Consider the following 58242-nt stretch of genomic DNA (forward strand, 5'->3'; position numbering starts at 1 on the left):
AAAGGTGAAGGAAGATGTAGCTGTGGCTTCGTGCAGTTTCATGTACGTGAAGAAATGTGTATCGTTTCATAGGCATCCGAAACATCATTAAAAAGACCATGGTTGAATGTTTGCAAAACGAATTTGCAAACCATATTTAAGACTGTTCTCTCGGTGGTGAAGAAATGATTGCATATTAGCAAATAAACAACGCAGCAGATACTATGTTAAATCTAATTCAACTTTCAGATTAATTACAGGAACAATGGAAATCTGCTTGAAACTGACTATGCAGGAGGCCAAATGTATCCGTTCACACTTTCCACTACTATGTGCAAAAGGGAGATCAACATTTTTTGAGCCTCTGTTTTGCGACAATCCCCATGTATGCTGATGCATGTTTTCTATCCCTGGGAGGTCTGCAATGCCATGGTAGTATAAATCAGAAATCTGACTCTCAAGCCCACCCTTTATTAACAAAACATTGCCCAGGTGGCTCAGAAACTACTTTGTTTGATAGGAACTGTGAGGTTGTTCACAGATTGAATAAAACTGATATAGGCAGAATAAAACACAATCTACATCCCCACCCCAGACTGAAAAAATTACTGCACACAAAGCAGGATTTTTTTCTTTTTTTATAACCCTTTCTGACTAATACTGGATGATTTTACTGAGGAGAAACCCCTCAGGATGGAGGAGATAATAATTCAACAGAACCTCACTATACTGAACCTTAAACTTTACTTTCGATATAATGACCCTCTTGACCTAAACAAACTTCACATAGGCTGAATAAAGGGTCAGTTTAGTGAGGCAAGGCAATGTGGCAGCTGACCAATGACCACATAAGAATAATACCAATTTTTACTTTGTTGTTTTGTAGCGTAATACTGATTCCACTTCCGTCTTTCTTTCCTTTTTCTAGTGTCTACGGGTGACTGTACATTGAGTGTCAAGCCAAATGGTTTCCTGTATACCAGGAAACCATTTACTACACTGGGTGGTAACCATATTACCAAACTGTGGCGCCTGGTGGTTTAGCGGGTAATTAAGGCACTCCAATCAGATTGAGCCAGCGCAGGTTTATATCCAAAGGGTGGTTGGGGTTTATTGCTCAAGTAATGCCACTCAGGAATGAGTGTGGCAGGTCACTCTCATCTTAAATGTCAAGACCAACTTGCCTAACCCAGAACTTTTACACTCCTCATGGGGCAACATGGGATTAGATGAATGAATGAATACTGATTGATAATGTTCAACATTAATATAGCCACAATGAAGGTATGGTGTAAATCCATTGAATAATTAAATGCAGTTGTGTGTACAACTGGCCTTCTGTTGGGTATTCATCAAACAAAATTTAGTACAGTATATACCAAACAAGTTTGTTAAAAGACCCCAACTGAACATCAGACAGAGCAACTAAGGTAATTGGATATAATGCCCTCAATTTGTTCACTCTATCAAAGTTTTACTGCACTATAAGAACTACTGTGAGCTAATTTGTATCATGCTTAATGGCAATTTTAAACACCAGAAAATCAGTCATGAAATATATCGGCACTTCAACCATTTTGGTGTTCTAGGACATACTGTACCGCAAAGTCTGTCAATCTTCAGAAACAAGAAATTGTCAATTATGTTTATTAAGAAGTTACAAACTGACATACCATCTTCCTCTCAGTGAAGCAAAAAACAAGACACTAGCTGAGAGTAACAGGAATGTAGCCTATGCTGGGTGGCTTCCTCTTTTCCTCATTTTTTTAACAATATCCTACAGGACTAAAAGAGAAAAATATAGATATCATGATAATGCTAAAGGGCTGAAAAGAAATATAAGATACACACTGAGAAAACATGAGAAATTTTCTCATAAGAGGTTGAATCTAGTTATGACTATTCACTAATACCAACATGAAATATATAAATGTTATTTCCTTTTTTTTAATGCCACCATAAAATCTATTTACATTTATGATTCGAGCAACCCAAGCACTCATTCTTAGCAAAATATACATACTACATTAGTTAACCCTTTTGCCTTCTATGGATGCATTAAGACATGTTGCTCAGGCTTTCACTATTTTATTCAACTGTGTGAATTCTCCTGCTCAGAGGGTTGGAAACGTCTTGATTAACCCTTGCAATGGTTGTAATTTCCTCACCTGGATAAATAGTCTGCATTTAGCAAGAATATACTCAAGGGCATCTATGATGGCAAAAGGGTTAAGGAAGTGCCCTAGAACTTACAATTTTAGTCTTTATACCATAAACTTTGGGTGGGTGAGAAGAAACCTACTGAATCTAGCATGATGCCCCTGACAATAAAATGTTTTGTTAGGTCAGCATTCAACATGGTACAATATTTCTACTATACATCTTTTACACACACACACACAAACACACACACACACACACACACACACACACACACACACACACACACACACACACACACACACACAAACAAGGGGAGGAGGGGACAGGCAGAGAGCGTTCAAGGAAAGAGAAACTGAAAAATGATCAAGCAGGAACTGAGTGATGAATCATTTAATTTATAAATGGATATAGAATCAGGCATATTAAGTAAAGAAAGAACAGAGTTGGTAAACAAAGATGCGAATTTAATATTAGTTGAAAAACAATGAGATTACTGGATACTGGGCTGAAAACAAGAGACAGAGATAAAATGTAAAATCAACAACAACTTGCAATGTTGAAATCATAATTGAGGAAGTATAAACTGTGATCAAGAACCAGAGGGAAAGACCATAATAAAAAAAAAGCAAGAAATGAAGAAGAAATTAGCTACAGGCAAAGGTCAGCTACGTCAATGAATGATGGAAATATGAGTTTGAAGAGTACACAGGAAAAGAGCTTCTACTTAAACATCTGATATACTTAAAACACTAATTAAACAGTAAAATAAAACCAAACACTTGTCGCAGTCAGCCTTACAAAAACTCACATGGCATCCTCCACTATGTCATGAATCAAAATACAAAATCTTGCACAAGTATCTTTTCAGGTGAGTTATTAAAAAAATCAACAATAAATAATCTCCCTATGGAGTGCAGGCTGGTAGTGAGGGTTGGGGATCTGTAGAACCAGATGGGACAAAAGGTGACAGAATACAGAGGGAGAGACTGAGAGCGGTGTATGGCTGCAAGGAAAAAGGGAAGAGATGGGTAGATGGACAGTGAATTGGGAAGTGGGACGAGGTGTGGGACTGAGGATCATGTTGGGGTACAGGGGTTAAAAAGGACTGAGGGATGTGCAAAAAGTGAGATACCAGTAGTCGGGTTGGGCAATTACTTCTTGGACAACTCATTGGACAGCCAATCGAGCCCTTCATACAAACCTTGGCCCTGCACTGCACACGTCGCCTGAATGTACCACTGTGGAAAGTACAAAAAATTGTTAACTGGCATTGTCACATACATAAACAATAATCTAAATACAACTTATACATGGGAGATAAGATGGAAAGGAAAAATGAGGCGTCATCCTCATCCCACCTCCAATTTCCACCAAGGAAATTAGGTATGGCTGAATCTATGAACAAAGAGGGAAGAACAAAAATACAGGAAAACTCTCAATCTGTGTGCCCCATGAAATGGTGCACAAAATTCCTAAATCATCACTCAAACCTTATCAATCCTAGCATTTACCTAAAAATAAAAAAGCAGCTGCCATCTCTCCACCTAAAACAGTTGCAACAGTAGACTGACACTAGAATATGATGCTAAACATAAAGTGCTATGGAAAGGATATTTTACTCGGCCACTGAGCTATGTACAATACCCAACAAAAGGATGAAAATCTGTGCCATGTTAAGGTAAACTACAGGTGAAAAGGAGATGCTGAACCCTTGTCATATTCATCTCCATTCATGCTTCACCTATTCATTTCCATTCTTTGTCACTTCCTCAGCTCCAACATCATAACTTCTCTTCTATCATACCCACTTTTGCATCTAACCATTTCAGTTCTTTCACTCTCTTAACTTCCTCAACTTCCATACCTCACTTTTTCACACATTCTTTTACTGACCCATTCACCTCCTTGGCTTATCATGCTACCTCACACTTTCAAACTCACTTAACTGGTCTATACCATTTTCACTATTGCCATACTCTACATATGAACATACCATCTAAACACACATTCTTCTATTACAACCATCACTTTACTCTTATCTACAATTACTTTTTAACTTTGTGACTCTAAGACAGCCACCAATATTCATACTAGACAGCAATGATCCTGCACAGTATCATTTGGCCATGGCAGGTTTTAGAACAAAACCTTCTATTTACTGGCTTAGAGGAATAATTCCCATTTAGCCCAGAACTCCTATCCAGGGTTTGATCAGGTACCCAACCCACTCCGGCAAAAATAAAGGCCACACTGATGTTCAAAAACATCAGCTTGGCACTGAACACTACTTGGAATTGCATGCATCCACCAGCAATTTGCTGTTATTCTCTCATCCAGTACTCATATCCCCCTCTAAGAATGGAAAACGGAGGAATGACAGAAGACAAGCCCCCCCCCCCCCAATACATTTTGGAAATGTTTCATGTTGTCCTGGACTGACCTTTTCCACCTTATGGTTGTTTTTCACACTGCACAGTCTCCCACAACATTCCAGACAAGGTCCCAACCCTGAAGTCCCTTCTGTAACTGCCTCACTATAAAACTAGCATCTATCATACTCCTACCCAGCATAAATCTAATTTGCATCCTCATGGTCAACCAGACTCCTCCTACAGCTTTAATTAAATGTTCTAAGAACTTTCCAGCCCTACAGCTGCCACTCTCATATCCAACTACCTTCCCCTTACCAACATTCTTAATCAAACTTCAGTCAGTCATCTGGCATCAAATCCTCCTTCACAGATGTGATGGTTAAGCTACTTAAAATCTCAGCACCTGAATTCCCTGAAGCTTTCAACATTTCAGTGGCTAACTCAGAGCTTCTGAGTGCTCTGTCATTCATTTTACCCATAACTTCATTCACACAGCCACTTTCAGACAGGGGAGTAGGAGGGGGGACATTTAGATTAAGCTGAAAAGTAAGAGTGTAGGGACAGATCCCTCCAAGCTGCCCCTTGAAACTATGTAAATCTCAATCTTTGGTTTTGATTAATAACTTGGGCCTGTCTGCTACAAAAACAGTTTGTCATTTTTTGTAATTTTCTTGCATGTTTTGTTATAAATGTTATATTAATGAGGACATGACATGTTAAGGTATTGCTGCTAGTATTGTTTTAATTAAGGTTCATTTCTATTAAATTCATCCTATGTAAGCTGTGACCAGAAGGTGTGTGATGATTGCATGTTTAGGCCAAAATCAGCATTCTGACCTGGCAAATGGAATGTTGTTATACTCCTCTGAATAAGCCCTTCTGTAATTTTAGATCTTGCACAGCAATATTGGTTTATATAATAATGGACTACGTGGTTTGCTTGATAGAAAGAATGGAATGATTATGGCCTTCCTACAAATATCTGAAGTTTAGTCCAAGAATAGCCAAAACTTTCAGTAAGGAATTAATGGTAAGGGATTATACTCCAAGTCTACGTTTGTAATCAGGTATGTTCTTGTTACTTCAGAATTTAATGAGATTTTTAGTATTCACACAACCTACAAAATACAGTGCTATTCAAAGAAATTACATACCCTTCTGTTGCGTAACTGATTGAGGGCTAGGCGATCTGTGAGTTCTGCTGCAGTCATGGCATTTGGAAGGTCTTGCTTGTTTGCAAACACCAACAGAACTGCCTCACGGAGCTCATCTTCATGCAACTGGAAAGAACAAAGTGAGTGCTGGTCACTGGTCAGTCTGATAAAGTTAATCCTCTGTTCATGTGGCAAATGTGTTACCTGATAACTATGTTACCAGTACAGTACACATGGACACCATGAGAGTGAGCCCCTTCAATACTTTGTTCATAATGCTCTCATCCTACTTCTGCACCCTGCCCAAATCGTTTATTACAGCAAATTACGTGCTGGAGAGGGCTGCCTTTGGAGCAGTAGCATCAATAAACAGTGCCCAGTTATACAAACACCCTTCATTTCCTATCCCCCAAAAGGAAGATGGAAAACTGCAGGGAAATGGCAATTTTAACTTGCAGTCCACTAGGCTCACATCCATACAAGCCCAGGGCAACAACAACTGGGTTATGATGATGATGATGGACACTCCAGACTCACTGGCCTTTTTTTTTTTTTTTTTACAATGTAGTGTTGCTGGAAAGATTGGAAAATTTTGCACAATCACTGCAACATTTAAATTAAAAGAACTTGAAACTGTAATGACAAAGGCACATGATAACAATAACGAATATACGAAAGGTCAACAGATCTTATTCATATCTAATAAGCTTTTATACAGTAAACTCTCAATTATCCACTGTCGCAATATCTGGCACCGAAACAGGAAGCAATCGGCAGTTCTATGCAATATCTGGTGGCAAGGCACATCATCTGGCTCAAACATACAGTACTAGTCAACCAGCGCCCAGGAAAAGAATGCATTCCGGAAGCGGTCTACCAAGTTCACTGAGCCTACTGTCGCTCTCTCATGCTCTCTCGTGGATCTCACACAGTGAAGATGTATCTATGCACTCTGCTCTTGTGACCACACGGTGACAAAACCCTTGTGCTCTGACTTATTCTGTGGCCTCCCATGCCTCACTCGCTTTGTTGGAAAGCCTGTGGCCTCTCAGTGCTTCGTGTCCTAGTGCTCTATTGTGATTCTGAAATTACTGTACACGTAATTACTGTCACTAGACCACTAGGCCACACAGAATTAAGTACACTGTACTGAACTGCATGGTGTACAACTGTACACTCCACTGATGCCAACAACAGGTGAGTAGCTATATAGTACACAATGTACCGGTACTGGATAACTGCACTGTATCAATACGGTATTGTATTTTATGCTTAATTTTCATCTTTTACTCACGAGCAAGCTTTTAGGATACAGAGATGAGACAGTAACACACTATCCGACAACACCAAACGTTAAGCCGATGGGGGGTAGCATACAATATCTGACGTTCTGCAATATCCGGCATTTGGGTTGGCTGTATTACACTGGAGAATTGAGAGTTTGCTGTATTTCAGAAAAAACTGAACCCACTTTATACCGGACTAAAATATTTTGGTTGTAAATTCACAAACCCAGATAAGTTATACCATCAACTTTAAGACCACCAAAATAATCAATCTGTCCAAAAGGAAACTGATGCATTTTTGATGACTCCCCTTGAGAAATATACCATTTACACTTACCATTTTTGACAGTTCGTCAGCAGCCTCTGTGATACGCTCTTTATCATTACTGTCCACCACAAAGATGAGTCCCTGAGTGTTCTGGAAGTAGTGCCTCCAGAGCGGCCGAATCTTGTCTTGCCCTCCAACATCCCAAACAGTGAAACTGATGTTTTTGTATTCGACAGTTTCTACATTGAAACCTGTGAGGTGGGGAAAAAAGTGAGATATGCAGTTACGGGAAAAATCAGATGAGTAGTTATGGGGAAAAAAAGGGAATGTAAGAGGGTTTGGAATAAAAACATTATAGGTATGCAGTTATAGGAAAAAAATTAAGATGAGCAGTTATAGGAAATGAGAGCAAAAAAGATCTGATAAGCACTTATCAGGAATAGTAAAATGGGCAGTTATGGGAAAAAAAGTAAGATGAGCAGCTATGGGAGCAGGGCCACAGAATGAAAAGAGCGAGTCAAATACATGATGATTTGATACTGTAAAGTACAGTAATGTGCAAGGCCAGCTACCAGGCCTTGGCTCCATGTCTCTCCCATGGCTTATTGTACCTCCCAAGATCATAGCAACCACCTACCTGCTATCTTTTGGTGGTCTAATGGGTATTAATCCGTCCCCAGTAGTGACCTGGGACTATGTAGGGCAGGGGATCATGTTCCTTGAGACAGACCCATGCTCCAGCTGCATACCCTATGTCAGAGGTGTGAATGATGAATGTCCAACAAGGGGTCATAGTGCACTGCACCATGTTATGGGGTACAATAACCCTCTTTTCTCATCATAGTGTTGGTTCATTTCAGCAAATATGCCATGTGTAAGATGTATACAGAACCTAACCCTCCTGTAAAAGGAAGGCCAAATGTGCTGACTAAATAATGCTTTAAAACAGCCTGCTTGATTTACAGATACTAAGGTCTGTTACTCTAGGATACTTACCTATAGTTGGAATTGTGGTTACGATCTCTCCCAATTTCAGCTTGTACAAAATTGTTGTTTTCCCAGCAGCATCAAGTCCCACTGGAAGATAAAAAAATAAATAAATAAAATAAATAAATACATAAATAAACCCAATCAGCAATCTTATTGTACTGAAAATTGACACCAAATCCAACTTTCTAAATTTTTATAATGGGTCACTCAATGGAAATGTCATCCTTTAGTGTCAATACCAGAATTGATCAAAAATACAAAAATTATATTTCATTTTAAAGCTTAAACACTGAATTTTATGAATCTGCACGGAAAAAGTTTCTAAACTGTCTACGGAGAGTCAGGCGTTAAAAAATGTCATACCATCTTAAGGAAGAAAATTCATGCTGAAATTAGTGATTTTCTTATCATCATTGACCCAAGCAGCCTGTGTATTACTAATATTACAAGCAGCAAGACATGAAAGAAAGTGAAGCTTCAGATCTCCGATCCATCTGCCTAACAAATCGGTGGTTTTGTGGGGGTATGGAGGGAGAGTTGGTGGGTGGACGTGTGCGATTAACCTCCCCTCAGGTGGCCCAGACTACCCTGTCCCCTTATTAGTGTTCACTGCTGTACTGGTTCATTAAACAACCAAGAAGTTGTCTACACATAATGAACTGAGGTCATTGACTTGGTGCCTGAAGAGGGCATGATCAAAGGTGAAGAGGGCATGATCGAAGTTAAGTACCTTAGAAATCAACTGAGTGGGCCATACAGTTTCATTTCCCTGACAACCCAGACAGAGATGAGACAGCAAAGGACAGGTTGTGCAGGCTTTGCCAATTCCCCAAGTATCAAGAGTAGTACATACATTCAAACGAGTGTCTTTTCCCTCCTTGATCAACTAGTCAATGCTGATGTCATACTGTTGATGTCACTTGAATATGTTGTCACTTAAACAGGAATTGTCTTCTGGTTAGTTCATTTAACTGTTCATCATCTCATCCAGTGCTGCCCCATGAGGCGCTTAGGAGCCCAGGGTTAGGCAATTTGGTCCTGACATTTAAGATGAGAGTGACCAGCCTCATTCATCCCTGAATGGCATTACGTGAGCAGTAAACCCCAACCACCCGTTGGATATAAATCTGCACTGGCTCAATCAAACTGGAGCACCTTAATTGCCCATTAAACCCCCAGGCACCAAAATCTGGTTATATGTTTATCACCCAGCATAGTAAATGGTTTCCTGGTGTACAGGAAACCATTTGGCCTGTCACTCAGTGTAAAGTCACCCATAGACAGAAGGAAGAGGGAAGAATGAAGAATGGAATGACAGAAGAGGAAGGATGGAAAGATAGATGGAAGAGAGGAAAGGGTAGGCACCTGAGAGCAGAACTACACTGAGTGAGTGGATGGTAAGAGTCCCCATCAATCACTTTCTGGTTAGTTTATATAGATTTCACATCAGTACACATTTTGCTTATGTCTGAGATACTTTTAATTACTGTAACTGTAATAAGAATTGATTGTAAAATTATATTTCAATAAAAATCAAACAAGTAATGTTTCTCACTTTTTGGGTAATGTGTCTCATGGTTACATTTTCCTCAACAGCGCAACAATTATTAGAAATAATCATATTTGCTGGGTATGGTTATGATCCTTAACTACTGACACATTATTGACATGAAGCACTCCATGATTAAACCAGTCAAATCAATGACTTATTGAAATTACTTATGCCAATTATAAGGGGGGTAGCATCGCGGTAACGCTCCTCATGCAACTTCCAAAAATCTATATAGCATCCAAATATATAAGCAATGCGACTATGGTATAATGTCGGGTAAGTGTTGGTCAAATAGCACGCAAAAACCATTTGTTTATACTTCATACTTATGCAGATATAACTGAAAGTAGTTCAATATCTTGTCCCTGAATGTAACATTCTTCATGACTGAATAATCATAATGAATAATGCATTTTTTTTTTTTCTACCCTATCAATCCAATGACATATTTTTTGTTTAGTCTTACTGCTACCAGATGATTTTGTTCAGCTTAGGAGAACCTGTAGATAGGTATGCAGTTAATGAAGGCTTTAACCCCTCCAGTTCACAGTCCATCTAAGGTGAATAAAATCAATCAGTTTTCTAATGCTTATTATTGTCAAAAATGCTATATATATTTCATTTTAAAGCTTAAACACTGAATTTTATGAATCTGCACGGAAAAAGTTTCTAAACTGTCTACAGAGAGTCAGGCGTTAAAAAATGTCATACCATCTTAAGGAAGAAAATTCATGCTGAAATTAGTGATTTTCTTATCATCATTGACCCAAGCAGCCTGTGTATTACTAATATTACAAGCAGCAAGACATGAAAGAAAGTGAAGCTTCAGATCTCCGATCCATCTGCCTAACAAATCGGTGGTTTTGTGGGGGTATGGAGGGAGAGTTGGTGGGTGGACGTGTGCGATTAACCTCCCCTCAGGTGGCCCAGACTACCCTGTCCCCTTATTAGTGTTCACTGCTGTACTGGTTCATTAAACAACCAAGAAGTTGTCTACACATAATGAACTGAGGTCATTGACTTGGTGCCTGAAGAGGGCATGATCAAAGGTGAAGAGGGCATGATCGAAGTTAAGTACCTTAGAAATCAACTGAGTGGGCCATACAGTTTCATTTCCCTGACAACCCAGACAGAGATGAGACAGCAAAGGACAGGTTGTGCAGGCTTTGCCAATTCCCCAAGTATCAAGAGTAGTACATACATTCAAACGAGTGTCTTTTCCCTCCTTGATCAACTAGTCAATGCTGATGTCATACTGTTGATGTCACTTGAATATGTTGTCACTTAAACAGGAATTGTCTTCTGGTTAGTTCATTTAACTGTTCATCATCTCATCCAGTGCTGCCCCATGAGGCGCTTAGGAGCCCAGGGTTAGGCAATTTGGTCCTGACATTTAAGATGAGAGTGACCAGCCTCATTCATCCCTGAATGGCATTACGTGAGCAGTAAACCCCAACCACCCGTTGGATATAAATCTGCACTGGCTCAATCAAACTGGAGCACCTTAATTGCCCATTAAACCCCCAGGCACCAAAATCTGGTTATATGTTTATCACCCAGCATAGTAAATGGTTTCCTGGTGTACAGGAAACCATTTGGCCTGTCACTCAGTGTAAAGTCACCCATAGACAGAAGGAAGAGGGAAGAATGAAGAATGGAATGACAGAAGAGGAAGGATGGAAAGATAGATGGAAGAGAGGAAAGGGTAGGCACCTGAGAGCAGAACTACACTGAGTGAGTGGATGGTAAGAGTCCCCATCAATCACTTTCTGGTTAGTTTATATAGATTTCACATCAGTACACATTTTGCTTATGTCTGAGATACTTTTAATTACTGTAACTGTAATAAGAATTGATTGTAAAATTATATTTCAATAAAAATCAAACAAGTAATGTTTCTCACTTTTTGGGTAATGTGTCTCATGGTTACATTTTCCTCAACAGCGCAACAATTATTAGAAATAATCATATTTGCTGGGTATGGTTATGATCCTTAACTACTGACACATTATTGACATGAAGCACTCCATGATTAAACCAGTCAAATCAATGACTTATTGAAATTACTTATGCCAATTATAAGGGGGGTAGCATCGCGGTAACGCTCCTCATGCAACTTCCAAAAATCTATATAGCATCCAAATATATAAGCAATGCGACTATGGTATAATGTCGGGTAAGTGTTGGTCAAATAGCACGCAAAAACCATTTGTTTATACTTCATACTTATGCAGATATAACTGAAAGTAGTTCAATATCTTGTCCCTGAATGTAACATTCTTCATGATTGAATAATCATAATGAATAATGCATTTTTTTTTTTCTACCCTATCAATCCAATGACATATTTTTTGTTTAGTCTTACTGCTACCAGATGATTTTGTTCAGCTTAGGAGAACCTGTAGATAGGTATGCAGTTAATGAAGGCTTTAACCCCTCCAGTTCACAGTCCATCTAAGGTGAATAAAATCAATCAGTTTTCTAATGCTTATTATTGTCAAAAATGCTATATATATTTTGCTGTGGAGGGGACTGAAGGGAAGAAAATGGCAAAACGGCTTTTCCGATAAAAACTACCATAAAAAACATTGGAAACACATGAAAATAGATCAGAAAAACAAGTCAAAACAAAAACTGAATAACATTTAGTAGAAATCACACCTGGAATCCAGGTATTTTAAAATATTTTCTGATTGGATCTCACCATTTTGGCAAACACCTTTTTTTCCTCAAGAAACTTGCTGCAAATGGTCCCTGGAGATATTAAAGGCCTCCCAAGGGAAATTTATGAATTAATGACCCCAAGGGGGAAGTAGCTAAATGGCAACTGAAGTACAGTATTACCGAGGAAAAGTCAGCAAATGGTGAGATATAAACAAAAATTTCAAAATACATGAATACTTCTTGTGGCTTCTACTAAATATTTACCCAAAATTAATTGGAAAAGAGAGAGAAAAAAAAGTTGTATTATCAAAACTACTGTAATTCTGACAAAAAAATCAATACATCGTAAGTACCGTACACCAATCACGCAGAAAACCTTCAGTTTTCATTTAAAAAAAAAAAAAAAACTATAAAAATTAAACTAAATCACAAATGATACTAAACAAACCAAACATTAGCTACCGGTACTGCAACAAGATCTAACCTAAATGCGAAAGCCACATATTTCAGTCATAACTTATGCCATAGGGGGAAAAAAATCAGTTAAACTGTCTTGCAACATTTTGTATGTTTAACATTAATAAGGCTGCAAAAATAAACATAATACCAAAAATACCTGTGACATGAATTTTTAAAAATGCAATGGGCTACCTTATGCAGTAAACAGAAAAATTAAAAACACAACATTTTTCATGAACACACTAACTTTATAAAAATAATGGGGGTGCCATTTGGCTACTATCATTTTTCTAGAATACCATTTATACAGTACTGGCTAACACAGCTGAAAAATATTTTGAAGACGACCAGTACCTATGTAGAATCATAGGTATGGTGTACTTTAGAGTATATACTGAACATACAACATACCCTATTACACTACTAAATCTCCCCAACTGCGGTGACACTTCCATTCTTCAAAATTACCACCACTTAATGATTACGAATAATCTTTCCGGAGCACAGACACTCACTGAGCAAAACACAACTTGACCACTCTTAAGAAACAACTGTCATACTGGGAGCCACGTTCACCCTTCCTAACATCAGTCACACCATCCATCACCATGAACAACTCCATCATTCAAAATACTTGTTACACTTTGCTACTGTCACATTCAGGCACAGTATTTACAAGCAAAGTTCTTCAGTTAAACGTCATGACAACAAAAGTCAGATGACAGGCGGATGAGAACCGGTCCTCGGTTTCACCAAATCTCCTACTCACCCATTAATATCCGCATCTGCTTTTTCCCAAACAATCGGGAAAACACGGTTGACAGAGTTAGGCCCATTTTTCGCAGTAATTCAAGGTACTGTCAAACTGCTGCCACGTTAGTGCCTTCGGTCGTGACGTCAACTGACCGCTTAGCCAAGAATTATGGGTAATCCAGCTGGTCCTAACTCGAGACTTCAAATTAATAAAACTTGATTCTTAACTTACTGAAAATAAAGAACTGAACCTAAACAATAGATCAAATCAATGACGTACTGGTATATTGCAAAACATTAACAAAATGAAAAGAATCTTTACACAACTGACAAAGAAAACTCGACTTGCGTGACAAAACAACTACTTTCATTTTTAGCATAATCAGTAAGTCTTTACTAAAGTAAAATGGCCTATCATTTTAAAATTAACAACGATAAACCCAAGAATACTATTCCAACCTACCATGCAATGTCCTTCAAATGAGAAGTCGATATGAGACTTTGTTGTATTTAGCAATGGTTCTGCCATGAGCATCATTATGATGTGGGGGTAACAGTTTTGCCTGCTAATGGTGGGACAAAAGTAAAACCCACCAAATTTGTTATTTTTTCATCACAGACCCTTGGTGGGCACCCTATAATCCCATCACCTTCAACCCTCCAATCTCCATTATGGTCCCAAAAGCTTCCTCCTAAACCACTCATCCTTCTTGCCATTACAACATTCATACCCTATACACGAAGTACAGTATGAAATCTCGTCCCAGCATCCTACTTGACTCATGCTGATTTGAAGGAGCTGATGAGAATCAAGAAAGCTATCATTCATGCACCCTTTTCCTGAAAGAAAAATGGGGAGAAACAAGTCACACAGGGACATACCTCTTCCCGTAGTCGCATTCATCCATGCCAGAGACTCGTACCTCAGACTCAACCACTGCCTCTTATTTCCGAAATCCCTACCTGCCCATCAAACCAAAATGCACTCTGTCCTGCTCCCTGCACCTAATTTTAACCCCTCTCCCCCTCCAAAATTTTTCCTTCTCCCATTCCCTTCAGCATCACCCTTTATTTTACCCAGACCACCCTGCCTTCTCACCAAACACCATCTAAACAACACCCTCAATCCAACAACGCAATTCTAAATCACTTTTCTTACGTACCTCACCATCTTCAAGAATCACCCTATCGTTACCTAAAACCAATCCATCCACATCCCTCCCCCTTTAGGGTCATACGACACAAGCTCATTCATTCTTCCGGTTGCTAGATGTATCATTGTTGATGTCCTCATATGACACTCAATTCCATCCCAACTAACCTAACACTACAAAGCACCACTTACCAATCAACATTTTGCTCAGTTGTCCCCAGGTGGATGATTATTTCAGCTAGAATTTCCTATAGCACTGCAACATGGTAAATGACTGCAACCATTTCATGCCATACCTGATCTTGTCAGCTCTCATATCCCCAATAAAGATCAACCTCTCACTCCGGCATAACCCACTGTTCTCTCTCACAATTCCACTACACTCCTGGATCTACCTACCCACAACTATGTTCACTTTCCTATTCTCTATTTTCATCCAACACCTCCCTACTCCCTGGCATTTAAATCAATTATAAAACCCACCTTACTTTAGCTACGGTACATTTCTGCCTTGGTCATTGCAAAAGATCTAATTAGGTCCCACCACCCATTTTTTTTTTCAAGTTATAACTTTGTCAACACAATCCTGCTCCTTTCTGATGATTACCTCACAGAAGATTGCCATCAGTGTAAGTCTCTAAATGGCTGTCTTCATGGGCATCTTCCCCTGTCAACTCACTCACCTACTACGACTTCAGCTCTGTTTTCCTGTGTATATGGAAGACTCCTTTGCAACATCACCATTTACTTTACCTTTTCTTTGTTCAGTTTGAGTCGGTCAAATAATGAGGCCAGCATCACACTGTCACATGGTGCCCTCCCTAGCATTGACTAGCTTACATATGGTGGTGCTGTGCATCCTGGGCAAAGCAGCTGTTGCATTCATCCAGGAACCAGGCTTCCTCATATTTCCCTACGCCTCACTATGGGAAGGACCTTGGTCTAACCCTGGTGAGGTGCTGTCTGTCACAAGGGGGCACTCGTTCCCTGCATGATGTATGCACTATATACTGCACCAGTAAGACAGTCCCAAAGCAGCAGCTCCTCACCTGTGATCAACAGGTCTGTTTGGCCAGACTAACTGGGGTTGAGCAAAAACAAGTCCATCTTCCTGAGTCTGTCCACACATCCATACAATCTGTGTATACACCAAATAAAAGATAAAAATCATATCTCCTAGGCTGATGCATGCATGCATGCTGGAGACTTTATAAACTATACGATGATGATACTTTTTTATTATTTTGTATTTTCACATTCTTGCACTATCCAATGTTTGTCATATTTGCCACAATAACTGCTGACTGTACTGTACAAAATATAAAGTAATAAATATAACCATGATCATAATGAAAAAAGGTAACTGGTCTGGCTATATACAGTACAAATTCTACTACTCTCATGTACAGTACAGTGTTTAGAACAGCTGCGAAAAGTACAAAACGTTATAAACATTAATATAAAACTACTCCTCTTGACTAGCAACAGACTTCAAAAATAAAAAATTTCACTCCACAGGTACACAGAGTTTGAAGTTTATATAAAAACTATGAATATATAAAACAATCAATGTTACAACACTAGCTACAGTAACAAAACACACAGATTCCAACCCTGTGCAGAGGAATAACTATCACTGTACTTATCACATTTACTACGCTACATGACACTATACAGCACTTCCACACAACTAACCTCCACTCTTACTGACTTATTGATTTACTGACTTTACAATACATTATTAATTCAGAAAAGATAAAACCAAATACTTATAATACTGCACCATTAACTATATGTAATATCTGATACCTACTAGTAATGAGTTTAATCCTTACTCTGCTGGTAGGGTCTTCCTGTGTGGAGAATTATCATTTACTTTTACATCCTCTATGGAAACCAACTTATACTATCAACGGACTGCAATGTCATCCAAACTGTTAAGTATAATGGTCAACAGAGGTACAGTACTTACTGCATGAACCGTATTCAACAAAGTTGTCATACTGACTGCAACAAACTGTACACAGTAATGTCTAAAAACATATATATGAAGCAAGTTCTTATATTTAGCACTTTTACATTTCTGGCAACGTACTGTACACTGTATCAATAAAGCAAAAAGACAATATTTGCACATCCATCTGTTGGTGATAACTTTCAGCAGTCAATGCTATAAATAGGTCATGAATAGTCCAGCTGCATCAGGCTTGTCTTAGAACAGTAACAGTGTGGTATCTAGTGGTACCACAAAGTTCCCATAAGTATATCAACTGCTAAAAATATTTCATCCATCACTGAGATTTACAAAACCATGCATCTGAGACACGAACATCAAGCATTGCAGAACGATGTTAAAGATTGGAATTACAATACCGAGTTTGATTTAGCTATAAACTTTTGCTGCCCTCAGTACCAGTAATACTTTCAACCATACCTTCATTATTTTTCTTAACTACTTCTTAGGAATGAGCAGTGCAAAATGTTCTTAAAAAATGATTTGACAGTACACAATTTGATTTTGTTACAAACCTTAGCTGCCCTGAGTATCGGTAATATTTACAATCATACCTTCATTATTTTTCTTAACTACCTCTTAAATACCTATGACTGATCATATAATAAATACTTTCAGCATATCACACTATTACACACATCATTAAGTGCAGGTACCATACATCTGGTTATATTACTAATTTAGATACTTAGGTATGATTATGCATTACACAACAGCACTAGTTATGTTAGTGATACTAAAATAGTTTCCACAATATGTTGCTGGTTTGAATGGTATGACAATGTGCACCAAAGCTCCGGTAATCTGGAAGACTATCAGGTACTAATGTAATTATCTGTATTTATAAGATACACTAATCAGCCACTGTGATATGCTACTGACTTTCGAATTTATGCAGTACAGTGCTGAACAGTATTCTATCTATCCATCTATTGCCAGACGCCTCAATCCCGTTTGGGGTGGCCACAAACAAATCGCCTCCAAGTCGCCCTGTCCCCCGCCATTTCACTGCCCTGCTCCCAACTCACACCCCCCTCTCTCATATACCTCTCCACCCCATCCCTCCATCTCATCCTCGGCCTCCCCCTTCCTCTTCCCCCCTCCACCTCACTCACATACACTCTTCGTCAGTCTTTCACCCTCCATCCTCTCCACATTCAGTATTCAGCATTATATTATCCAGTACTTATTCCTTTCCTCTTTACTGCAGAGCCAACTTACTACTGTAATTAAAATAAACACAAAAGTACTGTACTGTACTGAATGTGGGAGCTTCAAGGCCCTTCTCATAATGTATGGTGCAACTGGGTGGTATAGTAGTGTGTGTTCTGGCTTCACAGAAACAATTAGAGTTTATAGGAGAGTATCACCCTGTGTACGAAAATCATTACTAGTGGTGAGAGACAGATGGACAGAGCTGTTCCTAAAGATGTCCCAGCATCTACTTAAAAAAACATCATAAACTGTTAATAATAAGTGATTGTACTTACGTTCCCATTGGCTGAGTGATTAAACAGGGTTAAGGAACATTTCAAAACAAATTTAATGGCAGTACACATTGGCTCCCAGTTCAACCGTTAAGTGAATAGCAAATTTTGTACCTTTCTGAACGACAGTAGTTGAAAAATAAGTATCTTTTCTCAAAATAGAAGGCAATTCTGAATGGTAAAATATCTGACACACCAAGGATGAAAACTCAATTCATGACGTATATAAATCTGAGTATGACTTGAATGCGAGTTATCATGATCATCATTAAACTGGCAGGCCTTAAATATGACCTCTACCAATATGAAAGAAAGAAAAATAACTTACCATTTCAAAACATTTGCCACTATGGTCTGAAATGACTAAATACATATTGCAAAAAAATTTGCAAAAAGAAAATGAACTCAGATCTTATTCACTTATGTTCCAGTGTCATATTACATTATGAACTGCATACTTTTGATAATCTGGTTCACATCATGTATCATAAACAGTACAGCTTTAACGGAATATAAGACTTAATGAAATATATTATTCTAAAGGTGACTACAATTAAGCCCTAGTCCAAAGCTGCTGCTAATCATCATCATTTTTAGTTCCAAGTCTATTTTACATGTCACACAGGTTCAACTAACAGTACAGGGTGCTCAACCACCTTAATCCACCCCTCCTCCCAAACCGAGAAAATAAGAACCTATCCAATTCTGTTATACAAGCATAATATGTAACCTCTGGAATCTCACATCAAATCTTGTGTTGATTAACCAGTTTTTTTTTGTTTATTTGTTATATCGAGTTTTTCTGAAGTGGTGTGGATGGGTGAAAGTGAAAAGAATCAATGGATCTGACACATCATGGCAATCACTTTCCGTATCACAAAAGAACAACCACGGGGTCAATTCGGAATGGCAATATGGTATCCTGTGGTTGTTCTTTAGTGATAAGAAAAATGACTGCCATGATGTCAGATCAATCAAGTCTTCTGACTTTCACCTGTCCACATCACTAGAAAACTCATTCTGAAACAAAAGAAACTGCCTAATCAACAAAAGATTTGACATGTGAGATACCAATATACTACATAATCATCTTGTATGTGTAACATAATCAAGTGGGTTCTCATTTCATCTGGGGGAGGGGGGGGGGGCTATGGCAGTTGAACATCCTGTTCTCCACCTTGGTCTGTTTTGGACCATTTCTCTAGTAATATCTCTGAATCTGAGGTCAACATACTTAACCTAATCCCATGTCTTCCTTGGCTGAATACACTTTTCTCCAATACTTCAGAATATATTTTCAAACGACTAATCTGCATACTACTGCACTGCCAAAGAATACATATTACAGTATATATATAATTTTGTGGAAAATACATTAAAATAGTTTCAGATGCTCTACATTACTGAAATTAATCCACAGGAAGACAAAAATGAGTCCAGCATAAAACAAAGCACTGTAATAATGTGGCTTTAATGCTTTGTCATATTTTTCAATTGTATAATTTCTCTCTTAGTATTTATGATTTAACAATTTCCATTTTCATATTACAGTACCATCCTGCTGACTAAAAATATCACCCACAAATATGGTTATATTCTTAAGGGCTACAACATAATTTGTCAAGTAGCATATTAATCTGTAGAAAACATCACTTTAATATGTCATTCTACTGTACTGCATATCTACCAATCCCTGAAACCTATCAATGCTGCATACAGAAAAAAATATATACATACTCAAGACTACTGTACTATACAACTATATGAATGCTTACCTTATCCTGCACATATATATGAAAAACAATGGGAATTGACATCAAAAGGAAGGCTTGGACACCTCACACAACTGTTACAGAATTTTTCCTCAGCCAAGGCAAGTGGCAGAAACATTAAAAACAAAGGGCCAAACACTGGATCTGAGAGCTTCAAACTTTCGCTGCCCCAGTCAAACTCCTCATTCAACAAACGGTGTAATGCTCTCTCCATGCAACTTTAATATCCCCACTGTTCAACGCAACCCTTCCTTCAAAATTCTTCACACACTGCTTGCCTATGATATCCCTATTCTCCCTCTTCACCTGCTTTGCCACCTTAAATATCATATTCTTCCTTTCCACTCGATTCAGGTTATCAAGTAAAAAGTCTCTGTGACTCAGACTTCACCCTGTAAAACTCTTTTCTAGCCCTACTCTTGTCCGCCAAGTATTCCTCTCTGCTACCACCCTTCTTCCATTCCTGGCAAAGCCTTCTTTTCTCCTTCATTGAAGCTTTTACACCCTCATCCCACCACCAAGTTACTTTATGTCTTGGTAGGCCTCTTGTCCATCCAAATACTGTACTGGATCAGTAACTCTTGAGGGCTCTGTACTGGTCATTAACACTTCTGTCAACATCTTCCTGTTCAGCCACCACTATCCTCAACTCTCTATAGAAGGAATCCCTTACTCCTTGTTTTCTTCAGCTTCATATTTTCCTCCTAGGTGCACAGGTCCTCCTTTTCAACATCCGCTCCTTGAGCACCATGTCATATATCAATAACTTGCATTGCTGCACACACTCCTCGCTCCCTATAACTTTAACATCCCTCACTAACTTCCTATTAGCTCTCCTGACCAGGATTTAACCTATCTGGCTGCTATTTCCCCCTGACTCATATGTAATCAACCTACTCTCTCTTTTCCTAAAATGTGTGCTGCACACAGTCATGTTCATTGCCTCCCCAAATTCAAGTAACCTTTCCCCTTTCCTCATTTCTTATACCACATACATATCCCCCATATACTCTTCATATCCTTGAGCTGCTTCACCTACATGACCATTTAAGTCCCCTCCCAAAACCACAATCTCATCATCCCCCATACCACTTACTGTACTTGTCATCCAAAAATCTATCTTTCTCTACCTTATCCAAGCCTGCTTGTGGGACATACGCCAATATAAATGTAACCATTTTCCCAACGAGTGGGGAAAAATGGTCAATGAGTGTACCTTCGGAGATGAGGAACTGAACAGGGAAGCTGCCAGAGATCGAGCAGCACGGAGGATCGCCATTAGGTGACCAAGGCTGATGCATGCAAACATGCTGGAGCCTTCAAAAATGAAATGAAACAAAACAAATAAATAAAGCATGGCTGGGACTGTCTCATCCAACCCTTAGGGGATACTCTCATGCCTCGGTATATGTCAGTTTGGTGGGCGATAAATTGATGGAACAGTCAATTAAAAGTTATACCCAGTTCTGCAATAACAATGGCAGACTTTGTTTATATAATAATTGTGGTGGCCATGTACAAAAATCTCATGTGTACATGGTGCCTCCTGCACAAGCCAACAGTCAGACGTTTGAACCAAGATGGCCATCCGGTGTTTACATTAGCTGGGATAATCTCCCTTTATTCCAGTTAGTGCTTGCAAGGACACTGAGACACTATTGCTATCGGCAAATTACAGTACAATTGTGCAATGAATACTGAAAAGTGTGATACTGTGATAACTTTCTGAGTGTGAAATACTGAAATTTGACTTTAAAACCATGTATGGCATGACTGCTACCCCTAGTGGAAAGTGTGGTGCTGCTGAGGGCACTGAGGGCAAGACTAGCCTAATAGGGTTGAGTTTATTTAGATTTTAGGCTAAGTGACCCTTGACCTCCAAAACATCCCCAATGAGTCCATGTTATATAATTCATTCATTCATTCACCATCTAATCATCCTCAGTATATGACAATTTATAATGTGCTAAGTTTTCACTTAATGTAACCCCACCACATGCCAAGGCATGACTGTACATGGTTAAACAAACTGACATAAAATGACAAGTGTGAGGATGGATATTTTGCACTGTTAAATATGCTGATAAACACACGCTGTTATTCTTCTCTAATGTGCAAAAAGAATGAATATTTAACATCATTAATGATTTGTTAAGTGCTGTTCACTGACAATTTAAGAAATATGACTGAATTAAAACTCATATGTCTTAACTGCTGGTAACAAAATCATTATAAACCACTAATATGATTGACATCCACCTCTACTTACAGCAGCGACAATTAGACCGGTGACAGTCCACCTCGATATTCAGTAAAAACATCTGGTAACTTTGGCAGGAATGGCCACTCTGTCAATGGTAGAAAAAATTATCCATTATGAGCAAATATACAGTGTCTGTGAGAAAATTTTAATGAGGGAGGGCTGCAATAATACTGGTACAATGAGTCTCGTGAGTGAAAGTCCTACACACAAAATTCATCGAAGTCTAAACACTGCAAGTATTTCTTTTTGGTGCCAACAGCAATTTTCAAGCATTACTTTCATCAACACAGCTCAGCATACATGGGAGGTAAATTAAACTTGTATACCGTAAACTGGGGTGAATTCGGACGATTTTTTCATTTTTTTGTGCCATGTAATCTAGTTTTTAATTCAGTCCAAGATCTCAAGTACTGTATGTTGAGATAGTCCACTAGGGTATCGAATCATAGCAGTACAAAATTTAAAATGTTTCATATATAATTATAGCAAATATAGTAATGGGTGTCCGAATTTGTACTCAAACTTTGGTGAATTCGGACACACTGTATAAATTCGTACATAAATAGAAAATGAATGCATATGACTACCCTGGGTTCCCAGTTTAGTCTCGGCCGTATGTGGGGCCATTTCGGACACTCTGGGGCTTTTAAAAAAATGTTCTTCCAGTACAAAAATAATGCAACTCCCTGACAAAATAAGCTAATGACTATAATGAGATATGAACACAACAGCAATTTTATTTTTTTCCTTGGTTTAAATAAAACATATTAGAACACATCTAGATAAGATAAATCTAGCTACAAACCTTAGTACTGTATATGGAACAATCATTTCTTGACTAATAATTTCGTTTTTGGAAGACTGATGGATTATAAGTTACAGGTGATATTTAACATGATTATTTGGCTTTACCAGTTTTTTGCTTGCCTTTTTCACTATGATAAGGACCTTGATCTCCACCAGTTCTTTTCTTAAATGTTCGAGTCATTGGGTGACCTTGATTAAACAGGTAGTACCATAAAAGCTCAAGAGTATACCTGTAAATGATACATATGAACCCAATTACACACAGTATCCACATCTGGCAAATTATAAGCAATTGTACATTGTAAAAAGTGTTACTTTTTCGTTCATACTCCCCCTGTCCGAATTCACCCCATGTCCGAACTGACTCCAATTTGCATTAAAAATTTAAAAATTTCATTAAATGCCCAGTTAAAAGATTAATTGAGAAGATAACGCCAATTACTTACTTTGCACTTTCACACTACACATTAAAGTACATCCGGGCACCGAAGATTTTCCTGCATCTATTCATTAACATTTCTGCCAAAGAAAGTTTGCCAACGTTACAAATTTTATTCTTTTTACATATGTTTGCTTTTTAGTATATATTTGGTATGTGTCACGTGATATATTAAGTATCTTTATACACGAAAGTACAGTAAAGAATTACAAACAATTGGGAGCAAACAGATTTCTAATATGTTTATTCATTAATTAGTAATTAATTTAAATAACTTTTAATTGCAATAATATCCGAATTCGCCCCGAGTCCGAATTCACCCCAGTTTACGGTACTTTACAGGATATATTCATACGCAATAATAACTAACAGTCCCGTACAGCAAGACTAATGCTGCTTCAGTCTTAATACCTGTACATAATACCTTCAAATAAGTTTACCTGATACTGAATGATCACCATTATCATCATCATCTAATCCTGCATTGCCCCATGAGGAGCATAGTAGCCCAGGGCTAGGCAAGTTGGTCCTGACATTTAAGATGAGAGTGACCAGCCTCACTCATCCCTAAATGGCATTACATGAGCAATAAACCCCAACCATCCCTTGGATATAAACCTACACAGGCTCAATCCTTCTGGAGTGCCTTAATTACCCACTAAACCCCAGGCGCCATAGTTTGGTTATATAAACCAATTGGCTTGTCACTCAGTGTAGTCACCCACAGGAAGATGAGGAATTAATGAAGGAAAGAAAGACAGATGAGGAAGGAAGGAAAGAAAGAAGGATGGAAGGGAGGAAAGGAGTCACCCAAGAGCAGCACTACATCGAGAGAGTGGATAGTGAACGCCCCCACCTACCACATAAAACTTATAAAACATAAAAAACTTGATACTCTTTTATAACAATAACAATACACAGAGTGGTTCTGATGTACTGCCTCACAAGAAATACTGTCTACCGCACGTTTATTTTATTTTCCACCCTTAAATATTTTATACGGCCTAGTTCTGCTATAGATACATCTCTTCTTCACAGATTCGTTATCAATATCTGTTGCAAATGTATTGAAACCAATGACAGTTACAAGATTTATGGGTTCTTCCATGTGGTGGCTCATGGATTACAGCAGAAAGAGGCCAGTAGCATGAACTGCCACTTGCTTGTAACTTTCTTAACTTGTTTACTGTTTGTATGGGGTGCCTTTGAAAAACAACTATGACAAAACTACCCTAGAAATGGCAACACATAGTGAAGACCATAACACTCACAGATATATTATAATCTAAAATCTGCATGTCTTTTTCTTCATGAGGAGGGACATCTGAACCACCATATAAAATAAATACTGTATTATGTAAACAGAGTACTTAAAAAAATAACTAATTTTGGCAGTAATTAAAACCATTACCATACTGTTGCTGTTGTGGCCCCAGGCTCATCTGGACACCATCCCACTGGAATGCAAGCCGAAGCTGCCCTTCTGCAGTCTACATCACAGACACTAATTATTCATTCTCTCCACCTGTGTTCATATCACTTGAATTCACACATTCTCCTGCCCTTTGGGTTACACTTGCCAGTATCTTCTCTAAGAGCTGCCTCTCGTCACTCTCACTCTCTTCTCCAGTACCTTGCCTCTCATCCACTGCTAATGGGTCTTCTTCATCACCCTCTCCCATCATCTCCATTGCTTCATCTTCAAGTTTGATTTCTACTTTTGGATTAAGGGGAATGTATGGTGGCTCTTCTTCCTCTTCACCTTCCTGTATTTCCTCCTCTTCTCTAGCAGTAGAGTCTTCCTCTTGACATGCCTCAAGGTCCTTAGTGCAATGGTCTTGTGGTTCCTCCTTCACTATCACTTCTGTTTCATCTGGCCATGCTACAATCTGCTCATATAAATCTTCAAATTTAACAAGGAGTTTGGGAACTCGTGCTGTCCGTCTTGTAGGAGCTGTTCTGACCTGTTCTTGGGCACCTCCTCTGGCCTGACCTCTACCCCTACCTCTCCCCCTAGATCCTCCACTTCTCCCTCTGTCCCGACCTCTTCCTCTCCCTCTCCCTCTTCCACGCCCCCTCTTCCCCTTTCTCCGCCTCACTGTAGCTGCTCCTTCTCCAATTACATGCTTTTTTTTATGCCTCCAAAAGTTTGCTCCATCCCGGAATGCCTCACCACACTCTTCACACTTGTAAGGACATTCCCCAGTGTGAATCCTCCTATGAGTGGAGAGATGAGTCTTTTGAGTGAATCTTGACTGACATATATCACACTGGAATGGCCGCTCCCCAGAATGCTTCCTGAGGTGCATAGTGAGGTAGCTCTTAAGAATGAAGGAAGAATCACATTGGTCACATTTATAAGGTCGCTCACCTGTGTGCTTCCTTCGGTGGGTGGTGAGGTTGGAGCTATACAAGAACGATGCACCACACTCTTCACACACAAAGGGTCGCTCCCCTGTGTGCTTCCTCATGTGCACTGTCAGGCTGGAAGGATGTGTGAATATCATCTCACAGTGGGTACATTTGTATACCTGTTCTCCTGCTGCTTGCACCATGGCCTCAATTCTAACCATACTGCCACCTGCATGCTTTGTTTTATGGGCCAGCAGGTAATCTTTTTTTGTAAAAGATGCATCACACTCATCACAAGTATGTGGTTTGATACCCAAGTGAGATCGCAGGTGAATGTTCAAGTGTGGCTTCTGCGTAAAAGTAGCTCCACAATGGTTGCAAGAATATGGTCTTTCCCCAGTGTGAGTCCTGGTATGTATGATAAGACTATTCTTGTGTCGAAATGCAGAATCACACACACCACACTTGAAGGGCTTGTCTTCAGAATGGACACGCAAATGGCCATTCAGATTAGATTTCTGGGCAAATGCTACACCACACTGCTCACATTTGAAAGGTCTCTCTCCACTGTGGGTACGTTTGTGGAACTTGAGTCCAGTGCGAGTCTTGAATGTCAAGCTGCAGGAGTCACACGTATAAGGTCGTTCACCAGTATGATTGCGTATGTGGATAACTAGATGCTTCCTACGTGTGAATGTTGAATTACAAACATCACAGACATAAGGATTCTTGCCGGTGTGAGTCATTCGGTGACGGTAATAGTCAGATTTTCGGGGAAACTTCATCTGACAGAACTCACACCCTGTCATCTCTATGCCATTTTCCATGACCATCCTTGGCTTTGCCCGGTCATTTTCTGATGATGGCACATAATTTGGATCATTGTGCTTCCTTACATGTCGCTCAAGCTTATTGGTGTCTCTGAACCCAGCACCACAATCATCACACTTAAATACATCTCCTAAATGTACTTGCTTGTGTCTCAAAAATGTAGACTTGTAGGCAAAAGTCATTTCACATTCATCACAATTGTATGGCCTTTCTCCTGTGTGTGTCCTTGTGTGGCGGGAGAGGCCATCACTGGCAGCAAATGTCGCATCACATTCAGTGCACTTGAAGGGTCTCTCACCTGTGTGTCGTCTCCTATGGCGTTCAAGGTGTTCACTCCTGACGAATCCCCTCTGACAGAACTCACACTCATATGGCCGAAGTCCGCTGTGCATCATTTTGTGGGACTGGTATGAGGCACAATAAGAGAACTTCTTGCCACATTCATCGCAGGTATATGGCTTCTCCCCTGTATGGATTCTCTGGTGAACCTTGAGGTTGCCCTTGGTGGTGAAGGAAGAATCACAATCCTGGCACTGAAAAGGTTTGGCAGGAATATCAGACCCACTGAAGACTTCATGAGCCACATCTGACAGCTCTATATCAGTGGATGATGCCTCAGAATCAAAATCCTCCTCCTCATCACCACCAAGTCCTTCATCAACATCCACATTCTCTTCTTCTTGAAACTCATTCCCAAATGTTACTTCCCCATCATAATGGTTATTATCTGGATTTTCCTGGGAAACGGTGTTCAAAGCATGGAAAGTTTTTTCTTTATTTTGATCTGTATCATTCAGGCCATCTTCTTGGATGGCCCTTTGTTCCATATGCTGGTCGACTGGAGTTGACAGTAAGCCCAAATCAGTATGCGTGTTAGCATTACTAATCACTGGGTATTCCATAGTCTCATGCATTTCTGTGCTTTGGTTTTCGGAATTCAGAGCAAGTGAATTATCATTTGTAGACTGCTGTGGACCAGTATCACATTGGTTGTTACTTGAATATGATCGAGTGCTGAGGTCTTCCCCACATACTGCTGGTTTATTTGTTTCCATATCAGCTCTATCATAGTGACTTTGATTCACTGCTGATTTTGCAATATCAGTTTCTTGCTGACAAGATGAATTTCTCACAGGTGATGAGCCATATGACGATCTAGTGATTTCACTCAATGGAAGTCTTGGGTCACCCGAGGGAAGCTGCAACTCCTCTTGTGATACACTGGCACTGTGGGTACCACAAGACTGCATGTCTCCTGGATACCTATAGTTCTGCACATCTCTACTTGTATCCAGTCCTCCTTCACTAGAGACATGTCTGCTGTTTTCCTGGGATCTGGAATCATTTAAAGGTGGTCGAGGATCTCCTGCAAGTTGCCTGATATCCTCATATACCCTGGCATCAATGGGTTGTGTTCGCAGGTCTGTGGGCTGCAATGAATAATCAGACAAGTGACGGAAATCAGAGGCAGGGCGTGGTTGAGCAGTGATGGCACGGAGATGGTCAACAAGGTAACGCTGCTCAGAAGAAACTTGACGGTAATGTCGAATATCATTTCTTGAGTCACTTCGTAGATCTTCTGCCCCAAGCTGAGCACTGAATGGATGTCTGTCAGTGCCATGGGGATGTCTATCCATGTCAAGAGAATGCCTATCAGCACTGTGGGAGTGCCTCTCGGTGTTGCCCTCCACCCTAGCATCTGCAGATGGTCTACTACTTTGTACTCCATATGCTGCAAAACTGTTCTGTGAAGTTAACAGCCCTTGTGTTCCAGTCAGGTTGTGAGCTGAAGGTGGAGGGAGAGCATGAGTGGCAGAGGGGATGCCAGTAGGTGTGGTGCTGGGATGGGGATAAGAATAGTGGTAAGGGTAAGGGTATTGTCCATAGTGGTAGTTGTACGGGTATAAGGGCCCTCTGTTCTCTGCTGTGCTGGGATCAAAGAAGAGTGAGTGCAGCATCTCTTGTGGAGTCTGGTCCATGGCAGGCAGCAAGGAAGGTGGATGTATCAAAATGTGAAAGTTCTGATGTTTATCTCAACACTTACACATATTTTCAGTAGACTTAAGAATTTGGCTGATCCTCATTTCCTGTGCTTACTGTATTTTCTTTTCTCTGACAGGTCATCTGCAAAAGAAATCATAGTTAATACAAAAAAATAATGGTTTCAGTGGATGGACTTCGTTAACAATAAAAACGGTATAAATGGTAATCATTATAAACAACTGGTTTTAATGGAGAGACTGTATTAAAAGTAAAAGAAATAAACACATACAGCTACAGTAAGTAATACCAGAAGCTCTGGATCCTATGATGTACGCACATACTAATTTGTGATTTTATGGAAGAGTTTTGGGCAGAGTTTATTCGATAAATAAAATGCTATTTGAGAACAGGAAACTAAGCTTTATTAAAATTAAAAACAAACAGGCTTACTTGGTAAGAATCACTAGTGATGAAAGGTGTTGTACTTAAACCATTAAAACACTATATTTCAATTAACAAATACAGTAAATCTGTTTTGAAACAACTGGTTTTCCAATGAGTAACAGATACCTTACTTAGGAAATGATCAAATTCCCAGCCACAGCCCACGGTGTATACGAGTGAGATGGCATTGGGAGAAGAGGGGAAAATCAAGGATTAAATGGAGGGGATGAAGTGAAGATATAGGCTTATATGAGGGAGGGAGGTGTGAGTTTGGGGGAAGGCAGCCAATGGTGGAGGACAGAGCAACACAAAGGCAATTTATTTAAGGCCAGCCCTTACAGGATTAAGGCATCTAGGAATTGACAAATAAACACTGAAAATACACATGCCTGGGTGATGGGTCAGCGATTGTATATGGTACTGTGCTTATTACAAGGACTGTGGTAAATATATCAAATGTCACCATAATACAATAGACAAGAATACTGTGTTAGAAGAGACTGATCTAAGACACTTTACCACAGCTCTGTTAATGGTATGGTTCCAGATGGTGTGTGTTAAGTCATGTGTGTAGTGATGATGCTGGGAATAGTGATGGTACTGTAGCTACAACAGCCACACTTTTGTGAGGCCTTTTCAGACCAGTCAAGACCAATCAAAGCTTTCTGGACCAACTTGATGCTCGCAAAAATGGATTTTAGACCAGTTCAATGTGCTCCTACTGGGTGGAGGAGGGAGTGGGCGAAGTCATGGCAGAATCAGCTGAGATATGTAAACAGAGAGAATAAGATGCTACTGAATCAATTTAGCTGTAAACATTGTTGTTATCAGGGTATGCAGTAGCTGTTTGTACCCCATATAAAAGAAAATATGACAGCTTCCCAGTGCGGCACTATTAGACTCACGATAATAGCTTCTCATTACACCATGAAGTGAAATAAATGTTCGGCTTACCTTTTCAGTTAAAAGAGAACTAATAACTGGGGGCAACAGAGGCAGTACTCATCCTTAAGGAAATATTACTGGGCAACAGCTAGTTGTGAGTGTCATCATTACATTATAATAATCCACTGAGACACAGAATTCGAATTTCTCTCCAGATATTATTATCTTACTACTTCAGCCATAACTGATCATCTTTTTCAATTCAGGTTTAAACAAGTATTCATTTTGAGTACCTTAGCATCTACATTTGCCACTGTTGACTGTTATTTGTGCAAAATTCTGTATTAAAAATAATATTTAACTCACTTCTGTCGGCCATCTTTCCTGTATCGGCTGTTTACCCTGGGCATGAAACGTTCCTCCCTGTCCATGTTGCCCAGTGCTACCATGCATCCTTTGTACACAGGACTGACTCTGGGGGAGGACCGCTTGAGACCAGTCTGGTTTTTCTGCAACTGTCTCGCCAGAACAGCCATGGGACTGGTCTTGACCGATCTTGATCAGTATGAAATCCTCACGAAAACACGGCTGATGATAAGCTGTGACTGAGATGATGAATACAGATGGTAGTGCTGAAAGGATGCTAATAATGGTGAACCTGGTAATGAGAGAGAGAGAGAGAAAGAGAGAGGGGGGGGGTTGTATGCATGTGTGTGAACATTTCTGTCATAGGATGTGTGGGTGAATATGAGCCTCACACCACCAACAGCAAAGCAGGAGAGTGAAACTGTAAATATGGATTGCTGTTGGTGGTTACAATCTATGTCTTAACATGCATCCATATTTTTTCTCTGCAGATGGGAAAACGCTGCTAAACAAATTAATAAAACATTTTTTATGCCACAGTGCCATGCACAGGGTTTTTCTGTCCCTCCCACCTTCCCTATATATACAAAAATAAATAAAACATATCAGCCTGTGAATACATACATCCTCCTATATTTTATTTTCCTTAATGATAAAGCCCTCACTTCCCTCTCCTCATCAGGGCTCTGCCCACTCATGGCAAGTTTAAAAAATGGACAAGGAGATAAAAATAAACTGAAAATAAAGTGAACAGCTACCATCACTATGCAAAAGCAATATAAAACATTGGACTGATTAACTGACATTTACTTCGTACGGTACATGAGATCTAGTCTCAAGAAGCCCAGCTAATTTTGAGCATAAAATCTATTTCCAGTCTATGACAAGCTATTGCATGAACAACTACTATCATACAAATGCTGCCCTCCATAAGAAAGGAAATAACAAATTGGTATAATCCATTTTCTGGACAAATCTAAATTACCATTCCATACATTTTCAATCCAGCCATTGCTTGTTTGTGTTGCGAAAGACATCGTGTCACACAAAAGAACCACTGCTCTATACAAACGATTATGTCCCAATGAACAAACAACACAATATATCTGCTACTTCAGGTGGTGGTATAGCAATATTATCAGGAAGACAAACGTAAATGATATTGATTCTCCGAGAGTGAGGCGGCGGGGAATAATAACAAAATGGCCGGGGACAAAACCAGCAATACTAAAATGCTTTATAATTACATCACAGCAGCATAGCAGCTAATAACACTCTATTAAGCAAGCGCTAAAAGCTACCTCGACTTTATTTCCAACTAAAATATCAACTTTACACGATGCAAACAGCGTGAAAATGACTAATAAATCTTCAATCCTACCAGCGTCCTCCCACTATGTTGCTTTTTCGTCTAGGATGATTCGGACTCGGTTTTCATTATTTTAGTAAAAGATTATCGATTTGAGAGTTCTTACCTCATTTTGTAGTAAAAAAAATACCTAACAGAGCAAGTGGATGTCATAATAGCCATGAAGTCGATGAGGTAATTACTCGTTTCTCTGCTGCTGTACGTTCATAAACACGAACGTTCTCGCTAGCAATGTTCGCGTTCTTTCACTAAGCATTACATTTGCTTGATAGAAATATTTATCGTTGTAAAGGTATACGGAGCACATACACAACCAAAGAAGCTAGTGGGTCTTGCCACACACCTTTTCAACAAGTACACTTGTATACAGTCACTGGTTATAAATTCGTTGCAAAGGCAAAGCCAACGCCAAGCAACCGAACTGAAATCGTGGCTGTAGCCATATATCCCATGAATTAGCTGGAAAATTGACGTTTTCCCCATTAAAAACAACGATATATCTTTATTTTAAGTAGTAATTAAATTATTGAAAATTAGATTGAACTCGCAGCCTACTTACTCTGCCTCTCGCTGCATCACCATTTTGGAAGTTTGGCTTATGTATTATGTTTCCTTATTTTTACCCCTTTTTTTTTTTTGCACTTAAAGTCATGTGAGTACTTGTACCTTTTACAGGAATTCTGGGAAATATATTGGCATGAAGTTATATATGTATTTCCCTGTTATACTTGAGGACGGTGAAACAGATTCTAGGCTTACACTGGAGGTAGGTAAACTCAGTCCATACCAGGTTGTAGCCTAGTGTACAGTATTCATAAATTTGGGTTCTGGCGAGAGACGCTTTTAGGCACTGTAGTAGCTTGGTAGATAGGAAAGTAGATAGATACAACACGCTGGTAGGAAGGTAGGCAGAGATAACAGTGGTAGACAGGTAGGTATAACTGTGATAGGCAGGTGGGCAGAACTGTGATAGGCAGGTGGGCAGAACTGTGATAGGTGGGTAGGTAAGCACAATGGGAAGCTAGGTGGGTGGGTGGGTGGGTAGGTAGGTAGGTAGAAGGTAGGCAGGCATTGTAGTAAGAAGCTAGGCATTGTGCGAGATAGGTCGGTAAGCACTGCGGGAAACTGGCGGGTTGGTTTGTAAGCAGGATGATAGCTAGGTGGGTAGGCAAATACGTGGGCACTGCGGTAGGTGGGTAGGTAGCTAGGTGGGCACTGTGGTACTTCAACAGCCAATGTAGCAGGCAGGTACGTATTTAGGTAGATAGCAGGGCACTCCATGAAGCTGCTACTGATTACCCTCCTTATGAGGTGTCGGGGCCTGAAGCTAGGCTAGGCTACGGAGGTCCAGTACATGTAAGGGTAACAGACCAGCCTACTTTGCTTTGTGGCATTTACCACCACTATGCGCGCTCTCTTCACCTGTTCTAAGCTCAGTTTTAGATAGGAGACATGAGGTGTGGTTAGAAAAGTCTCTCGAGCCATTTCAGGGTATATTTTGAGTTTTTCCTCTTCGACTATCACCGACACCACCAAATGCGCTCTTTACCAGTTCTAAGCATAATTTTGGTAGAATAACTCTCTAAATAGTACGAATAACATCACCTACGTATGCCAGCTTTAAGTAAGAGACGGTTTAGATTTTGAGGCAAATCCGGAGCAGAATGGGTTTATTTGCGCTGCAGGAGGTAAGCGCGCTCAGAGTACGCTTAACTTGTAATATTATTATTATTGCGACCTGAGAGTTTATTCAGCCCGGGAGAGACATTTAGATCGGGAGGTTTTGCATGTGCCCTTCATAAGTGTCTTATTCATCATTCATTGTTTTTATAATTTTTGCATGTTTTAAAATTTTGATTCGAATGCCGGGTAGGCTATTCACACACTAGTTTGTATGAAAATGAGTGTTTGAAAGTGTCAGCAAAGATTATGGTTTAAAGGAAAGAAGTATGAAGGATTTGAGTGCATTCAGTGCCCAGACCAGCCTCTCTTAGCCCGATCTAGCGACTGTCCCGGCACCCCTGCGCCATAATGCGACTGTCATGACTAGCGGTGCGCGTTCGTAAGTATGGAAGATCAGCGCCCACGAACCCTTGATGATTGAAAGCTGTTGTTAGATCGCCATGAGTCTTGGTTTGTGGAGTACGCGTCTTTCATGAATGCGGTGTTTTCTTGGAGGCTTAGACGTGAAATACCCTTGTGCCTATTCGTATGTCTGATTTCCTTGACTTAAACACACACACGCACACACACACACACAGTTCTGCCCGTCGTAGCTCTTGTGTGCAGTGTGTGATGCAGAGGAGTCAGCTAGTGGTGAGGAGAGAGAGCCTTGTTAAGCAGTAGGACAGATCAGTGTGTCAGGCGGTGTCAGATGGAGGTGGGAGTTAGGGTAGGTCAGGTTTTGAGAGAGAGAGAGAGAGAGAGAGAGAGAGAGAGAGAGAGAGAGAGAGAGAGAGAGAGAGAGAGAGAGAGAGAGAGAGAGAGAGAGAGAGAGAATGATGGTGATGATGTGCGACGGGTTCCTGGAGGACAAGGCATTTTTAACTTTCAAACTTAAGATGTGTAGCCCAAGTTAATTAATCAAACGTGCATAGTAGACTTTACCTTCTCTGTGGTAGGGAGATTTTTACCTCTGGGGGTGATTTAGACTCTTTACCTTGTGGGGGATTGACGTAGGAGGGAAGGTGTAGCAAGAGAGACGCGTGTGTTGCTAGTTACCTTCTCTCCCACACAGTCTAGGTGAAGGGCGTGGGGTTTGTGTAGTAACTAATATTCTCAGAAGGCGACTGGGTGGTTATTGATTACAGAATGACGCCAGGAGAGGATGTCGGTCACCTCCTTTAAGTTCCGGAGTACAATAACCTCACCATAACTCTGCCAGGTATCTCGAAGTGTAGTTACCTTGACACTGACATTCATCTGTTCGACCTGTGTTGGATGGGACAAGTTTTGCAGGCTCTCAAACTTTATTTTTTATGTAGGAAAGTTGCCATCATTCATAACTACAGTCCATAACAATAACTGATCCACATAAACCTGGCCTTTCGTTTCTTCGTTTCCCCTCACCACTCTTCTTCCTCCCCTCCTCCACTTCTTCCCTACGTCTCTTCCTTCTTCCTATCCTTCCTCTCTTCTTCCCCTCTACCTGCGCCCATCTATCTTCTCTTGTGATGCAGGTAGGGAAAAAAATTGTCAACGAGAAAATCTGTTCTTGTTTAACACCCGTATCGTCCCAGCACCGGGATGTGACTATGGATGCAATGGTGTAAAGAATATCCGCTTTGAAGACTGGTATTTCTTCTTTACTGATAAAACACACACACACACACACACACACACTATCTCCCCCGATCACTCACTGGCTGGGTCGGGTGTCGTGGTGATAGTTTGCAGTGTTGATAAGGTTTCTCGAGTCTTTCCCCCCCTCTTCTTTTTTCCTCCCCTTCCCCTCTGCCCCCTCCCCTTCCCCTTTACCCTCTTCCCTTCCCCTCTACCCCCTCCCCTTCCTCTCTACCACCTCCCCTTCCTCTCTACCCCGTCTCCTTATTTTCTTCCCTCCCTCCCTCCCTCCTCCCTCTTCCCTTCCCCTGTTCCCTCTTTCCTTCCTCATCACTTCTACCTCACCATTTCCCCTCCCCTTCCTCCTTCCCTTCTTCCTCGCCTTTCCCTTTCTTTCCCCTTTCCTTCCTCCCTCTTCCCTTATCCTTTCCCTCTTCCTCCTGTTCCCCCTTCCCTCCTCCTTCTTCCCCTCCTTCTCCCCCTCCCCATTCCTCTCATTCTTCCCCTTCTTCACCTTTTCCACACCTCTCTCTTCCCTTCTTCCATCTCCCCCAACCCCTTTCCTTCCTGTACCTTCATTCTTCCCTTCCCTTCTCTTCCCCACCCTTTCCTTCCCTTCTCTCCCTCCCCTTCCTCTCCCATTGCTCCCCTTTCCTCTCCCCTTCTCCAACCTCTTTCTCTCCCCTCCCTTTGCCTTTCCCCCCTCCCATTCCTTTCATTCCCTCCTTCTCTTCTCTTAACTCTTTTCCCTCCCCCATCTCCCCCCTCCCCAACCCCCATCTGCCCATTTCCACCCCCTTTCCTCCCCCTCCCCCTACCTCTTCACCCATCTGTCCCCCTTCTCCTCCCTCCTCCCTTCTGTGTGTGTGTGTGTGTGTGTGTGTGTGTGTGTGTGTGTGTGTGTGTGTGTGTGTGTGTGTGTGTGTGTGTGTGTGTGTGCATTTATCTATGTCTATCTATCTATCAATCTGTCTGTGATTCTGTCTGTCTCTCTGTCTGTCTCCGTCTGTTTGTCTCTGTCTGTCGGTCTGTCTGTCTGTCTTTCCATCTATCTGTCTGTCTGTCTATGTCTGTCTGTCTGTCTATCTATCTATAAAATTTCCCATCTCCTTTCACTCTCAACCAGATTCGATTTCCTCTCATCTCCCGCGATTATCCCCTCTCCCTCTCTCTCCTCCCTCCTTCCTCTCCCTCCCTCTTCATTCCCTCCACCCGACCCTCCCTCTTCATTCCCTCCACCCGACCCTCCCTCTTCTTCCCTCCACTTGCTCCCCCCTCTCTGCCACTCCCCCTCCCCTTCTCCATCGTCTCTCCACTTCTCCCCCTCCCCACCACTCCTTTCCTCCCCTCCACTACCCCATCCCTCCCCTCCTATCCTGTTCCTTTCCCCCTCCTCTCTCCTTTTCCTCCTTTCCCTACATTCTTTCCCTCATTCTTCCTTTCCTCTTCCTCCTCTTCTCCCTTCCCCCATCCTCCCTTTGTGGGTTTTCTCCTCACTCAAAGCTATTTTTCCCTCCTGTCTTTCCCTCCTCCCTCCCTTTCCGTCCTTCTCTCTTTCCATCCTCTCGCTCCCTGTTCTCTTTCTCTCTTTTCTCCCTCTCTCTCACTTTCCCCTTTCCCTTCCCTCCTAACCTTCACCCCTTTCTCTCTCTCTCTCTCCCTCTCAACCCCTCGAGGTTCAGATTACCCCCAACTTTCTCCCCTCCTCTCCTCTCTCTCTCTTCCCCCTTCCACTCCCCTCACCCCCACCATTCCCCCTTCTCCTTCCTTCCCCTCCTCCTCACTCCCGCCTCTTCCCCTCGTCTCAACCCCTCCCCCCAAGTTTCAGTTCCCTCCCGTGTTGCAATTTTTCTCTCTCTCTCGTCTTCCCCCCCCCCTCTCTTTTCCCCTTTCCCCCATCTTTTCCCCTTCCCCTCCCCATCTCCACCTCCCCTCCCCCTGCTGCTATTTCCCCTCTCTTCCCTCAGTTACGGATATATGAGGCTGTGATATGAGGGGAACGGCGGCTCTCATGACACCTCCCTCATCTTCAAATTTACATCTTAAAATTTTCTTATGTTTTCATTTTTTTTTACTTTCATACTGTTTGTAATCATCGGCTTCTTCATATATATCTTTTTGTTTCTCTTCTATTTTTGCTTTCTCCTGTTTCTCTTCCTTCTCTCTCTCTCTCTCTCTCTCTCCTCCTCCTACTCCTCCTCCTCTTTTCCACTCCCTCCTCCATTTTCATCATCGTCTTCTTTACCCTTCCTCGTCTTATTACTTTTCCCTCTCATCTTCATCATCATCCCTCTCCTCTCCCCCTCCCCATCTTCTTTTTCCTCCTCCTCCTCCTCCTCCTCGCCGCACATGCCGAGTGATTGATCTTGGCTCCATTTCTGGATCGCTTGCCTTGATGCCTGGCGAACTCTTACCTCTCAGCCAATATCTTACACAAGCATTATTTTTATTTATCACACTTTTATAACCGAGGCTAAGTAAAGCCAATATTTGCCTTGCTTCTTTTTTTTCTTTCGTTTTCTTTTTCATTATGACTGTCTTTCTTTGATTGATTGATTGATTGTTTTAAGTGGCTGGCGTCTCGTGAAATGGGGACTGCTTGTACCGTAGAGTTTTTATCCTTACCTTTCGTTATTACCTATTACGTATCGGAAGTGGTACGAGGAAGGAAGGAGGGAAGGAAGGAAGGAAAGAAGGAAGGAGGGAAGGAGGCTGGTGGTATGAAAACCCTGGTGATAAAAACAGTGCGTGGAAGTTGTAAATTTTCTCCGATTCACGACGAACGTAATAAAGCCTCTCTGAGATTCAGGATTCTCGTCACTTGAACAAAATCGCTTCGGAAGGAAAGGACTTAAGCCGAGCAGTGGAGGGTGTAATGATGGCGTAACCCCTTCAGACCCATGACGCGTTTTTATTTTATTCTTGCTGCCTCCAGACGATTTTCGTCAGCTTAGGAAACTTTTTTTGTTGTATTCAGCTTAAAGGCTTTTTGTATTCAGCTTAGGAAACGGTTTTTTGTATTCAGCTTAGGAAACGTTTTCTGTATTCAGCTTAGGAAACGTTTTTTGTATTCAGCTTAGGAACTTTTTTTTTTTTTTTTTACTCGAGGGATATTTTGAAGTCCACCCCTCCCCCCCCGTCCGAAAGGTTTCTCCTAAGGAAAATAAAATTGACGGTAGTGTACGATGGAAATTGAGCCATCGGACTGATGGGGTGTGTAATTCACCGTGTGTGTAATTCACCGGGTCGGTCAGGATCACTTGATGGTCGTGATCGTCAGCTTTTACCCTCCCGGAAGGGAGCTGAGAGCTCATATAGTCCGATCTAAGGGCAAGGCTGTGACCTTCACACACGCACACACCCGTCCCCTTGCTCAAGGGGGACAGTAACCACCCACTTCGTCAGTGAAACTTTTCGCAACCTGAGCGAGGCGCGAACTCCCGTCCACCAGTTGGCAGGCGAGAGCGTTACCACTGCACCAGCGAGCGGTGTGTGTGTGTGTGTGTGTGTGTGTGTGTGTGTGTGTGTGTGTGTGTGTGTGTGTTAAGAGAGAGAGAGAGAGAGAGAGAGAGAGAGAGGAGGGATGGGGAGACAAGGGCAGATAGAGGGAAGATGTGAGAGGGAGAGGGAGAGAAATGGCGAGAGGGACCGAGGGAGAGAAGTATGGAGGCTGAAGAGGGAGAAAGGAGAGGAGAATGGGAGGGAAGGAAGGAGAGGTGGAGTGAGAGAGAGAAGGGGCGAAGGAGGGAGGGAGGGAAGGCTAGAGAAAAGGAAGGAGGGATGGAGGGAAGGAGAGAGAAAACGCCAAGAAAAAAATTGAAATATTCCTTACTGATGGCAACACTTGTGACGTCATACCCCGGTGACGTCATACCCCGGTGACGTCAGACCCTAATAACGTCACTAATCTAGGCTGACGACCTCTACTAATGACTGCTAACGACCCTGGCTAATTACTGTAGTTGGGTTGTTACTCGTGTCAAAGATCCCTAATTGCTTTCAGATTAGTTGGTGGCCAAAAGTGGTCAGATTGGAGGGTCATTTGAACTAGTAACCAAGGAGACTCGTTCATTGAATTTCATGCCACCACGACTTTGTATTCTAGTTGTGGGAGTGGTTCAGTTCCGTTAGATGAAAACAGACGGACTATAGTGTTGCTTTTATAACTACTACTATACTGTTACTCCTACTGCTACTACTACTATTACTACTATTATTACTACTACTACTACTACTACTGTTACTGTTACTCCTACTACTGTTACTATATCAGGTGTGAGAAAACATTCGTCGTATAACTTGGACAGGGATATGAAAACGTCCCTGGTGGAGGATGAGAAATTTATTTGATACAGTCTTGGCTACAGCTTTTTGAATTTTGACTTTGCTATCATCGTACGTGTTCTCAGTTATTACGATATTGTGATTTTGTCGTCTTTAAAGTAAATGTCTTTTGACGATATGAGACCCACACAGAAGGAGGCTGAGATTCTGGCGAGGAAGTGAGGAAGATGGTTGTGATGAAGTGTGGTTCTTTGAGGTGGCAGGGCTAATGGTGGAGGAGGGGGGAGGGGGGAATGGGGGAGGGGGGAATAGGGGAGGGGGGAATGGGGGTAGGGGGAGGTAAAGAGTAATTAGGGTAAAGGTGAATGATGGGGGAGGGTCGTGTTGTGAGCTTGTTCTTATTTTTTCTTTAATCCTGTTTGGCTGGTTTGCACGCGTCTGGTACAATATAAACTCGTGTTGTTGTGTGGGTGTTACAAGCAAAGCACGTGTTGTCTGTCATTCCACCCATCTCAATTCTAACTCGTAACTCAGGAGGGCTGCTGATGTCATGATGTAAGCCTTGGAGGGTGAATTCGACAATCTCTGTTTAAGGATGTCTCTGGAGGGTGGATGTCAGGAGCAGCTTGTAGTGCAGAGTTCTGACGGAGGTGTTGTGTTGCCCTGTGCGTGAAGTGGGTGTGTAGGTGTTTCTTGGGTGTGTAGGTGTTTTTTCAGTGGTAGTGTAGGAATGTATAGAGGTGGGGGGATGTAGAAGAGAGTCTGGTAATTTTGTGGGTGATTGTTTGGTTGTGCTGTGTGACTGTAATATAATACCAGGTGTTTTTAGTTAGAAAAGGCTGTTGCGTAGAATTGTCTGTCTCTCAAATACTCCTTAACGATTAGAACATTAGTATCAGAGTGTAGGTGAGCTGTGGGAGTAGTATTGGTGTAGCCAGTGATGATATACCTACACAGAGAGTTGTTGTGAGCGTACTACACTTGGTTCTGGTGAGGATGGAAGAGACGTAACTAGCCACAAGCACACACCGCCTCACCTCTCATCCTCCTTCTCATCCCTTGTTCTAGTTCCTCTCCACTGCGTTTCTGAAAAGCAGGAAACAGTAAGCGTTAGCAGTGGAACAGCTCACCTTTACCTGTCTGCTCATTATTACTGCTCTGCGTTATTATCTCCATCTTTACCTGTCTGCGTTATTATGTTCATCTTGTCTGCTCACCATAACAACGCATCTTTACCTGTCTGCTCACCATAACAGCGCATCTTTACCTGTCTGCTCACCATAACAGCGCATCTTTACTTGTCTGCTTTCTTAGAGCTGAAACTGAAATACATGACTGTTAATATCGTTGTAAAAATTCCTGCATCTTTATATTTTTCCGTCTGGTTTTGTACTCTTTTGTCTGCTGAGTTGTTAGTGATTAAGCGTCGATTGGAACAGTCTCCCCTCTTCACCTCTTGTACTTCGGCATTCTCTCTCTCTCTCTCTCTCTCTCTCTCTCTCTCAGTAATGCAGGGTGATTAGTTTGAACCAACAGAATATTAATTAAAAGAGGAAAATGGAATTGTGTTAAGATTTGCGAAGAAACACAGAAACGTCATAGCGTATTATTATTATTATTATTATTAATAATAATATTTTGATGATGATGATGAAGGTGATGACTGGAAAGAAGAAGGAAGAAACCCAAGGACGAAAGGCTAAAATACTTGTGCATTCTAGAAAAAAGTTGACTCAAATGATGCCATAGTTACCATCCGTTCATTTCTAGGCGGCTCGACCCACTGCATTAAGCCAGGAGGTCATAGGCAGTGGGAAAGATAGGACGAGGAAGATGGTTGTATGGCTGCTTAGTTGTATGGATGAACAGTGGTATGAATGTGGTATAGTGGTGGTGTTTTTGTTGTTGCTTAACCCCGGTCTGTCTGGGAGAGCAAACCCGTAGACCACAAGTAAGCAAGTACAGTATAGTTCACCGTATGGGGATCCAGTTGCCCCTTATAGCAGACATGAAGCACCTCACTATATCTATCTGTCTATCTATCCATCTATCTATATACAATGAGTGTTAATGAAAATTTTCCTCATTTAGATGAAACAATTCCAGTGGGTCTATTTTCACAGCCACAACTGCGTTAGTAATTAAAAGTTTGGCCGGAAAACACACAAAAAACGTAATTATCCTGGATGTTTGAGGGATGACTGTGGTATTTCCTGGACACACTAAGCCAGTCGGGTCAGGGAGGTAGTTTTCACCGCGTTCTTGCTGTCTTGAGGGGGATTTATTCAGTGTAGGAGAGAGATTTCCAGCTGGAGGGATTTGTTGCAGCTTTCATAAACCCCTGAGCTGAAGAAAATCGTCTTGAAGTGGGAAAAATAATCAGGAAATGCACTTGATTGGGTTTACCTCCTCAATTCCGTTTTCTTTTTTCTTTATTATATTCTTGCTCTCCCGACACGATTTGACGCACCTCGGGTTAGATTTGATGCGCCTGGGATAGATTTGACGCACCTGGGATAGATTTGACGCACCTACGGATAGATTTGACGCACCTGGGATAGATTTGACGCACCTGGGATAGATTTGACGCACCTGGGAATTGATTTTACTCACCTAGGGATAGATTTGACGCACCTCGGGATAGATTTGACGCACCTGGGATAGATTTTACGCACCTAGGGATAGATTTGACGCACCTGGGAATAGATTTTACACACCTAAGGATAGATTTTATGCACCTGGGATAGATTTCACGCACCTAGGATAGATTTTACACACCTAGGGATAGATTTTATGCACCTGGGATAGATTTTACGCACCTGGGATAGATTTTACGCGCCTTGGGATAGATTTTTTGTATCAGAGTAATTCGACATGGTTTTCGTTTTCGTCTCGTCAGGGGACTGACCTAAGTGAAATGAAATGGTCCCAAATTAGCAAGAACGTCATGAACAAGGCGTCATCGGGGTGCAGGGGCTAAATCAAGGAGCTCCGAGGCGTTGAAACTTAGTAAAATCGACCGACCGTAGCAGAGAGGAAGAAAAACATGTTACTGACGAGGTTCTTTACTCCCCCAATCCTCCTCAGTGCAAAGCGTCTGTCTTTAGCGGGATAAAATCGCTGGGCGGTTGAAAACAAACTTGAATAAAACGCCACCACAGAAAAAAAAAAGAAAAACATGAAAAAAACACCAAAAAATGTGGGATATCTTTTTTTTTTTTGTATCCGTGACCCCTCTCTGCTCAGGTGATGGCCAGGTGTAATCAGACAGGAGGATAAATTTGACTAGTGACCAAGGAGACTCATTCTGACCTCATACCTAAGGCTCCTCAAATTTCACACAACCCTATCATAACATTCAAGGCTCGAGAGTGCCCCAATCCCGTACGTGAAAAAAAAAAAAAAAAAGCTATTATGCGAAAATTGTCACCTGTTCTTCCAATTACCAGGCGTCAATGTGGATATAAATACACCTCATTAATATTCATGGCCTCTCAAAATGCTAATAGCCCCCCTCCGCCTAATGATGCTGAAAAATGACGGGCCCGGCAATTATGAACGTCTGTTAAAGTCACCCCTGCCTGCCTGCCCGCCGTCGCACAGAAAATAGGAGGTGTTTGTGGAGAGGGGGAGTACTTGTAATTTTGATGTATTAGTCTATTTTCCATTATCCACCTCATCAAAACAATAATATTCTTTTTTAGTGAGGCAAAATATATACCTACTGTGAATGTTTCTGTGTATATATCTACGCTGTGTATGTATGTATGTATGTATGTATGTGCAGATCTGTTTTGGTGCGCATCTATCAAAGGTCAGGGGTCAAGGTCAAAGTTCAGGGTGCGACGTAATCTCAAATATCTAATCCAATTTAGATAAAAGAGTTGTCTCATACTAAACATTGTGCTAATCATGGAAGGGGAAAGAAGTGATCTGATTTCGTAAAGAGCGATGAAATGCTAAGGAAAAGGATGAAGGTCAAAGTTTGGCATCAACATCGCAGTGCTGTCTGAACCCTCTTAAGTTTAAATTATTCTGATCCCCAGCAAACAACATTAATTAAAGAGAAAGCCATTGCAGTGAAAGGGTTAGAAGCAACCTATATTATTTTCCACAGTAGAGGCATTTTTATTTATATTTTAAGAAGTGGCGGAAGAAAAAGGCGACGGTCAGGTTGGTGCTGCGCTAAGGGACCGTGAAGTGTGTATTAGGCAGAGATACACAAAACACGTCTATAATTGGATCCCTGTCCTAACTCACAATTATACACTCATCCCCTCTCAGTTCAGGATTAGTAACCAAGAGGGGGGAAAGTGGGGAGGGGAAATATTCGGCGGACTTTTGATACCCATCTGTACACAGTTTTATCGCCAGCCTCCATTTTTTTTTGTTTTACACATGGTGAGTAAGGTACCAGGTGTCAGGTGGATGAGGAAGGCGTCAGGTGGATGAGGAAGGTGTCAGGTGGATGAGGAAGGTGTCGGGTGAATGAGGAAGATGTCAGGTGGATGAGGAATGAGTGGCGTCCCTTCATAATATATAACTAGATTACAAACTTTCAAATTGGCGTCTAATTAGCATATCACAGCCAGGTAAGAAGAAAAAAAAAGAAAAGAAAATTAGTGTTGTCGAGCTGGGAGTTGTTAGGTGATGCTGGACTGACTTGAGACTGGCTAGCTTGATTGATGTAAAGTGGGACGTTTTTTGCTTTCGTTCTTATCGTCACCACCATCATCATCATATCTTTCATCTCAATCTCTTCATCTTCTTTCTTTTCTTCTCCTATCTTCTTCATCACCTTCTTAATCCTCCTCCTCCTCCTTATCATCATCTTCCTCCTTCTCCTCCTCCTCCTCCTCATCATCATCATCATCATCATCCCTAATTCCTATTCCTATTAACGTTGTGGGCAGAATCTAGTCTTATTTATATTACCGAAAATAAAATAGCGACTCCAATTCATACACTGCACCGAGATTGATAATTAGATCAAAATTTCCATAATGATGAAATGATACGCCCAAAGCGATAGAGTATTCATTCATCCTGTATATTTTTCTCTCTCTTAACTGATATTCATAGTTATTGATATACTCTAATGCCCTTTTTTTTTTTTCTTTTTTTTTTCAAAGTGCTTTGTCAACTTGGGCTCTTTTGATTTTTTTTTTTTTTTAATGATGTGGAAATAGAAGTGAGTTTGAGGTATACAATAATTTCATAAACATCTCCCTGCAGGTTACCGTGAACAGAAGGAGCCCATCTTGGACCCTGTGGCAGTGGCTGGAGCTGACCGAGGGACGAAATCGATACGACAAGTTAGTCATGGTATACTCCTTGCACCTGAACTTGGCCCAGCTCTTTCTCTGCTTATTTCGTGTAGTCCAGTGGCAGAAGAAAAAAATACTACAGCTCTGCATTCATTTCACAGCACTTTTTCGTGACTAGCATCATTATTTTGGTGTTAATATCTTTTTATAGCTCAGTTTTTTGGAGCTTATTTCACGTAGTTCAGTGGCAGAATAGAAAAGACTCGCTACGGCTCTATTTTTTGCCTAGCACTTCTTCGTGACTAGCATCATATTCTGGTGTTGATCCTTTGTTGCAACTCAGTATTCAGGGTGGAGAGATGGCAGTTTTAGGCCAGGTTAGAGTAAAAGGAGTATACTTTATATTCTGTTAACTATTTAATTTCTTGTTCTTTGGATCTTACATCAAGTCGTCCTTAGGTGGGAAGAGAGGTCTGGATGATGATGATGGTGGTGGTGATGATGATGGTGATGGTGGTGGTGATTGTGATGATGGTGGTGGTGATTGTGATGATGGTGATGGTGACTGTGATGATGGTGATGGTTATGATGATAGTGATGGCTATGATGGTGATGGTGATGTGATGGTGGTGGTGATGGTGATGATGATAGTGATGGTGACGATGATGATGATGATCATGACTAGATATGTTAAAATTTAATGAGGCAGGTTAATTCTTAGTTTTCATTCTGTATAATTTTTCTCTTGCTCTCTGGAACCTACCTCACCCCATCTTTAGGTGGGAAAAGAGGTCTGGATGATGATGATGATGATGATGATGATGATGATGATTATGATGATGATTTATGTTGTAAATTACTGATGTTTGTGGTTTTCAAGTAAATATATGATGTACGCCCATTTTACTGTATTTTGAAGTCATATACTTTTAAGAAAGGAATATTTAAATGATGATGATGATTATTATGTTGATGATGATAATGATGATGATGATATGTTCTAAATTACTTATACGTTTTTGGTTATCAGGTAGACGAGGTAAATTTGCGTTTCGGTAACTTTTGATGCATTTATCGTTTTTTTTTTTTTCAAGGCGATGTTAACACCACAAAAAGAAATTCTGAGTCGCCCGTGGAATATCCTGTGTGATTTTCCATAAACGTGACTACTACCCCGCTCATGGTGTGGGTAACTCTGGTGAATCGGTTAATGTCATATGATTGTGCTTAGGAGGTATTGTCAATGGCTCCTCCTCCTCCCCCCCCCACCACCACCATCACCCCCTCCTCTTCATTCTCCTCCACGTCCTCCTCCTCCTCCTCTTCTTCGTCTTCCTCCCCCTCCTCCTTCTCTTCTTCCTCTTCCTCCTCAGCCTCCTTTCTGTGCATTCTCCTCCTCCACCTCAGCATCACTGTCATCTTTAGGATCCTTTCCCTCACATCCTCATCCTAATCCTCAGCATCCTTATCCTCATCCCATCCTCAGCATCCTCATCTCATCCTCACCCTCAGCATCCTCATCTCAACCTAATCCTCTGCATCCTCATCTCAAGCTCATCCTCAGCATAATCTCATCCTCACCTTAGCATCCTCATCTTATCCTCACCCTTAGCATCCTCATCTCATGCTCATCCTGTGCACCTCATCTCGTCCTCAGGAACCTCATCTCATCCTTATCCACAGCATCATCTCATCCTCAGCATCCTCACCCTTATCCTCAGAACCATCCTAATTCCCAGCATCCTTACAGTTATCCTCAGCATCATCCTAATTCCCAACATCCTCAGCATCTACAGCTCAATCCTCAACATCCTCAGCCGATTCCTCAGCATTCACATTCCTCAGTATCCTCATCTTTCCTGGCATCCTTAGCCCCACCAGCATCTTAAGTATTGCCGACACCTCATACGTTTTTAAAAGGGATTAATCCCCGAGGTAGACCTCATCAGATCATATAGCCCTGCTAGGGTTACAGGAGAGCGCTACCCCTCCCAGCACAGTAGCCACCGGGTGGGACGCGAACTCTCAACCTCACGATTACAAGCCCGACACCCTACCACCGAGCTACCGCGCTCCCCGTGCCGACACCTCAGCATCCCCAGCATCCTAAATAATCCTCAGCATCTCCTGTATTGCAACATTATCCTCAGCATCTCCTACATTGCAGCATTATCCTCCTCAGCATCTCCATTGCAGCATTATCATCTTCAGCATCCCCAGTATCATCTCCATTTCCGTATTATCGTTCACATAATCCCCAGCAAATATTACATCCAAATTACGTCTAGGTAACGGACACTGAAATTAAAGCTTCCTATTTTATTTTTAAGTAATATTTGTTCCATACACTTAGTACATGTGCTTTTTAGTACTTGGTAAATAAAGGGGGGAGATGTCCAGTTATTACCTCATTAGTTATATATCGCATCTACGTTAACATGAGCTTCGATTAGGTTAGGTTAAATTAGGTTAGGTAACTTTAACGTTGATGTAATAAAAGGTGGAGAGCTGGTGAATTTCTCTTACTTCCTTGCTTGATAAATACGTAAAATAGCAAAAAGAAAAATGCCACGTTGCTTATAGAAGAGAAAGTATTTATATCTGGTTGAGGTTAATAGAGAGAGCTTGGCTTCAGTGTTTGTTGGGTGTTTTTCCGAAAATGTACCTCCCAGCATCAGTTACAGCATTATAATTCTCAGCATCCCTAGCATCTCCCATACTGCAGCATTATCATCCTCAGCATTCCTTAGCATCTCCTCTCCACGTATCCATCCACCTGTCCACGTGTCCATCCACTTGTCTACCCATCCATGCATCCATACATCTATTAACCTAGCCATCCACCCATCCACCAAACCATCTACATATCCACCCACCGATCATTGTAGCCATTCACGTATCTACTCTCCCATCCACCTATCCACCCACCCATGCATCTATCCACACATTCACCCACCTTCTTATACACCTTCTCATTCACCCACCTTCTTATACACCTTCTCATTCACCCACCCAACCAACTCAACCATCTCCATCCATCCATATATCAACCTATCCACTCATCCGTCCACCTGTCCTACCACACATCCACCTGTCCTACCACACGTCCACCTATCCTACCACACATCCACCTGTCCAACCACACATCCACCTGTCCTACCACACATCCACCTGTCCTACCACACATCCATCTATCTTACTCCACATCCACCTGTCCTACCACACATCCACCTATCCTACCACACATCCACATGTCCTACTACACATCCACCTATCCTCCCACACGTCCACCTGTCCTACCACACATCCATCTATCCTACTACACATCCACCTGTCCTACCACACATCCACCTGTCCTACCACACATCCATCTATCCTATTACACATACACTTATCCTACCACACATCCACATGTCCTACCACAAATCCACCTACCCAACCACACATCCACCTGTCCTACTAACATCTACCTTTCCTACCACTCGTCCACCAATCCATCTATCCGTCCATCCACCTGTCCACGCACTCATCCACGTGTTCATACACCTATCCACACTCCAGACCACTCAAGCATCCAGCTGTAAATCCTGTGGTCCTCCCACCGCTACACCTCTCCATCCACTTATCCAACTATCCACCTGCCCCATTATCCATCAACTTGTCGAGCTTCCTACCCACCCATCCACCTATTACCTTACGTATCAACGTTTATCCACTCATCAGCCTCTATCCATCCACCTGTCCGCATAACCACTCATCCATTCACACAACTACACACCCAGTCATATATTCAGAACATCCATCTATCCACCCAAGCATCCACACCAACCCACCTATATGCAGTCATCTACCTATTCACCTACCTATCCACGTACCCATCTACCTGTTAACCCACCCATCCTACCTCTATGGTTTGGCGGATGGGTGTATGGCTAGGTTAATAGATACATGTATGGATGGATGGGTAGACAGGTGGATGGATATGTGGAGAGGAGATGCTAGGGATGCTGACGATGGTAATGCTGCAGTATGGGAGATTCTAAGGATGCAGAGGAAGATAACACAGGAAATGGGAGATGCTGGGAGGTACATTTTTGGAAAAACACCCAACAAACACTGAAGTTAATCTCTCTCTGTTAACCTCAACCAAAAATAAACACTTTCTCTTTTATAAGCAACGTGACATTTTTCTTTTTTCCTTTTTACTTATTTAGGAAGCAAGGAAGTAAGGGAAAATCACCAGCTCCTATCTCCACCTTTTATTACATCAACGTTAAAGTTACCTAACCTAATTTAACCTAACCTAACCTAGCTCAATCAAACATAATTAACGTAGATGCGATAACTAATGAGGTAATAACTGGACATCTCCCCCCCCATATTTACCAAGCACTAAAAAACTTATGTACTAAGTGTGTGGAACAAATATTTCTTGACACTAGAAAAACAAAATAGGAAGCTTTAATTTCCGTGTCCATTACCTAGACGTAATTGGGATACAACACTTGCTGGGGATTATGTGAATGATAATACGGAAATGGAGATGATGCTGGGGATGCTGAAGATGATAATGCTGCAATGGAGATGCTGAGAATGATAATGTTGCAGTGGAGATGCTGAGGATAATGCTACAATGTAGGAGATGCTGAGGATAATGTTGCAATGTAGGATATGGTGAGGACGCCGAGGATAATGTTGCAATGTAGGATATGGTGAGGATGATGATGATAATGTTGCAATGTAGATGCTGAGGATGATTTAGGATGCTGGGGATGCTGAGGTGTCGAAAATACTTTAGATGCTCGTAGGGCTAAGGATGCCAGGAAAGATGAGGATATTGAGGAATGATAGTGTGAATGCTGAGGATTAGGTAGAAGATGCTGAGGATTAGGCTGAGAATGCTGAGGATTTGGCAGAGGATGCTGAGGATTAAACAGGATGCTGATTAGGCAGAGGATGCTGAGGATTAGGCAAAGGATGATGAGGATTAGGGCGAGGATGCTGAGGACGATGATGGGATGAGGATGCTAAGGATGAGGAGATGAGGTTGAGCACGAGATGAGGATGCAGAGGACTAGGATGAGATGAGAATGCTGAGGATGAGATAAGGATGCATAGGATGAGGAGATGGGGATGCTGAGGGTGAGGATGAGATGAGGATGCTGAGGATGAGATGAAGAAAGGATGCTGAGAATGAGCATGAGATGAGGATGCAGAGGATTAGGATAAGATGAGGATGCTGAGGATGAGATGATGCTGAGGATTAGTGTGAGATGAGGATGCTGAGGATGAGCAAGAGATGATGCTCAGGATTAGATGAGGGTGCTGAGGATGAGATGATGCTGAAGATTAGATAAGGATGCTGAGGATAAGGATAAGGATGCTTAAGATTAGGATGAGGATGTGAGGAAAAGTATCCTGAAGATGACAGTGATGCTAAGGAGGAGGGGGAGAATGCACAAAGGAGGAAGCTAAAGAGGAGGAGGAAGAAGAAGAGGAGAAGGATGTGGAGGAGAATGAAGAGGAAGGAATGGTGGTGGTGGTGGTGGTGGTGGTGGTGGTGGTGGTGGTGGTGGAGGAGGAGGAGGAGGAGGAGGAGGAGGAGGAGGAGGAGGAGGAGGAGGAGGAACCAGAAGTGGCGGCATTAACATACAGACTCACCTAAACAAAAAATCGACTGACATTAACCGATTCGCCATGGGTACAGGGAGCTGGGCGGGCCAGGGGCCAGAGGTTGGGTGGCCGGGCAGGCCAGGAGCTGGGGCCGGGAGCCAGGTGGGCCAGGGACTGGGCGGGCCAGGAGCCGGTAGGGAGAGGGGGGAAAGGGCCAGGAGGGCCAGGGGCGGGGGACTGGGCGGACCAGGGGCGTGGAACTGGGCGGGCCAGGGGTGGGGGGGGCTGTTCGGGGCAGGGGCTGGGGGCCAGGCAGGCTGGGGGCTGGGGGCCAGGCAGGCTGGGGACGGGGCTGGGGGCTGGGCGCCAGGGGCTGGGCAGGACGGCAGCAGGGGGCTGGGCGGACTGGGAACCAGGAGCCAAGCAGGTCTAGGGCCAGGCTGGGCTGGACTGGGCCAGGGGGTGGCCTGGGATATGGGGTGAGCTGGGCCTGGACTGGGCCAGGGGCTGGGCTGGGCTGTGCCAGGGGCTGGGCTGGGCTGGGCCAGGGGCTGGGCTGGGCTGGGGGCTGACTGTGCTGGGCTTGGCAAGGGGCTGGCTGGACTTGGTTGGGCCAAGGGCTGGCTGTGCTGGGCTTGGCAAGGGGCTGGCTGGACTTGGTTGGGCCAAGGGCTGGCTGTGCTGGGCTTGGCAAGGGGCTGGCTGGACTTGGTTGGGCCAAGGGCTGGCTGGGTGAAGGTCTGGCTGGACTTGGCTGGCTGGGCCAAGGTCTGGCTGGACTTGGCTGGCTGGGCTGGGCCGGGCCAGGGGCTGAGAGGCTGGATAAATGCATGGACTGATGGCCAGGTGGTGAATATTTGGCTGGATCGCTGGCTGACTGGCTGGCAGGACAGGACATGGGTTGACAAACTACTGTACAAGCCAATGTCACGATGTAGTACAGGGCCAAGCCTCCTATAATAAAACATACCTATCTATCTACCTATCTATCAATCTACCTATATACCACACCAAAACTTTCCTGCAAGTAAAAAAAATAAAATTTCTTCCACTCAGGTGTTGGCCTAAATTAAAATAACTCTGACATGCTTGGACTATCACCTAATTTACTTTTCACTCCCTCTAATTCAACTCACCGTGAAAAAAGCTGTAATGAACCCTGTTAATTAATTTTTAAAAATGTGATAGGCTACTCCTGGACGAAAGATATATATATATATTTTCGTTTTCGTTTTTTGGGGGCGTCATTTCCGGATGTGGCTGGTGCTGTCACTATGAATGTCACTTGCTGCCATCACCACTACTGCTGTCATCACCACTACTGCTGTCATCACCACTACTGATGTCACTATCATTACCACTGCTGTCACTTTCTACCCAGAATTACACACACACACACACACACACACACACACACACACACACACACACACACACACACCATTCACTCCTTTCATACCCCATGCTGCAATCCCGAGCCAGTTCCTTTTTTGCAATCTATTCATCAACCTACACTTTAATCTCGTGTTGTCATCCCTTTTGCAACTGCAGGGGTTTAACTGGGTTGCAGAATCAGTTCAGTATATAAATAATAAAAATAATAAAAATGAGTACTTGGCTGACACATCCAGTAAAGAAGTAAAAATAATAATAAAGAAATAAAAATAACTCATATAAACACTCGTATGAACATCACTACTGAAATGATCCAATAAATACGTTAAATAATGCAAAATAAACCTATCACTACGAGGCGATAAATGAGAAAAGATCAAGCATTACTACACTGCTAAATCGATCGGAAAAAAAAAAAAAAAAAGCGAGTCGAAAAAAATACTGGAAAAAGAGATCAAAATATATTAACACCCTGGCTCCTATGACTCACTCTGCTGAATAAAACTGTAAAAATTAATGGTGGTGGTTTAGCGGTAAAGGAGTGGACTGTTGACCATACGAACGCAAGACCTATCCCCGGCTGATACAAGGAACAGTGTAAGGATTTGGTTTTCCTTACAGTGTCTTAGCTAATCTTAAACATGACCCAAAGACAATACCAAGATGAGACGGATATTACTTGATTCAGTATAGACGGTGCGGTATCAGAGCCAGAGTGGTGGTATGTGAAGGTGTGATTTGCGTGGGAGGACCGCTGGGCCTAAGGGAGTCGACTGTCTAATCTATGCCTAGAGTAAGAAAGAAGTAAAGACAGACAAATAGATAACGAAGAAAACACTTAATATTTTTTTTTTCTCTCTCTCTCATCACGCCCCTCAATCACACTCTTCAATAGCCGCGCCTGATAAGATTACACCCCTGATAGTCACACACACATCAAAAATTTCAGAAAGTCGAAAATATTCCCCAAGTACTTAATATTTACACCCAATCAGTACACCCAAATTCTTATAAATTAAATTCTTCATTCCTATAATTTATTCTTCATTTTCCATTGACTATATATTCGTTCGGTTTTATCTATACCCTTTGTACTCTAACTTGGCTTAAAACTGCCATCTCTCCATCTTCAATGCTGAGCTGTCACACTAAAGTAACACCAGAATATGCTGCTAGTCACGAAGAAGTGCCACGGAAAATGGACGTAGGGTTGTAGTAGCATTTTTTTTCAGTCACTCAGCCACGTCAAATAAGCTGCAAGAGGACGAAAATCAGGGACAAGTTGGTGTGAAAGGAGTATAGGCTTTTTTTTTTTTCCTTTTGTATTTTATTTCCCGTATTTCAGTGACTTAATAATAATACCTTGGCTTTAAATAGAAATAAAATCGCAGTAAAGTTAAATGACGCTCCTTTATTTCTTTAAAAAAAAAAGTACAGAGTAATGGCAAACGATTCTTATCTTATCCCTCACTGATAAGAAACTACTATCTGACACACACACACACACACACACACACACACACACACACACACACACACACACACAACTATTCTTTCATTCACTGTCACACTTTCTTCACTCTCTCACATTATCTCTATTTTCTCACATTTCACGGCTGGTATGAAGTGTATTAATATTTTAATGTAATGTTTCTGTCTCTAATATTGTATTAAATTTGTGACAATTTTATAAATTACATTATTCTATTTTGGGAGAGAGAGAGAGAGAGAGAGAGAGAGAGAGAGAGAGAGAGTAATAATTATGAAGTATATTTGAGGGGAAGCCCAATTTTAATGTGAATATTTTACCATAATTAATTCAGGTATTTCTCATAACTAATTAAATCATATTAAAAATTGTTATGTCACTGAGTAGCAGAATTTTGACGGTATGAGGTTGACAGCTCGACAGATAGATACGAAGATAGATATAGTTAGGTGAGGTAGATAGAAAGATCGAAAAGTGTATTATATGTATGTATAGACACGAGAGAATGAGAAGGGGGGGGAAGAGAAGTGGAAGAATTGGGGAGGAGGAGGAGGAGGAGGAGGAGGAAGAAGAACGGAGGAGGATGTGCGAGAGGGAGTCAACAAATAGTCTAACATGGAGGGAAGAAGTCTGAAAGGGAGTCGGGAAATCGCGGACAACGAAGGGAAAAAGGTGGAAGTTTGAAGTTGTAGGGATAAGCCTGATACCAGATGCCTTCAAGATGTCACAGAATCGGAGAAAGGCGCTGGGAAATAGCCAAGGGAGGTCGAAATAAAAAAAAAAAAAAAAAAAAAGGACGGGGAGTAGCAGAGCCGAAAGTTAAGAGGTGGGGGTGAGATTGATATAGCTGTACTTGAAGACGTTACAGGACTTCTGAGATCGAGGTAAGAAATTGTCAAAAGCCATAGGTAGACACGGAAGTAGTGGTGTTCCTGGTATGGTTTATGATGGAAGATGTTTAAGGTGATACGGTGTGACTAGCATAAAGCGTCTGAGAGATGGTATACTGTACATATTTGAGAGAGGAGAAAGGAAATACGAACGGAATGATGGAAGTTAAGTTTCCGATGTCAGATGCGAAGGATGAGGAGGAAAATTTGGAGAAGGAAGCGGCCTGTCTTATAAAACGTGCCTGACGGATTTACATGAAGAAAAAGGCAAGAAAATCGTCAAAGAAGAGTGGAACCAGAAATTCAAATGACCAGAAGCAAAGGGAGAGAAGCTGAACTGTAAGGTCGTGTGTGCCTCCCTTTCCCTCCCTCTGCTACTCTCTCCCTTTCCCTCCCTCCGCCGCCTCGTCAGGAAAACGTCAAAGAAGGGTGGAAACAGAAATTAAAATCGTGAGACGCAAAGGGTGTGAAGCAGAACAGAAATTCAAATCGTGAGAAGCAGAACTCTTGAGGTTGTGTCTGTCTCCCTTTCCCTCCCTCTGCCACCTCGTCGCCACCTCACCTGCGCGGGGCTGACCCTACCTAGGTTCACCGCGAGGCCAGGCAGCCAGTGAGCGTGCAGGCGTGAGGCAGGACGCACCCACGCCACACCCCCGGCCAGGCAGGGGAGAAGGAGAGGGTCGACAAGCGTGTGCGCCGCCAGTAAAACATCCACAACTCGTAAATCACAACTCGTAAATCAGTGAGGGTTGTAAATCTTAGCCAGTGGAGGGGGGTGGGGTGGTGTAAATTTTTGGCGCCATACGAACTTATTTATTCATCGCCCACGACAAAAACAACAACAACAACATCTTAAAAACTTACGAGGAATGTTAAAAAGGAACATTGGATTTTTTTTTTTCGATGCCGTAGGAGCGTAAAATAAATACTCGTTCTGGAGGTCCCTAAGAACTAAATCTCAATCAAACTAAGTCGCAAAGTAAAAGGAGCAAGGAGATGAAAATTCTCAGCCGCGCACGAGCCTAAATAATGCACGTTCGTCCTAGAAGGAAAAAAAGAGAGAGCGAGGAAAAAAAAAAAACCATCACGAACTTCTCTGCAATTTAAAAATAAAAATAAAATAAAAAGAGGACTATTAATTTTCGACGACGAAGCCTGTTTTATTCCACGTACATAGAGGAATATTAATTTTCGACGACGAAGCCTGTTTTATTTTACGTACATAGAGGAGGAATATTAATTTTCGACGACGAAGCCTGTCTTAAGCCATGTGCACATTTCGAGTTAATCTTAAAGCGACCGGCAATATATTTAAAACAACGGAAAAACAGCCACTCCTATATTTTCGACAACTCATTAATTTCAGATATATATTTTTTTTGATCATGCATCGGGTATATTATAATTTTTTTTTTTTTTTTAAAGTAACTCGGACTGAAGTTTTTAATTCACGGGGGAACTTAAGGAAAGAAAACAGCATTCACTTCTTGGCGCTGAAATTCCGGGAGAGAATTTATGAAGGAAGTTGAGGAGGAGGAGGGAAGAGTCTCTCTCTCTCTCTCTCTCTCTCTCTCTCTCTCTCTCGCTAGCACAGAGGTGAATATCAGAGGTGAAAGAGGGATAGACAGCTTAGTGATACGAAAAAAGACGATTTATAATATATATCTATCTATCTATCTATCTATCTATATATATATATATATATATATATATATATATCGGTATATACGTAGTGTATGGAAACGTGTTGCGGATTTAGCATAACCAGTGACGGGTATTGTAGAGAAAATGTGAGAGAAAAAGAGAGGAAATAAAGATACCTGTGGCAGCTTATAATGAAGAGAGAAAATGGAGAAAATTAAGATTGCTGCGGCAGAAGTTACTGGAAAGAGAGAGAGAGAAAAAAAAACAGAGAACATATAGTTGTGGTAGAATTTAATAAAGTAAGAGAAAAAAATAAAATAAAGCTAGCTGTGGTATAATTTAAAGAGAGAGAAAATAAAGCAAGTTGTGGTAGAACATACTGTAGAGAGAAAGAAAAAGTAAAGCCAGCTGTGGTAGAATTTATTGAAGAAAAAACTAGCAACTTGTGAGAAAATTATCAAGAAAATACTCGTAACTTGTGAGAAAATTAAAGAAAATACTCATAACGTGTGAGAAAGTGAGAAAATCTGCATAACTGTGGTAGAATATCCTAGAGAAAATACTGATAATAACTTGAGATAGAGTGTGCAGTAGATAGCATACTGATAAGAGTAAAGTCGTGGTATTACTAGTAACTTTTGGAATTCTGTGGAAAAGTAACTGGACTGACGATAACAACAATACCATTACTGTCTACCACAATTACTGGGATTAATACCACACCACCAAGTTTAATACCACTACCAGTAATACCACAACGAGTGAAATTCACACCACAACTCTCATCAATACCACAACTACCGCAAATCATACCACAACTACCAGTAATACCACAACTGCGACTACGCTTCCCACGACGACTACGCCAGCTTCATACCACATCCACGACGATCCCTACAAGCACCACAGTCGACTAATACCACCTTAATACCTGGGCTTCAACTCGCCAGGTAAGAGAGTAAATTATTTAAAGGTAATGACACAAGTAATTGGACGAAGGTGGTCATTAGGCGGGAGTTAATGATATGAATGATTGGGAGTGATTGTTTTGAGGGGAGGGGAGGGGAGGGGAGTGCAAGAGAGAAGAGGAAAAGGATGGGAAAAGGTTTAACTAGAGGGAGGGAGGGAGGGAAAGGAGGGAGGGAGGGAGGGAAGAGGAAGAAGGGAGGAGCGAGGGAAGAGAGGAAAGAGGAAGGAAAAGAGAGGGACAGAAAGGAAAAGAGCCTAAAGGAAGATGAAGAGGGAAGGAGGAAAGGGAGGGGTGACCGGAGGGAATGGGGGAGGAGGGAGGAGAGAAGAGGGGAGGGAGAGAAGGGGGGAAGGAGGAAAGATATATTAGGTTTAAGACACTATGAGGTAGGGGAGAGGGAGGGAGGGAGGGAGGGGAAAGGGGAGGGGTAATCGAGGGAGAGGGGAGGAGGGGAGAATAGGAGGGGAGGGGAGAGGGAGGTGTACTGGAAGGGAAAGAGAGAGGGGAAAAAGCGACAGAAGGAAAAGGGGAGGAAAGAGAAATGAAGCTAAGGAAGACAGATAGACAGACAGACAGACATAAATAGACAGATAGATAGATAGATAGACAGACAGGAAGACAAAACATATAGACAGAAATTAATGGATAGATAGACACCCAGGGAAATGATAAAAATAGACAGATGGATGAGTAGATAAACTGATAGTGAAATTATCGATCTGCATAAATTCACCTAGATCTTCTTTATCTATCTATCTATCTATCTATCTGTCTATTTTATCTACAGTACTTAAGGACCATTTCACCATCTTCCCTTTTATTATCTATCTGTTTATCTATCCATCTATCTATTTAGGTTCTTGTCTATCTACTAATAAAAATACCTCGTGCTCTATCTATCAGCCAGTCTTCCTAAATATTTAATTATCTATCGGCCTCCACATCACTCTTTGCCCGTGTCAAATCAATACCCAATTTATCTATCTATCCATCTATCTGTCTATCTATGTATCTATCTCCTTGTTATACCAACCTGCCTCTCTATCTATCTATCAATTTATCTATCTATGTCTACCTCACCAAGCATGTCTAACTCAGGTCATGTATGTACAGTATGTATGTATGTATGTATTCGTGTGTATATGTATGTATGTATGTATTCGTGTGTGTATGTATGTGTTCATCAATTTATCGATCTGTATTACCAAGCATCATTATATCTATCGTCCATGTCTATCTATCTACCTGTCTATCTACTATGTATCTATTTATCTATTCACCTGTCTCTCTCTCTATTAATATACATGATCTCTATCTTCCTACCTACCTACCTACTTACCTACCTACCTAATTACCTGCCTACCTTCCTACCTACCTACCTGCCTGTGTTTACGTATCTATCCATCTATCTATCTATCTATCTATCCATCCATCCATCCATCCACCTATCTATCTATCCATCACTAGCCCACATTCTCACAGCACACACACTCTTGACTGAAAAATGAACTGACAGACAAACTAACAATTTCCAGTTCCTTCTAAACAGCTAACTCCGTCTAGTAAAGGTTTCTAGTAAAGGAGAGAGACAAATAGAGCAGGT

The 58242-nt window shown here is 41.6% G+C and overlaps 2 protein-coding genes across 2 annotated transcripts; both read right to left on the bottom strand.

Moving 5' to 3' along the window:
- Nucleotides 1–1612: 1612 nt before the first annotated feature.
- Nucleotides 1613–13789, bottom strand: Arf4 (ADP-ribosylation factor 2). Its single transcript, XM_080275497.1, has 5 exons — nt 13657–13789; nt 8219–8299; nt 7292–7473; nt 5669–5794; nt 1613–3380 (listed from the first exon to the last, which is right to left on the bottom strand). Exons 1-5 carry the CDS (start codon nt 13721–13723, stop codon nt 3294–3296), a joined length of 543 nt encoding a protein of 180 aa, XP_080131623.1. The 5' UTR covers nt 13724–13789; the 3' UTR covers nt 1613–3293.
- Nucleotides 13790–25083: 11294 nt separating this feature from the next.
- LOC145403749 (uncharacterized) lies at nt 25084–28876 on the bottom strand. Its single transcript, XM_080275427.1, has one exon. It carries the CDS (start codon nt 28735–28737, stop codon nt 25084–25086), a length of 3654 nt encoding a protein of 1217 aa, XP_080131553.1. The 5' UTR covers nt 28738–28876.
- Between the last annotated feature and the right edge of the window lie 29366 nt (nt 28877–58242).

This window comes from Coenobita brevimanus, chromosome 61 (assembly GCF_032717465.1).
Source record: "Coenobita brevimanus isolate Jiangsu-jjx chromosome 61, ASM3271746v2, whole genome shotgun sequence".
Classification (NCBI taxonomy): domain Eukaryota; kingdom Metazoa; phylum Arthropoda; class Malacostraca; order Decapoda; family Coenobitidae; genus Coenobita; species Coenobita brevimanus.

What these genes read in the sequence shown, in the direction of transcription:
- Arf4 (XM_080275497.1), bottom strand. Translation starts at nt 13,723, where the DNA reads ATGGGCCTAACTCTGTCAACCGTGTTTTCCCGATTGTTTGGGAAAAAG. An exon ending in GCAGATGCGGATATTAATGG is followed by an intron (nt 8,300 to 13,656) that starts GTGAGTAGGAGA and finishes TTTATCTTCCAG; the next exon opens with TGGGACTTGATGCTGCTGGG. An exon ending in ATCAGTTACGCAACAGAAGG is followed by an intron (nt 3,381 to 5,668) that starts GTATGTAATTTC and finishes TACTTTCCACAG; the next exon opens with TGGTACATTCAGGCGACGTG.
- LOC145403749 (XM_080275427.1), bottom strand. Translation starts at nt 28,737, where the DNA reads ATGGACCAGACTCCACAAGAGATGCTGCACTCACTCTTCTTTGATCCC.